This window comes from Sylvia atricapilla, chromosome 28 (genome assembly GCF_009819655.1).
Source record: "Sylvia atricapilla isolate bSylAtr1 chromosome 28, bSylAtr1.pri, whole genome shotgun sequence".
NCBI lineage: Eukaryota > Metazoa > Chordata > Aves > Passeriformes > Sylviidae > Sylvia > Sylvia atricapilla.
In genome coordinates this window covers 4578671-4649503 of record NC_089167.1, presented here as the reverse complement: position 1 = coordinate 4649503, position 70833 = coordinate 4578671, and the positions used below count along the sequence as shown (strand labels likewise).

At 49.2% G+C, this 70833-nt stretch overlaps 2 protein-coding genes across 2 annotated transcripts; one reads left to right on the top strand and one right to left on the bottom strand.

The window, feature by feature from the left end:
• Positions 1 to 15526: 15526 nt before the first annotated feature.
• Positions 15527 to 31760, bottom strand: LOC136372486 (serine/threonine-protein kinase PAK 3-like). Its single transcript, XM_066337083.1, has 13 exons — positions 31516 to 31760; positions 30559 to 30700; positions 29073 to 29227; positions 28753 to 28951; positions 21496 to 21658; positions 21016 to 21079; positions 20423 to 20471; positions 19540 to 19652; positions 19004 to 19121; positions 18221 to 18320; positions 17573 to 17769; positions 16087 to 16224; positions 15527 to 15667 (listed from the first exon to the last, which is right to left on the bottom strand). Exons 1-13 carry the CDS (start codon positions 31758 to 31760, stop codon positions 15527 to 15529), a joined length of 1824 nt encoding a protein of 607 aa, XP_066193180.1.
• A 13513-nt stretch (positions 31761 to 45273) lies between these two features.
• LOC136372485 (olfactory receptor 14C36-like) lies at positions 45274 to 53456 on the top strand. Its single transcript, XM_066337082.1, has 2 exons — positions 45274 to 46227; positions 53406 to 53456. Exons 1-2 carry the CDS (start codon positions 45274 to 45276, stop codon positions 53454 to 53456), a joined length of 1005 nt encoding a protein of 334 aa, XP_066193179.1.
• The last annotated feature ends 17377 nt before the right edge of the window (positions 53457 to 70833 follow it).

Below are 70833 nucleotides of genomic sequence, written 5' to 3'. Positions count from 1 at the left end.
CTAAAAAAATACCATATAATGCTACTGAGTTGGCTAAGTTAAAGAAAGAATATGGCTGGGCACCACAAGAATTGGAGACAGAATATGTCTTCCGAGTGGAGGAGACTCACTGGAGGAGACTAAATTAAACTAACTGAACAGGAGGCCAGTGGATACTGGGGACATGGAGTTTTCTTAACAACAGGAGACAAACATTACACATGGTCCCCGACACAGCGTGCAGCTTTCTGGGCTGGGGGAATTAATCCTTTGGAAAGGGGAGACCCTTTAGCTGTAGTTAGTACCCCCGGCCAACTTATGGGAAGTGTCCACAAAGCCACTTGCTTATGGGAATGGACTGCTTTTCAGGAGGAAGCAATGCAATTACTGTTTTATGAAGCAACTGCTCACCAAGCCCTTGGCCCTATTCATCCTACAGATCCTTTCTAGGTGAAATGGGGATCCTTTCTAGGTGAAATGGGGATTTGCTCCCTCAGGATTGCTAGGACGGCAGTGGGGTCCTAAGGGTCGGACATGGCCTGTTGGTTTTTATTCCTGTAGTTTCAGAGATGCTGGAAAGAGGTATAGTACCTGGGAAAAAGGCTTGTTTGTGGTTAGCCTAGCTCTCATAGAAGTGGAGAAGATTGCACAACAACCAATTGTCTTGAGAGGTCCTTTCAAAGTCGTTAAAAGTCAGTCACTACTGGGACCCCTCCACCTGACGGGGTGCCCCAGAGGGCCTCAGTAAGGAAGTGGTTTGCTCAGATTGAACATTACTGTAACATCTTCTCTGTAACTGAAGGAGCTGTGAAAAATCTAGCAATACAAGAAGCAGGAAATTTGGATGGCATCCAAGACAAACCTGCCTCAGTCATTACCCCTCCCTTTTCCCCTGAACAATCGGCAAATCCTTGGTTTACTGATACTTCTGCTTTTTGCCCGACAGCTCCAAGCAGAATTCCCTCACTATGGGGACCAAGTGATTGCAACAATCCAGCATGTTACCCTGAACAACCTCTCTACTGTAGGGGAAGTTTTGGTGGGCCTCCCTAGTGTAGGGGAAGTACCACTAGTGCTAAGAACCCCTCTGAATAAATACACATGGGTAGTCTTTGATGCTCTAGGGAAAGAGTATAGAATAAATACACGCTGGATAATTTCCATCTTTCTAATTTTCTGCCTCCTGGTGGCAGATTCTGTTGTGCTTACTTTTCACAGGAGAACTTCGAGGGACATGAAGGCCATATAAACCATGATAAATATTTTAAATAGGAATTTTAAACAGTATTGATTAATGAATACATTGGTTGCCACAATTAGAGATTTGACCAAATTACAACTACTGCAGTTATCCCTATTGGCTTTGGGGATGCATCAGTAGTTGCTATCAAACATATTACCAGATTGGGAAAAGATAAATGTGAATAATCACAAATTGGTAATTGATGCACTTGGTGCTACACAAAACAATGTTTCTTTGGCTCTCAGCTGTATCCAGGCACAATTGTGGATGCAGTCAGTTTCTGCCTCAATTATAAGATAAGGAGAAGAAGGCATTTTCCCTACTGAAATTTGGAAAATTATTTGGGACAATGCCAATGGTTTTAAACTTAATGAATTTTACTTACAACCCCAGTACAAACACAGTCACAGCTTTTGTGTTAACTAACCATACATAATGCCTCAGTGCACTCAGTATTTCCCATCATTGCATTAGGATTAAATCATGATAGATGTATTCTCCATCCTTCCAAGCATAGGGAATGGGCCCATCAAATTGGGGGAGAAATGGCAAACTGTTAATTTGGAATCTTGTATTGTCCGAGAACAACAAGGATTCATCTGTCAAGTAACGCAATTATAGCTCAAGATATTTGTCTGGACACAGAACAAAATATCTGTCACTTTGAAATTCACCCTAACCAGTCTTTTGAAACACTGCTTGCGTATATAGGAAATGGGTATGCATGCTTTAGAACTGCTTGTGATGCTGTAGTTGTAGAAAATGTAGTGGTGGATACTAAAAATCACTCAAATTATTGTGTTTGTAACTTTACCAAAATTACAGGATGTGATTTTTCATACATAGCTCCAGTTACCTCTTATCACCTTTTACAATCTGATTATACAGTGATTCACAAATTATTGCCGACCCCTATTGGGATGAATCTTACTTTGGTAAAGCAATTGCTGCTTCATTAGGATTTAACTGATATTTTGGAAAAGATCAAGAAAAACAGACAGAAAACCGGGGTAACTATTCATCACAATGTGAGAAAAATACATCATGTTATGGAAAGCGTTAGGAAAGATGCTGAACACAGGTGGTGGGATACTCCTTTTGGGTGGTCACCCACTGCCACAAGTGTCCTGAACAAATTATGTCATCCAATCGTAGTCCTTTTGATTTTAGTTTTGATTGATTTTGTTTTATCAGCAATCTTATTCATTATGAATTGGAGAATGATGAAAAGGTTAACACAATTGACATCAATAATGAATGCACACAATTTAACCAACGTCGACTCCCCTGTGGACATCCCCAAGATTATTGACACAAGGTGAAGCCATAATTATAATTATAAATAATAAATAGATTATAAAATTTAGATATGTGTTTTTGGAATAATTTCTGTCATAGTTATAATCTAGTAAAAATTAGTTTTGATTTCTGTGATTTGTTTTGATTATCTGAAGAAAATCGTTTTAATTAATTAATATTGATTGTATATTGTTTACTGTTTTTGGGTTTTTTTTGTGATTTGTCTTGATTATTGAGAGAAAATGGTTTTAAGAAAAATTGTTCTAAATTAATATTGATTGTGTTTTGTTAAATATTTTTTGATTTATGTGATTTGTTTGATTATTTTGAAAAATTGTTCTAATCAATATTGATTGATTTTGTTTTGCTTCTATTTCCTTTTTCCTATTTTTCCTTTTTGTCTCTCCCACACTGTATAGTGTCTCTGTTTTCTGGGATATGCTACCAACGTGGACGAGTCCTGAAGGCTTCACAAGACTACAGAACCTTGCTGATGGAGCTCTCTTGACGACAATCCTGAGTCATGGGATGGTGTAAGAGATGGTCCGAAGATCCCTCATCTGCCTCACGACCATCGTCAACGACCGAGACTGAAACCCCTAAAAAGACTCTAAAACCTCAACACAGGAGTGCTGGCCTGGCTGAGGTGGGACGTTTGCCAACTGTTGCCTGCAGGTGTGTTCAATGGAAAACACGCATTTCCATAGGAACATGAGAACCTGAGCAGAAACAATGGGCAAGTCACGGTGAATTGAGTGCCCTTACTGATGGCTGTACCTGTTCTGCTTAACACTGTACTTGCTGGCGGCTGACCTGTTCCGAGTTCTCAAAATGAACACACCGTATCAATTTCCCCACCTTTTGGCCAACTGCCTGTTGCTTTGGAAAGGACTATAAGGACCTCTAAGTTAACCAAAGACTTTGTGATCACCCCACGGAAAAAGATGGATCTATTGGCCGGACCATGAGGATTTTGTCTCTCTGATGGTAGCTATATCCACCCTCTCTTTCTCTTTTCTCACTATTCTTTGTTTCCCTTCAAATCCCTCTATCGCTTTTGATGTTGGCACTAATAAAAGTGCATTTGTTTTGATGAATACTGAAATCCCCTCTGTGTTGTTTCTTGCACTCTGAGATCAGTTAACGAACCATCATGATTCCCGCTTGCATTAGCAGATCGTGACACCAGGGTGGGGCTTTTGCAGCTGAGCCAGGCTGTGTCAGGGGGGTGGTGTTCACTCCCCCTGAACAGGGGTTGCCCCACACACCCAAAACCCTTGGTTGGGGGATGGGGGTGCAAACCTGGCCTCAGCAAATGGGTCTGGAGGCTGTGGCTGACCCCAGCCCAACCCCAACCAGAGATGCTTTTCAGGACAGCTCTGGGCTTGGCTTTCTGATGGATTCGTTCTTCTCCCTCAACCTTGTTTACCTCTCCCCATGGAACCAGGGAACATGGAACAGGTCTGGCTGGCTTGGCCTCCTGGGGGCTGTCTGACAGCTCCAGCTGACCATGAAATATCCAGGGCTGCTTCCCATCTGCCCCTGGAGCTCTGGAGCTCCATGCTTTCCTTCCTATGGGAAAGAACTATCCTTCTCTTCCAGGGACCCATGGCCAAAACTGAGATTTGGCCTCCAAAATTCTGTATATCCAAGGATTGCTTTCAGCCAAAAGCTTCCAGGAAAGAAAAGTCTGTCTGGCTTGGCCTCCTGGGGGCCACGTCTGGCCACCAGATCACCTCTGGTGATCTACCACCAAAGCACTGGGGGTCTGGGCTTCTCTTCCTATAGAAGTTATGTGTCATTCAGGAGCGAGGGGTGGAGCTTCCCTAGTTGATGAGTGAGTGGTCCATTATAAGAGGTCTCTAGGGAGCACTAGAGGTCTAGGGTGACCCAGAGTGCAGCGAGCAGGAGGGGGCAAACAGGGGCGTGGCAGGTCTCTGGGGCATGGCCACAGCAGTTTGCGCAGGCAGGACAAGCAGACAGGGTTGCTAGTTCTCTTGCTTGTAAGGTGTGCTGTGGTGTGTGTTGTTTGAGGTATTTCTACTGGCTGGTTGGTCTTGGGATTTCTGTTAGTAATGGTTTCAACACGGTCAAAACTGTGCTTGGTACCAGTGTATGTGACCAAGTGGAGCCCTCCAAAAAGGATGTGTCTCTACAGACCCATTTCTGCCCAGAGTGTTTGAGCTTATTGGTTGTTCCAGGGGATGATGTGAAGGAGGTGTGCCTGAGGTATGAGTAGTGACTGACCTCCTTTCACTGGTGGCCAAGCTTAGGCAAGAAGTTGAACGATTAAGGCGCATCAGGGAAAGTGAAAGGGAAATAGACTGGTGGAGTTCAGGCCTTCCATCTTTAAGGGAGACCCATCTAGATTCAGAGGACTCGTATGCCTCCCACTCCCAGCTGATAGAACAGCACCTGGTAGATGAAGGGGAGTGGAAAAAGGTCCCTGCTTGGGGAGGTAATAATAAAAACTCCTCCCAACCTTCATCCCCTAGCCAGGTGCCACTTCAGAATGAGTATGAGGCCTGGGATCTAGAGAGCCAGCCAGATGATTTAGATGATTTAGAGGGAAATTATCTGTCCAGTGAGCCTCCCAATTTTAATTTTGATTCATCTGTAAGATGGATCTCCACCTCTAACATCAAAAAGAAAAGAAGGGTAATCGTAGTAGATGACTCCCTTCTGAAGGGAACAGAGGGCCCCATATGTCACCTGGATCCATCCCACAGGGAAGTCTGCTGCCTGCCTAGGGCCTGGGTACGGAATATCACTGAAAGACTTGCTGGGCTGATTCAGCCCACTGATTACTACCCACTGCTGATATTCCAGGCTGGCAGTGATGAGAAAAGAGGAGTGTCAAGACAATTAAAAGGGACTTTAGGGCGCTAGGTCAAGTGGTTGATAAGACAGGGACCCAGGTAGTTTTCTGCTCCGTCCCTTTGATGGTGGAGAAAAATGTTGAAAGAAATAGGAGAACTCACATCATTAACAAGTGACTTAAAGGTTGGTGTCATTGACAAAATTTTGGATTCTTTAATCATGGGGCAACTTTCACGGCATCTGCTCTGTTGAAACCAGATGGCATACATCTCTCTTAAGGGTAGAAGCTTTTTAGCTCATGAGCTGGCAGACCTTGTTGAGAGGGCTTTAAACTAGGTTTGAAGTGGGGAAGAGATGCAGCTGGGCTGCCTGGAAGCAGGCCCAAGGGGGCTAAGCCTGAGTTAGGGGTGAAATCAGTAGCCCAGCTGAAGTGCGTGTATACCAATGCACGCAGCAAGGGTAACAAACAGGAAGAGCTGGACATCATGGTGCAACAGCAAAGCTGACTGATGTAGTGGCCATCACAGAAACATGGTGGGATGACTCACAAAGCTGGAGCACTGCACTGGATGGCTACAAGCTCTTCAGAAGAGACAGGAAAGGGAGCAGAGGTGGAGGGATGGCTGGTTATATTAAGAAGACTTTTGAAGCCATAGATATGGAAACTAACGAAGATGGAGTTGAATGCCTATGGGTAAGGATTAAGGGGAAAGCCAACAAGGATGACATCCTACTGGGAGTCTGTTATCGTCCACCCAACCAGGAGAAAGAAGTGGACAACTTATTCTATAAGCAGCTGGAGAATGTTTCAGGATCATCAGCCCATGTTCTTGTAGGTGACTTCAACCTGCCAGATATCTGTTGGGAACTTAACACAGCAGAAAAGAGGAAATTTTTAGAGTGCATGGATGATAATACTTTTTGTCACAGCTGGTAGGTGAGCCCATGAGGGGAGGGACTACGTTAAATCTGTTGTTCACAAATAGTGATGGGCTGGTGGGAGATATGGTGGTTGGGGACGACTAGGGCAGAGTGATCATGAAATTATAGGGTTCTCAGTAACTGGTGAAATGAGGAGAAACACCAATAAGACTCTCACATCGGACTTCCAGAGGGCAGACTTTGGCCTATTTAGAAGACTTATTCAGAGAGTTCCTTGGCAAGCAGCCCTTAAAAACAAAGGAGTTCAGGAAAGCTGGGTGTTCTTCAAAACAGAGATTTTGAGGGCACAGGAACAGACTGTCCCTGTGTGCCGGAAGAGGAGTCAATGAGGCAAACGCCCAGCCTGGATAGGCAAGGAGGTTTTGGATGAAGTCAGGAATGAAAAGAGGATGTATCATTTTTAGAAGGAGGGTCAGATCCCTCAGGAAGTGTTTAAGGGGGCTGCTAGAGCATGTAGGGAAAAAATTAGGGAGGCCAAAGCTCAATTTGAACTTAGAATGGTGACTTCTGTAAAGGATAATAAAAAATGTTTCTACAAATACATTACTGGTAAGGTTCCAGATGATTGGAAACTGGCCAGTGTGACACCCATTCACAAAAAGGGTGGGAAGGAGGATCCCAGTAACTATAGACCAGTCAGTCTGACCTCAGTACCTGGCAAGATAATGGAAGAGTTTATACTGAGCATCATCACGCAGAACCTACAGGATGGCCAGGGTCTCAGGCCCAGCCAGCATGGGTTTAGGAGGGGTAGGTCATGTTTGACCAACCTGATCTCCTTTTATGACCAAGTGTCTTGCCCGGTGGATGCAGGAAGGGCTGTGGATGTTGTCTATTTGGACTTCAGCAAGGCTTTGGGCACTGTCTCCCAGAGCACACTCCTTGATAAGCTGGCAGCCCGGGGCTTGGAAAGGAGCACTCTTGGCTGGGTTAGGAACTGGCTGCATGGCCGGGCCCAGGGAGTGGTGGTGAATGGTGCTGCATCCAGCTGGCGGCCAGGCACCAGTGGTGTCCCCCAGGGGTCTGTGCTGGGGCCAGCTCTGTTCAGTATTTTCACTGATGACATGGATGAGGGTATTGAATCTTTCATTAGTAAATTTGTGGATGACACTAAACCGGGAGAGTGTGTTGACCTGTTTGAAGATAGGATGGCCCTGCAGACAAATCTAGAATGTCTGGATCAATGGGCAGAGTCTTAAACAAGATGAAGTTTAATGAGTCCAAGTGCCAAGTCCAGCACTTTGGCCACAATAATCCCCTGCGGCGTTATAGGCTGGGGACGGTGTGGCTGGACCGTGCCCAGGAGGAAAGGGACCTGGGGGTTCTGGTCAGCAGCCGGCTGAACATGAGGCAGCAGTGTGCCCAGGTGGCCAAGAGGGCCAATGGCATCCTGGCCTGGGTCAGGAATTGTGTGGCCAGCAGGAGCAGGGAGGTCATTCTTCCCCTGGACTCAGCACTGGTCAGGCCACACCTCGAGTGTTGTGTCCAGTTCAGGCCCCCTCAGTTTAGGGAGGACATTGAGATGCTTGAACCCGTCCAGAGGAGGGAAACAAAGATGGTGGAGGGCTTGAAACAGAAGCCATATGAGGAACGGCTGAGGGTGCTAGGGATTGTTTAGCCTGGAGAAAAGGAGACTCAGAGATGACCTTATCACTCTCTACAACTTCCTGAAGGGTGGTTGTAGACAGCTGGGGGTTGGTTTCTTTCTCCAGGCAGCAACTGACAGAACGAGAGGACACAGTCTTAAGCTGCATCAAGGGAAATATAGGTTGGATATTAGGAAGAAGTTTTTCACGGAAAGAGTGATTAAATTAAACTGGAATAGTTTGCCGGGGGAGGTGGTGGAGTCACCATCCCTGGATGTGTTTAAAAAGAGACTAGATGTGGCACTCGATGCCATGATCTAGTGTAGGTGGGAGGGCTGGGTTGGACTTGATGATCTTGAAGGTCTCTTCCAACCTACACATTCTGTGATTCTGTGAAAAGGACTGTCCTCATCCATCTGCTCCTGGTCAAAATTGGGATTTTACTACCCAAATTCCATGCAAGGTTTACTCCCAAGGAAGAGCTGCAAGAACAGACAAGTCTTGCTGGTCTTGGCCTCCTGGGGGCCACCTCTCATCTGCCTTTAAAACCTTGGGGCTCCACCCTTTCCTTACTATGGAAAAGAATTGTCATTACAAGTGCTCATGATCAAAATTTGGAAGATGCCACTTCCAAATTTCCATTTATCCAAGGATTATTTTCTGATCCAACCTTCTGGAAAAGACAGATGTGCCTGGCTTGGCCTCTGTAGGGCCACCTCTCATCTGCCTTCAGAACACAGAGGCTTTGTGCTTTTATTCCTATGGAATTAAATATCTTTCCTGTCCGGGTGCCCATGGCCAATACTGAGAATCCATCTCCCAAATTCCGTCTAGCCAAGGATTGATCCAAGACAGAAGCTGCCATGAGACACAGGTTTGGCTGCCCTTGCTTACTGTGACCACCTCTTATCTCCTTCCAAAACACTTGGACTTGGTGCTTGTTGGAGTCCAGGGCACGAGGAAAACCCCTCCAATTGCCCTGGGCGGGGGAGGTCTGAGACCCTGGCTGGGACCCCAGGAAAACACTGCCTTTGGCCTTAGTCCATGGGAAAAGCTTCCAACACTTATAGATTAATTGAAAACAACAAAGATTAAAAAAATATGGTAGTTTAGTTTGTCATAGGGTAAAAATCTGTAGGTTTGGGTTTTTAGAATGGAAGTAGATGAGAGCAAGATGGAGAGTTTTGGGCGGTGTCTGAAGTTCTTCTCCTTTGACTCCATCTTCTGCTGTGACGGTGGCACAGAGACATTGGTAGAATGTATTTGATGCAGAAATTGTGTGTCTAGGATTGATAGTAATTATTAGCACAAAACTGTAAACATAGTACATTTTAAGAGTTAATTGAAATAGAAACTTTTAAAAGAGCTTGAGCACTAAGCCTAGTGCTCTTGGCAGTGGTGTTTTCCAGCACATTAAGCTGAGTGTTAAGCGGCACGCAGACCTTGAGATAACAAAATGAATAAACATCTTTTAAAATTAAAGCTGCAAGTTCCATTCATCTTTTAAGCCCTGGTACAAGTTTTTGTAAAGAGAAAAACCCCTAATTAAGAGGCTCTTAGAAAACAAATACAAGAGGTCCTTTTCTTTTATATGGAAAAACCCATCCTTCTCAACAAGGTGCCCATGGCCAAAATTGGGATTCCTCCTCTCAAGTTCTGTCTATCCAAGGATTACTCCCAGACAAAAGCCACTAGTACTGCCAAGTCTGCCTGGCTTGGCCTCCTGAGGGCCAGGTCTCACCTCCTTCCAAACATGGCGGCTCTGTGCTTTTCTATTTATGGAAAAGACTCATCCTGCTTGTCCAGGCACAAATGGCTGAAATTGGGATTCCACAGTCCCAATTCCCTATATCCAAGGGTTGCTCCCAGACAAAGCTGCCAGGACAGACAGATGTGGCTGGCCTTGGCCTCTGGTGTCTGTGTGCAGAAGGAGTCTGGAGCAGCCCAAGGCTCTGTGTGGCCAGGCAGAGGCAGGCAGGACACAGAGCTGTCAGCAGAGGAAGGGCCCAGCCAGGTAGGGCAGCCGGGGGGTGACAACAGCCTGCAGGGACAGAGGCACAGGGCATGGACACCGTAGGACAGCCTGGGCTGCACAGGGCACAGGGATGGGCAGCAGCTGCAAGGCCCTAACACAGCCAACTCCTGCAGCCCTTTGGCCATGGCTGCTGGCCCTGGGCCTGAGGCCAGCAGGGGACAAGTGACTCTTGCAGCCCTGGGGCCTCGTTGCCTCCTTGTCCCTGCTCAGCAGCCTGGCAGGGGCTGCCCCATGGTGCTGCCCTTGGCATTGCACATCCCCAGATCCCAGTGGCCCGGGAAGAGCCCTGAGCAAGGAGGGAGGTATGGGATCTGCCTTGTCAGGGGTTGGTGCTGAGGCCTTGGCCCTTTTGATCCATGAAACACATCCAGGTTTGCTCAGCCCCAGAGACACTTTTCCCTTGTTTGTCCCCACCTGTCATCACTGCCTGCAGTGTTCTGCTCCAACTGGAACCTGGGGGCATTTTCTCAGTCCTGTCCCTCAATGGGACTCATTTTCACTACAAGACCCTTCAGTGTTTCAATTCAGCTTTGAGTTGTTGAGAACTTTTTGAGCACACTCTGAGGGACTGAGTCTGATGCAAACAGCACCAAAGCCCTGAGAGGGTCATTCAAGTCCTTGTGCTGTGTCTGTGCTGCTGAGCTGGGCTGGGCTCCTGGCACAGAGGCAGCTCCTGGAAATCAAGAAGAGCTTCAAAAAGATGTTTCTTCTGAGAAGCATCTCCTGTGCACAGCCCAGCAGGGCTGGGGCACTGCCAGAGCACCTCAGGGATATGAGCAGGGCCCAGAGAGAGCTCACAGGGGCTCAGCACTGGCAGGGGCTGTGTGCTGTCCCAGAGGGGGCTGTTTCACAGAAGCACCTCTGTAGCTGTGTCACAGAGCCACAGAGCAGCTGTGATGCCAGAAAGCTATGTGAAAGCTATGTGAATGCTATGTGACAGCACAGAATGGGTTGTGTGAGGTCACTGAGCAGCTACAGCATCACAGAGAGGAGTGTTTGACATCGCAGAGCAGGCCATGACATCATGCTCTGGCTTTATGATATCATAGAGTGGGCTGTGAGGTCATAGACTGTGCTGTGACATTACAGGGTGGCTGTATGACATCACTGAGTGGGCTGTGTAACATCATTGAATGGGTTGTGACATCACAGAGCTAGCTGTGGCTTCATAGAAAGTGGCTCTGTGACATCAGAAAGTGGGTTGTGACATCACAAAGTAGTAACACTAGAAAAAGAATAAGGAAAGGTCCCAATGAAAAAATGGACAAATAGGAAAAAGTCCGAGACTGTAAAGAGTTACATTCTGAAGGTTCTGGAGCAGGAAACTAGGAGTTCATTGCTTCTGAAAAGATCCAGGCAGCATTTTCTTTAGAGCACCTTGAGCTCCTGGTTCCTGAGGCTGTAGATGAGAGGGTTCAGGGCTGCAAGAACCATCGGGTACAGAATTGACAGGGTCAGATCCTGGGATGGGGAGGAGATGGAGGGGGCTTCAGGTAGGCAAACACTACAGTGCTGAGGAACAGAGAGATCATGGCCAGGCGAGGGAGGCAGGTGGAAAAGGCTTTGTGCTGTCCCAGTTCAGAGGGGATCCTCAGCACGGCCCTGAAGATCTGCACATAGAAGAAAACAACGAACACAAAACAGCCAAACACTAAAGACATGGAAAACACAATGAGCCCAAATTTGCTGAGGTAAGACTTGGAGCAGGAGAGCTTGAGGATCTCTGGGATTTCACAGAAGAACTGGCCCAGGCCTTTGCCAGGGCACAGGGGCAGGGAAAATGTATTGGCCATGTGCATGAGAGCATTGAGAAAGGCACTGGCCCAGGCAGCTGCTGCCATGTGGGCACAAGCTCTGCTGCCCAGGAGGGTCCCGTAGTGCAGGGGTTTGCAGATGGACATGTAGTGGTCGTAGCACATGATGGTCAGGAGATAAAATTCTGCTATGATGAAAACAGAAAGAAAAAGGCCTGTGCAGCCCATGCTGTGTAGGAGATGTCCCTGGTGTCCCACAGGGAATTGTGCACGGCTTTGGGGACAGTGGTGCAGATGGAGCCCAGGTCGCTCAGGGCCAGGTTGAGTAGGAAGAAGAACATGGGGCTGTTGCAGGTGGTGGCCGCAGTCTAGGGAACTGATGATGAGGCCGTTGCCCAGGAGGGCAGCCAGGGAGATGGCCAGGAAGAGCTGCAGAAGTGCAGGAGCTGCAGCTGCCACGTGTCTGCCAGTGCCAGCAGGAGGAAGTGGCTGATGGAGCTGCTGTTGGACATTTGCTATAGCTGCACACGGGGATCTGTTCATGGATAAAGGACAGTGACAAGTCAGCAGAGGCTGCTTTGGGCCAAACCTGGGCCATTCCCTCTAGACTGTCCTGCTGGTGTTGGTGTCTTTGATGCTGACCCTGACTGCCAACAAAACAGCAACACATTGACTTCAGAGTTGAACTAGGTCAATGCACAAGATGGCAGCTGGGGCCAAGGCTAGGCCTCCCAGCGCGATCTGTGGCTCTGCCAGCCCCAGCCCGTTCCCCAGAGCCATGTGGGGCAGGCAGAGCCCCCCCCTTCAGTCATCTGTTGAAATGGACATTAACAGACACCCGGGAAATGGACACGGTGTGGCACCTTTGCTCTGTGCACACAAACACAGACCAGCCAGTTTGGAACACCAGCTGGCAGTATGTCAATGCCAAGGCAATTCAAAGAGGTGAAAATAGGAAGAAACTCCAGGCACTGAACATTTTAATTTTTATTTTTTTTCCCCAAAAGAGAGCCAATGCCATTTCCTGTGCAGGCGGACTTCAATTAGCATCAGGAAGCATCACAAGTGGTTTCATCCAGGCAGGAGTCACGGTGACCATGAGGTGATGAAAATGGAGATGGGATCTGCTTGAGGCAGATGCTGCAGGGGCTGCTCACCCGCAATGTGTATCCCTCAGGGTACCTATTTCTTTAGAACACAATGAAGACTCTAGAGAATTGAAATACAAACCAAAACTGCAGCAGGAAGTCCACTGCAGTTTAGGTTGTTCTTCATGAGACTCTTCAAGTTGAGCACAGCCCTTCTCTTCAGCAGATGCACAGGCAGGGGCTTCTTGGAGCGCTGCTCTGGCACCCGTTCTTTGGAGTAGGGGATTCTAGGAAAAAAGAAGAGAAGCCCATCAACTACTGAAGAGGAACAGTCACAGACAGGAACCAGTGGGTTAAGAAATGTAAGAGGAAAAAAGGCAGAAAACGTGAGGTGCCAAGGGTGAGAAATGGGAGTGAAAAAAGGAGAGAAGCGTGAGGGAAGAAAAGGGTAGGAAACCTGAGTGGGAAAAGGTTGAGAAAACTGAGGGGAAAATGGTGAGAAATGTGAGTGGAATCGGGAGAGGAAGGTGAGAAGAGGAAAAGGCAGGAAATCCAACAGGAAAGTTCTAAGAAACATGAGCGGGAAAGGCTGAAAAACATGGAAAAAATGGAGGGAAATGTGAGAGGAGGAGAGTGAGAAACTTGACTGGCAAAGAGAGAGAAACAGGCAGCAAATGTGAGGGGAACATTGTGAGAATCCTGAGGGGAAAAGAATGAAAAACCAGAGGGCAGAAAAAGGCAGAAAACATGGAGGGAAAAAAAGGGTGCGAAGTTTGATGGGAAAAGTGTCAAAAAACAAGAGTGAAAAAAGGGTACAAAATGAGAGAGAAAATTTATAAGAAACATGAGGGAGAAAAAATATAAATGTAAGGGGGAAAGGGTGAGAATGTGAGAGGGAAAGGGTGAGAAACCTGAGGGCAAAACCGAGAAACGTGAGGAGACAACTTGGAGAAAAATGACTGAGGAAAGGAGAAAAGCATGAAGAGAGAAAAGGGCAGGATAAGTGAAGGAAAAATTGTGAGAAACTTCATGAGGGAAGAAAAAAGAAACAAGAAACAGTGGGAAGGTGGGGAAATGTGAGAGGTAATGTGTGAGGATAAGGAGCTGAAAAGGGTGGGGAAAATGAGTAAAAATTGGGAGGCAAACATGAGAGGAAGACTGTGAGACTAGAGAGGGGGATGGGGTAGAAATGTGAGAGGGAAAAGAACAGGAAATGTGAAGAGAGAAAAAAAGAGACGGCAGTATTGGCATAACAGCTGAAATAATTCCTGACACATTCCCCCGTGCATTTGCCCATTTATTGCACAAGGCCAGGGCTTCTCTGTCTGTCCATCTCCCCTCTGCCTGGATTCCTGTGTGGAAGCAGTACAAGTGCAGGATGTGCCCAGCAGCAGGAGCTGCTCCAAGCTGAGAAAGCACCAGGTGGTGCTGATTTCCAGAGGCTCCTGTGTCCCAGGATTGGCCAAGGCAGGAGTGGGTGGAAAGGTGCTGGGGCTGCTGCTCCTCTGTGCCAGAGAGCCCTGGCTGGACAGGGCACGGCGCCCACTGCACCGCGGGCTCTTTCTCCTGCCACAGCTGGGCACACCTGGACACAAACCATGATGACTTGTGGGGAAACCAAGGGCTTTGCGGAGGCTGCACTGCTCTGCACACACCCGGGCCAACTGCAGCACAGAGCTTTGGCCCCCAAAAAGGGAAACCTGAGGGAAACAGCTGGAAAAGGTTTCATTTTCACCTGTCAGTACAAGTGACTAAAACAAAAGCTACCAAGCAGGGCCTGGTGCCTGGATCCCTGGTGCCAGCTCAGTGTGAGAAGAGGGGCATGACTTTATTTCAGTGCTGGGTAGGTGGGGAATCACTTTTCTAACACCTGCTCCCTCAGAAATCTCACCTACTAATTTGTAACCATGGAAATAAGACCTACTGAAACTCACAGGCTAAACATTCCCTCAAAGAAGTTAACAAAATTAAAACACTTCTCAGAAGTTACTGACAGGAGAGTAGGGCTCTCTAGAGGGTCTCTGGTGGTCTTTTGGGGAACATCCCATTCCTCCAATTCTCTGATGCTCAAGAGCCTCCTGCAACCACTTTCTTCCCCTTGAATGCATTCCAGCTACCTTCTTAGGAGGACTACTCTGTTCTCAGGGCTAAGGTAGCCACTTGCACACATCAGGAACTGTGCTGGGGGAATAGAGGGCCCAACACTGTCTGTTAATGCCAATGCAATTCATGATTTGTTACAGCTCAACATTTTCTCAACACCTTCCTTCTCTGGGAATTGCTCACAAGCATTTCCACACTGCACCTTGAAAATGTTTTTGCTGACTGAAGCTACATTGTGTCTTCCCGTCAGCAATTCAGAATGAAAACACAAATGGTCTACTGAAACCCTTCTGCTCTCTTCCAAATCTGGTTCTGCCTGCAAATGCCACTGCCCTTTCTGCCTCAAACACAAGTGTCACAGCTGGGTAAAACCCAGCCAGTGGGCCATATGCCAAAGACACTGTAGTCTGTAGAGGATGACTGTAGAAGGGCATTCTCCCCTTTGAAACCATACCAAAGAAGCCAACAATGTCACTTTCCACCTCTGTAGAAAAAAATGACAGTTCACAAGGAAATGTTGAGCTTTCTCACAGGCTCAGAAGGAGGGGAATCTTTGAAAGGAGTTGAGGTTTCAGAAAATTTCTTTATTTAAAATCTTACCCTATAATCCTTGCCTGTACTCCTAGCTACAATCCTATGCTACAATCCTATGCTGCAATCCTAGCTATAACCCTACTCTACAATCCTCCTCTACGCTGGTGATGACGAAAACGGTTTAAGGATGACTCTTCCATTCTTGTCACCTCCTTCCACTTCTTCACTTTCACAATGAGTGGCACAAGACTGGATGCAGGCTTGGCCAATTTTACAAATGGATGCTGTACAAAGAGAAAAAAAAAAAACCAAGGAATCATTACTTTCTAAGCTAAGAGCCTCAAAGGCAGGGGAATATTTTTTAAATGAAAAGGGACATGAGTCAGAGTAGGTGTAAGGAGCAACAGTGGAGTAACAGTGGCACAGCTTGCTGCAAGAGCTGCTAAGTGCCCCAGGCCCAGAAATACTTCAGGTCTGAGCATCTTGATCTCTTTCAAGATGTCTCTGCTCATTGCACTTGGGCCAGATGACCTTTACAGGTCCCTGACAGCCCAGCCCAGCCCAGGATTCCTGACTGTTTTCATTTGAACAGGACCAAGAGTAGAGGTGAGCAGGAGGAGGGCTCATCTGATGCCTTGCACTGCAGTGCAGGAGGAGCCCATCCCTGGGACACTGTTTCCCCTGTAGCCCCTGGGCATTTTACCCGCAGCCGCTTCTTGGCAGACCAGCGCCGCGCCTCGTCTGTCTGCAGGCAGCAGCTCAGGAAGTCACGCAGCAAAGGGGAGAGGAGCTTGGGCTGCTGCAGCTCTGGGGTCCCATTTGTGGCTATCAGGATCTGAGCCTGGAGAGAAAGGAAACACCAGTCTCTCAGCTGCTTCTGTCACGTCTGGAACTGCTCTCCCACATCCCACTGTTTCAGCTGCACTCTGCAGTGGCCCTTTCTGCTGTAGCACAGAGGCAGAGATGACTTTCCTGGACCAACAAAACCCCAAAGCCCGATGCAGCCACAGCTTTTCCAACATGCAGCAGATCTTGCCTTGGCAGCTGATTTCGTTGACTGACCTTGTTAGTGGAAACTACATCAGCAAAAGCACATTTCCTTCTCTGAGAATTCACCTGACCAGCTTGACAGGCTCTTTGGAAGGAGGACTTTGCTCTACTAAGTCACTCTACTATTTCCTAGCATTATTACATGAAAAGCATCTCTGCAGTGCTTGTTGGTCCCTTAAGCACAACTGCCATCAAACCAAAGTCACCAAGCTTTTTGCTTGGTTCTTGAAAATAATGGTAGTTGAAAGTAAAAAAATGAAATCTCTCAGTTATTCCTCAGGTAAGGAAACAAATGTTTGGAATCTCATCTTCAACACAGACACCTGAAGATGCACGCAGAAATGTCTTGGGAGGAAAATGCCTGTTTGGCCACACAGGAAACACCCGCACCTCTGTCTCTCAGCAGACTGCAAATTTCAGCTTCCCTTACACAGCAAGAGGGAAATGCTGGTGCTCAAATCAGAAGAGGAAGAAATGCCATCCCTATGGTAGCCCTCTGCTCATTTGGATCCTCAAGTCAATGCATTAATGGTATGCCCATCCTAGGCAGGGCAAGGAAGCAAAGGGGTGGCTTGGGCAGGCTCTCCGCATCACCAGGCTTCAGCTGGGTGACATGGAGAAGTTGGTTTGGGTTAGGAAAGAAAGATGGTCACTAAGTGTTTCAGCGCCACTGCACAAGAAGCACGAGAGTCTCTGTGGTCTTCACAACCTCTTGTCCAGGTTTCAGGCAAGTTTCCCTGTGAGAAGAATGGGGGTGCACTTCTTCTCTCCAAACTACTGTTTTAAAAACTTTGTTGGGTTTGGGTTTCTTTCCTTCATTTCAGGAAAGATAATACCAGTTCTAAGATGCTTGTTTCCTGTTGGTAGGGCCATCTACACAGCCAAAAGAGCTGGAAGGACTTCTAAGCTAAAGCCAAATGTTGCCTGAGAAAGGGAGATTGTGTGAGTGGGGTAAGGCTTGAGTTCCCCCACGGATGCAAGCAGAAGTCCAGCAGATGCTGATGTGCTGCAGGGACATTTTCAGAAAGGGACCGTGGGGGAAGTAGTTCCAGCAGATGGCAATGGGATTTTGTGCAATGGCACACAGAACGTGGGACAGGGAAGAAAGACGGAGGGATCAGAGAGTATTTGCACCTTACCGAGGCAGGATTTTCATTGTAATAAGGAGGTTCTCCTTCCACCATTTCGATGGCCACAATTCCAAAGGACCATATGTCCACTTTGGGGCCATATGGTTGACCGTTCACCACTTCAGGGGCTCTCCACCAGTAACTCCCGATCACCGAGCTCTGTCTACTCTGCTCAGGGGTCAGTTGAGCAGAGAGGCCAAAATCGGCTGGGGAGAAAGCAAAAGACTGTTTTGATTGGAATGCTGTGCAATTAGGAAAGCAAGCCAAAGAATTGCCCAGTAGAAGTTTGAGAATGTGCTGTTGAATCTCTTGCAACTGTCCCTGCTCTGTTCCCTCAGGACTTTAGCCAAGTAAATATGGCATTGGCTACTTCCAAAATCCCCACATGTTTTACATTGCCTCCAACAGTGCCTTGTGTTCCCCTGAAGCTTTAGACTTGTAGCTCCCTCCCTCTGGAAGGGACACACACAGAGCAGTGCCACTCTGGACTCCTTGTTCCTTGCAATAGGTCTGTGCACGTTGCAACCGTGTGGTCAGCTCACAGCAGGGCTCCCTGCACTGCCACCAACCCCATTTTGGGGGACTGCCAGTCACTCAAAAGCAGCCCCACACCCCCCATATCCCTGGAATGCTGCACCTGACAAAGAATATACTGACCTAGCTTGACAGAGCCATCAGTTCTGAGAAGGATGTTGAGGCTCTTCACATCTCGGTGCATCACATGGTTGGAGTGGAGAAAATCCAGTCCTTTCAGACACTGAAAGGGAAACCAGAAACAGGGGGGCAAAAATCAGGGATGTGACTTCATCACACAAGAAAAGAAACAGGTCTCAAAGATTCCCCCTCTCCAGGGGAATGGGGAGTAATGGCAGAGCACAGTGCTATTGAGGGGAAGAGCTTGCTGCTCCAACACTAGCAGAGCAGCAGCTTTGTAAAGAAAGGCACGTCAGCTTTTCAAGGAGCACCAGGAACTGCTGGTGTAGACTTTCCCCTGCAAACCAGCTGGAATGACTGCTGCTGCAGTGGATGTGCTCAGAGGTAAAGAGCATTTTGGCTCTACTGCCAACCTTTTCAGCTGAGGACTGAGAGAAATGAGTCTCTCTTTTCTTTGCTGTTCCTTTCAAATGCTGCCACCACCACCTTTGCTTTTACAGGCAAGGAATGCAGTGCAGACAGGCCAAAGTTTAGAGAGGCAAGATGGAGAACAGCAAATGCAAGAGACAGAATGAGAATGCAACAGTAGGAGATAAGAGGACAAGATCAGAGTCCAGTGAGTGCAGGGGCCGTGGCAGACAGTACACTTGAGATGCTCCTGCTTGCCCATAGTATACCAGCGACACAGAAACAAAGCCTGGCACATGGAATTGCACTTGTTCTGAGCCTCTTTCCCAGACAATCCTGCCCAAGCCCTCAGAAGCACAGCTGGGATCCCTGACTGACCTCCCGACTGACAACGGCAATCTCATCTTCGGACATGTCAGTCTCATTGATGACGTTGTACAGAGTGCCTCCATCCATGTACTCCATCACCAGCCAGAGTTCCTCACGCACAATGTAGCTGAAAGAAGGAAACAAGGCCATGCAGGTGAACATGCATACATTGGTTTCTTTGCTTGATCCTTGTTTCTATCCTTTGTGGTCCCTTTGTGACAAGGATAGAATTCAAGGAATAGCCATTCCCTCCAGGCTGTGCATTGTTTGCAGTCTGTGCAGTCTCAAGGAGAATGGCACGTCTGTGATAAAGGAGATGCCTCTGATGGCCAGCCGGCAAAAATGCAGACAATTTTCCAACTAGGTCTTTGAAAGCCAGGGAAGACCCATGGAGACAAAATACACTCTCTTCCCATCCATCAGAGATGAGTAGAGAAATAATAATTACCACCTCTCTTTTCTGCCAGTGGCCAAAGTGGGTTTTTAACCTTGCATGCTTTTAGTATGTAAGCAAACCTTCATGAGATGAGACTGTGACCACTCACCTGTCTAAATAATTCACAATGTGGGGGCTCCTATTCCTCTTCAGGACTGTGATTTCATTAATGGTTAATTGCTTCCTCCTCAGCCCTTGAAGATTGATTTTCTTGATGGCCACCTAGAACGACATTGAAAATCAGTAACTTTAGAAGTTGGTGGCATGACACCACAACACACATGGGACAAGTGATTTTGCAATGACACAGGTGAGCCGTGCCAAAGTGCCTTGTGATTAGACAAGGAAGTCATTAGGAACTGACATTCCAACAGGCCATTTCTCTGCTCCTTTGGGGGCCAATTACAGGACACCAGGCCACTGACGTTTTGCCTTGTCCACTTGTTAGCAACGGTGTCTCAGCTATCACCCACAAAGCTGTGTGCACACTCTCTGTTTCTCTCTCTGTACTTCAGAAGAAGTAATGCGTGCCTTGGTACTCTGTGGATACATCCTGGGCTATAAGCAGGGCTTGCGGCTTTTAGGGACACCTTGCAGATCTCTCCCTACATGCAGTTCCCAAGTGCAGCACAGCACGTGGCTAAAGAACTGCCAGGAACATTCAGATGTATTTGCTGGCAGCCAGAAATGAGAATTTTGGACTCTGAAGTTGTAGCCCGCAAGAGCAGTGAGACGCTCTAAGGCACCACCTTTGTTGGAGCAATTGAGAGCCAGGGAGAGCGTTCTTCTCGGAAAGGAACCGCTGCCCTCCTTGCCTTCCTTCTGGCAGCTGAGCAGGACAAAGAGTGTCCCACATGCAGTTGGCAGGCTGGCACCAGGCTGTGCTTCTTGTGCCTTTGCAGCAAAGCTCTGCCCACAGCTCCAGCCCCACCTGACACAAGAGAGGAAAGCCCTGGAGAGCAGCAGAATCTGCGGGGGCTGTTGGCATTTACCTCTCGTCCTGTGGCAGTGTTGACTGCTCTGCAAACGGCTCCAAAACCCCTAGAAACAAAACAACAGCAAAGAAAGGAGAAGTCATTTTGATCTTGGAGTGAAAACCAGCCCAGACAGGAGATGCCTGCTGGAAATGCCTCCAACCTGCAGCATGCAGGAGGGGTCTGCCTGAAAGGAGATGATGTGTTTTCCTGTCCAGTGCATGGGCACTGGGCCTGTTCCTGAAGCACTGGGGTTTAGTGCCTCAGCTCAAAAGGCCAGGTGATTCTTTCATCTTGGAATTCAGTTTCTAAACTAGGAGGTTTTATCCTGACCATAGACTATTTACTTCAGCCAACTCTTAGGAAGAATTGTTCCTGAGAAGTGTTATCTCACTGCTATGCTAGGGGGTGGGTGGCTGTGTCTGGTAATGAAATGGAAGTGTCTTTGACAGTGCCTTCTGACTACGCTTACAAATGCTGGCCAGTTCTGAGAGATGGGGCAGACTAACACCAGCATCTGAATATGTTTGCAGCTTGCCTGACTTGATAGATGTTCCAGCAGCAAATCACCTGCCCCATGATTATGTAGAAGTAACTGTGGTTGGACTCACCCTCTGCCAAGATTTTCCAGTTCAGTGTATTTCCTCAGGGGATTTTCCATGCTCGCCATTTTCCCTGAGGGAAACAAAATGCAAGATGCTCCCTTGAAAGCAGAGGCCCCACCCTCCAAGAGATACAACCCCAGTCTGGGGCTCTGAGTCCTTTGTGGTCAGCTGGGTAACAACAACAACAATGACCGCAACAAGGCAGGCAGCTCTGCAGTACAAATGGCCATCACAGACACTGATTTTCTACAGTCCTGTGAAGAAATCTCTTGACAGAAAACAAAGCACAGGGAGATGCATTCCCGGGAGAGGAGGGCATCTTCTCTGCCTTGCAGCAGTTTGCCAAAAGAATGCCTTTCCCTTTGTAAAGCAAAGCAGCTCATGCTATAACCAATCCCAAGGGGGCCTTCAGCATCATTTGGTCCAGCTCTGCTGACACGTGCACACAATACACTGTCCCTCAGAGAAGAAAGACACAAGACGTACTCAGGAGCTCCAGGGAGTTGTCCTCCATCTTCTGTTGCTGGGCAGCAGCTGTGTCAGGGCTGGAGCTGAACAAACTGCCCGGGCTCCACTTCTTAGCTGGACCAGCAAAGGCTCCTTTAGGTGACACTGCTGCTGCAGGTTCAACAGAAGAGCCTGTGGAATTCTGACACAACAAAGGAGTTGGTGTCAGAAAAGTGGCTGGCAGAGATTAGCCCCAGATCCTCTTTCAAATGCAAGGCCTTAGGAAGGTGCTGTCAGCCACATGCAGGGCTCTGCCATGGGTTTGTTCTGATGGTCACTTCTCCAACTGGATGGGTCAAGCCCAAAGGCTGGTTTTACTCAAGTTCATGGCCAGATTAATTTTCCGTTTTCTCCAAAATTCATTTGCATGGCTTTTCTGAAGGGTGACTGCCAAAATGACCATTCCTCTTTCTCCCAAGGACTCTTTTTTCCCCCTCCAGGTGTTGCCCGAGCGAAGTGAAAAACACAAACCAACAAGGAGTCAGTTTATGTCTTATGTGCTTTATTCGGGGCCCGGGGTCCTGGGGACTAGCGTCCCAAATCAGGATTCCCAAAGACCCTCATCAAGACTCAGGTTTTTATACCTTTTTACAAAGATTACTTCATCATACTACGTGACAAACAGAAAAATTCTTTGATCAAAGCAATGATGTTCATCTACTAGGTAACAGACTTCTAAAGTAATAAATTCTACATGCTTGTCTTATTTAAAACTATAGGTTAATTACCAAAATTTACTTTTCCCCGTCACTAGACCCCCTCCTAGTAATATTTCAAACTTTATCTTTAAGACGGTTTTCCCTTTCAGCATGTTCTTCATGCTTTGCTAATCCCTTTGATTATTGTTTCCACAGACCCAGCACATTCCCAGGCTACCTTCCCAAGGCCTAGTGCCCTAATGCTAGCCAAGAAGCCTTAGCATAACTACTGCTATACGATTTTCTGATATTTTGTTAACAATTCCCCCCTTTTGAGCATTCTTCAAAAATCTTCTTTGCAAGGATGCTCAATTCTTCAAGTTGTGGTTTCAACATACGGCGGGGGAGCAGTTCTTCTAGAAGTTGGAGCCATTACTTCACTTCGGGTTACTGCTTTCATGATCTTCCGGGTATGAATTCCTTCCCAGATAATCATTCCCAGAAGGCACCTGTATGAGATTACTACTACAATAATGATTATTACAATCATGATCATATATTGTATCACTGAAGAGATCCAACCAGAGATCTGGATTCTAAATGAGCTAAATAAAGCTCCAACCCAATTATGTTCTGCCTCCTTCTCTACCTCCTGGACTTTTGATTAAATTTGGTCTAATTGGCTAATATCCCTCTCTACTTCGGTAGTCACATTTGGGATGTGTATACAGCAATGGTCATCTTTACCCTTCAAATACCCACACACCCCATGTTCCTTGAGTAATATCATATCCAATGCCATACGATTCTGTACTGTCATCCTCGTGGTTGCCTGTAACTGCAAATTAACATCTTTGAATCCTTTTTTTGTGACTGCAGCTAGTCTTTTGGTTTGTCCCATTAACTTATATAACATTTCCCTATTACGATAAGTTGAAATTTGGGCAAACAAAGATTCCAATACCCACCCGAATTTTACTCCTCCTGATGGTTCATGCCACTCATCCTCAGGACCTAACTCATCTCCGGTTTTTCGTCGGGTCCGTCTTTTCATTTCCTCACTTCTTAATTTTGACTGTTTCCAAAATGGTCATAAAGTAGGTACCCCTAAGGTTATCTGAATGACAGGACCATCTATGGGCATGTGAGTAGTCCATTGTCCGTGTCCCATAATCCAAACTAAATTCCCTGGGCTCCTAACCATTGTATTTTTGCAATCCAATTGATTTGTCCCTTTTAAGGTTCCTTTAATAGTATGGCTATATCCTTGACATTCACATCCCCATTTCAATAATATTAACACCGGTACTAACCCGATTTGGTTTTCTGGACTATCACATGTAAACACTTGTGTGCAGTTCCAATTCCCTAATTGCTCCTTCCCTTTCTGATGAGCCGAGTCTCCCCTTATGACCCTCCCATGAGTTTGATTTTTCAAACCTTTCCATTCTATACACCATCCTATGTCCCCTAAGTAACTATATGTCTCCAGTAAGCTTGGTCCCCAAATGGCCTGCCAATTTTCCCACTGAACTTTATTTTCTTGACATACCATCTCATAATAATGCTCTACAATAGATTGATCAGTTTTCCGGATCTCATCATATTCACACCATCCCACGTCCTTAAATCTACCTATCTTTGTAAAAATCGAATTTGGAAGTGCTTTACAATCTGCACGTTGTCCTGGAGTTGACCACTGTTTCCGAACCACCATCAGCCGTTCTACTGTTTTAGTTCGATTGTGTAATTCATTCCTACATTCCCGGATCCCGTTCTTTGCCATGGTTGGCATATTCGTCACAGGGATTACTCCCCATGGTATAGGATCTCCAGCAGCGTGTGGTAAAGGTAGACAAGTCGTAATGGTTGTTACATTCTGAATTTGACCAAAATTCTTTATGAGTCTTACCACCAAATTTTCTTGATCAGCACTTCTGACTAAATGGTCAATTTCTGGTGTTTGTCTAGTCACTTTTGTCTCCGTCTCCCAGATAGACACGGTTATTGTCTCCATCCCCCACCATTCATCATGGGCTATCCAACAAATGTAATTTCCTTCATCTACCCCCCCCGCACATCTTTGATAGTCAGAGTCAACAACTCCGGTCTTTCCTGTAGTTTGTATTTTTTCCCCAGAAACCAAATTTCTCTTGAACCACCATCCGTAATCCGAAAACTTTCTTCTCGATTCCAAGTTACAGCTGAGAATGACATCTCTCCCTCTGACAGCTTTGTAGACACTATGTTGAGGGCGTATCCCTACATTTGTATGTGGTCTGGCTTTCACTTTCCTTAACCCATAATTTCCATTAGTCCCACAGGACACTACACACAAATATTGTTCTTCTGTCTCCCCTATTCGAGGATTAGTGATATTCAACCATCCCTTTCCTGTCATTCCTTCCAACCACCAGCTTGTCTCTTTTGTTTGACTTTCCCATCCTTGTTCTTGATTCCGTTTCCACCATTTGACCTGTATCTTCCACCTACAAATCTTTTCTAACCTGAACATACAGCTTATCCGCAACGGAGGGCCATCCCATATATCTACTCGGGTACTTACGGGTATTACTGATATTGGGTAATCTCCGACCGCTGCCTCATCCTCAGCCAAAACCTTTACTTCAAAATCCCCATATGCAAAACTGTTTCTTATCCAAACGATACAAGCAAATTGACCACCTTGATGTCTCTGAATGCCAGGTATTTGAAGGGTAGTATTTCCTCTTTGCTGATTCTCGTCCCAAAATTTTGTGACTCCGTCCTTTATTACTTTTCCTGATCGTCTCCATCCGGCAATTATGTCAGTGAATCCAGCTCCCTGATTGTCAGAAAACAGACACGTTAATTTCAGAGTAGCATTTTCAGGTATTACTACTAAAGGCTCAGGAACATCCACTACCACAAAAGCATTTGACAGATATGCAATATATAAAAACACAGTTATCAGTGCTTTGCTCTGAACACCATTCGGGTAGCAGATAGCGGTTGCACCTCCCATTTCGACGGGGCCTTCTTTACGCGGGTATAGTGTATCCAACTGTCGATCCCTTCGACCTTCACTGTGGTGTAAGTTGTCATTATCACCTGGTGAGGACCGTCCCATGTTTCTTTTAATGGCTCAGCGTTCCAATTCTTCACATACACCTGATCTCCGGGAACAATGTCGTGAACAGGATTTTCCAACGGCAATGGGCGGTTCCACTGCAGAGTTCCTCGGATGGCTGTAAGAGTTTTGTTTAGTGACAGCACATAGTTCATCAACACTTGATTTCTTACCAAATGAGGGTTTCCCTGATAGGTGGATGCATGGTAAGGTTTGCCATACAGAATTTCGTATGGGCTTACACCAACTTTCTCCCTTGGTTTGATTCTTATTCTTAGTAGGGCCAGTGGTAAAGCTTGTGGCCACTGGATTTTGGCTTCCTGGCATATTTTCTTGATCTGCCCTTTTAGTGTCTGATTCATCCTCTCTACCTGTCCACTCGATTGAGGTCTCCACGGAGTATGTAAGTTCCACATGATTCCCAACATCCTAGCTATCTCCTGCACAATTCCTGCCACAAAATGAGGACCCCTGTCCGATGATAGCCCTAATGGCACCCCAAATCTAGGGATTATTTCTCTCAATAACGTTTTAACTACTTCTTTAGCCTGATTTGTTCTGCAAGGGAAAGCTTCTGGCCATCCCGAAAAGGTACACACATAAACCAATAAATATTTATACCCCTGTGCTTTAGGTAACTCAGAAAAGTCTACTTGCCAATGGTCTCCAGGCTGTGGTCCAATTTGTATTTTACCCATTTGCACCTGTTTTCTTACCACCAGATTGTTCTTAATACACAAAGGGCACATAGCATTGATCCTTTTAGCCATTGTTAGCATCTGGTTAGAGATTATCTCATTTTTCAAGAATTTTGTCAGCGCCTCTGCTCTTCAATGGCATTTATTATGTTCTATTTCCAAAACTGTTTCCATGATCCTCTGAGGCAGTACCACCTGTTCAGTAGAAGTTACATACCAGCCTCTTAATTTTTCCAAGCTTGAACAAATGCTGCCAATTTTTCATCATCTGGCGAGTAGAGGGGTCGTTGATCCATAAACGGTGTGGCTGGATTGATTCGTGTGGGCAGTAATACCAACTGAGTCCATACCTTTCGGGCTGCCTGCTTGGCCATCCGGTCTGCCAACTGGTTCTCTTGGAATGCTTTCCCTTCCTCGTTTCAGTGTCCTCTCACATGCATCACCGCAACAGCCTGTGGCTTATGGATAGCTTCTAAAAGAGCTTTTACTTCTTCCCGGTGTTTAATTAATGATTCTTGGGAATTCAGCAGGCCCCTCTCTTTCCAAAGGGCACCATGTACATGTACCACCCCAAAGGCGTATTTAGAATCTGTCCATATGTTTACCCTCTTCCCTTGACTTAATATGAGAGCACGTGTTAGGGCCCAGACTTCAGCCTTCTGGGCCGAGGTCCCAGGAGGCAAAACTTTGGCCTCTATCACTTGTTGTAAGGTGACCACCGCATACCCAGCATACCTGGTTCCATTCTCCACAAAGCTTGATCTGTCCGTGAACAGTTCCCAATCGGGATTCTCCAAGGGCTCATCTTTTAAGTCCTTTCGGCTGGCATATACTTGCTCAATGACTTCCACACAGTCATGTGCCAGTTTTCCAGTTTCCTCTTCTGCTCTTAAGAATTCTGCTGGGTTAAGATGATTAGTCGATTTTAATTCAATATCATCCTGCTCTCTCAGCAATGCCTGGTATTGTAACATCCGACTTGAGGATAACCAATGCCCCCCTTTTTGTTCTAAAACAGTCAACACCATATGGGGAACGTATACCTCCATTTTTTTTCCAAGAGTTAATTTCCTGGCTTCTTGTATCAATAGTACCATTGTGGCCACTGCTCTCAAGCATCCTGGCCATCCAGCACTAACTGAGTCCAATTGTTTGGAAAAGTATCCTACCGGGCGTTTCCATGATCCCAATGTTTGGGTGAGCACTCCCAATGCCAATTTCTGCCTCTCGGTCACATAGAGTTGAAAATCTTTATTGAGGTCAGGCAATCCCAGTGCCAGAGCTTCTCTCAGTGCCTGTTTGAGGGCCTGGAATGCTTTTTCCTCAATCTTGCCCCATTTCAGTTTGGGATTTTTCACAGCCTCATAGAGAGGTTTGGCCTTTAATCCAAAATCAGGGATCCATAACCTGCACCACCCCACCATTCCCAAGAATTACCTCAATTCTTGATGATTTCGTGGGGTCGGGATAGCACAGATAGTCTGAATTCGATTGACCCCCAACTTACACACTCCTTGAGAAATTTCACATCCTAAGTAGATAACTTGTGGTCTTACCACTTGCGCTTTTTCTTTGGACATCCGGTATCCAGCCTGACCTAGCATGTTCAGCAGATCGATGGTCAACTTCAAACAAATCTCTTTATCTGCAGTAGCAAGAAAAATATCATCTACATATTGCAAAATTACAAATGAGAAAGGTGACTCCTTTACCTGTGTTGTCTTCCATTCTTCTAATTCTCGAGCCATTTGATTCCCAAATATTGTAGGTGAGTATTTGAATCCTTGAGGCAGACGACACCAAGTGAGTTGTTTCTTCCTCCCTGTCTCTGTGTCTTCCCACTCGAAAGTAAAATATTTCCTGCTTTGAAATGCCAAAGGGATGCAGAAGAACGCGTCCCTTAAATCAATTACTGAGAACCACTGAAATTTTTCTGACACAGATATTAACAAGGTATAAGGATTAGCCACCACTGGATGAATGTCCTTAGTGATATTATTAATGACCCTTAGATCCTGGACTAACCTATACTTACCATGTGGTTTTCTTACTGGGAAAATGGGAGTATTAAACTCAGATTTACATTCCTGCAAAATACCTATGGTCAGGAATTGGGATATCATCGGGGACACTCCTTTCTTTGCTTCCATTTTTAAAGGATATTGCTTTATTCTTACCGGGCTGGCTCCTTCTTTTAATTCCACTACTACTGATTGTGCAGCCTTAGATTTTCCCGGAATACCTGTTTCCCATACCCAGGGGACCACAGCCAACTCTATTTCTTTGGGGACTTCTACTGACTCCACTTCCCTAACCAAAAACAGTTTAGATATGTTTTCTTCTGGTATTTCTAATTTCGCCCTTCCTTTTTCAAATGTTATTTTTGCTTGCAACACAGACAGCAAGTCCCTTCCTAATAAAGATTCAGGGCTATTGGGCATATACAAAAACTGGTGGTCAAATTCTTTCCCCCCAAATTTAATGTCCACAGGTCGCAAAAATGATCGTTCTTCTATTTGACCTGTTACCCCAACCACTTGGATTTTAGAATCACTTAATGGCCCGACCTGTGTGTTTGTAGCTGAGTATGTGGCTCCCGTATCTACCCGAAATTCCAGTGGTTCCCCCTCTATTTCCAGAATCACCTTTAAATCCCGGTCTAGTCAGCTTTGATTCTGATAGCTTCCCATCATAAAGGCTTGAGCGACACCTTGCGGTCCTCTTTGGAAAGGACTCCCGTCACTCAGTTGGCCCGGACTCCCCATGGACACCACCCCGTTATCTCCCATACCTCCATTAAGGGGGCATTCATTCTTCCAATGTCCTCGATTTTTGCATAGGGCACACTGGTCAAATTCCAGTCTCGATCGTCCCCCAGTCTGCCCTGCCATTCCAAATCCCCCTCTCCCACCATTTGCCGCCATACCCATTCCTCTTCTGCCCCTACCGCGGCCTCTTCCTCTCCCTCGGAAAGTTCCTTCAGCAGCTTGCTGCAACACAACCAACATGCTAGCTTGCTGTCTTTTAGCAGTTTCCTTTTCACGATTATTATACACCTTCCACGCCACTTCCAGCAATTTCTCCAAATTCTGAGTTTCTTCCCCTTCCAACTTTTGTAATTTCTTCCTTATATCCTCCTGTGACTGTCCCATGAATATCAATGCCAGCTGTAACTTCCCTGATTCCTCCTCTACTTCTAAATTAGTAAACCGCTTAGCAACCTCTTTCAACTGTTCCAGGAAAGCCGATGGGGACTCGTTCTTTTCCTGCCACACCGAATACAACTTTGACCAATTTAATGTTTTCGGGATTCCCGCCCGTACCCCTTCAATCAATAATTCCTGGTAAGCCTTCAACCTCTGGTATCCTCCAGTCGAATTGGGATCCCACTCCGGATCCTCCCTGGGCACTAAATCATTTAAAGTGCCATCCGCTACTCGCAATCGTAGCATTTCCCGAGCCTTTTCAGACATTACTCTAAATACCATTTCTTTCTCAGTGGAGTCCATAACTGTATCTAACAATACCTGCAAATCATTCCAGTCAGGGTTTTGAGTCTTTATAACCATTTTTACCACTCGTGCGACCCGATCCGGGTCCTCGCGATACAAACCAGCTGATTGTTTCCAAATCATTAAATCATTCGGGGAAAACGGCACTTTTACCATTATCCTGTCCCCCTGTGGTCCTACCACTTCTTGCAAAGGATCCATCAAAGAGGGTTGTACCATCCTGCCCCCTTTCCCTCCTACCTGACCTCTCCTGGTCCTTTCCGATAAAGGAGTTCTAGGCTTTTCCTTTTCCCTCATTTTCTCTCTACCGTCCTCTTCCTCTGAATCTCCCTTGTCTGAAGATTCTAGAGGAGGAGCACTGGGTGCTACCAGCATTGAAACATCCTCCTCAGGTTCTTTGAATGTGACAGAACAGCACTTACAATTTTCCCTGCTTTTACAACCTAAACATTTGTCATCTACAGTAACGTTCAACACCAACAAACCACACTCTTTCTGCCACTTCGGCTTTCCTTGCAAATAATAAAACAAATCCAAATACGGTATCTCATCCCATTTCTCATTATTCCGCAAAAAGTGCATCAAAGGAGTAATAATATCAGAATTCAAAGTACCATTCCGGGGCCATTGCATTCCCCCAGTCTCATATTGTGGCCAAACATAATTACAATAGTCCATTAATTTCTTTTTGCACAGTTCTTGCCCAAAATTACCCACTTTCCAATTTTTCAGCAAGCATCCAAGCGGAGAATCATCGGGGATCTCCATACCTACGGATGCCAATGCTTTGAAGTTTTTAAACGGCATCATGACACACTTAATCAACAAACACTCATTCACAATTTTATTATCTCACTCACACAACTTGATTATTCCACGTATTCCACCAATTCTTGCCTTTTCTCATCACTACAAGCGGCAAGTGCTGGTCCTGCACAGCTTCCTTGCCGTGTCTTACGGCCAGCGCCTAGGCTTTTACCACAACCACAGACGTCTTTTTTTTTTTACCCAGCCCTGCAGGAATTACTCTCCCGTCTTATAGGGCGACACCTTTATCAGAGGAATAAAGCACTTGTCGGGCTTACCTCACAGTCGTCCGTCAGGTGTGGGGTCGGGCACGGGTTGATGTCTCCCCAGAAATCACCTGGTGCCGGCGTGGAGTTGATCAGCTCGCGAACCGCCCCAGCAGCCTTCGGAGTCCTGCCGCGGTCGCCAGAAAACTGTTGCCTGAACGAAGTGAAAAACACAAACCAACAAGGAGTCAGTTTATGTCGTGCTTTATTCGGGGCCCGGGGTCCTGGGGACTAGCGTCCCAAATCAGGATTCCCAAAGACCCTCATCAAGACTCAGGTTTTTATACCTTTTTACAAAGATTACTTCATCATACTACGTGACAAACAGAAAAATTCTTTGATCAAAGCAATGACGTTCATCTACTAGGTAACAGACTTCTAAAGTAATAAATTCTACATGCTTGTCTTATTTAAAACTATAGGTTAATTACCAAAATTTACTTTTCCCCGTCACTAGACCCCCTCCTAGTAATATTTCAAACTTTATCTTTAAGACCGTTTTCCCTTTCAGCATGTTCTTCATGCTTTGCTAATCCCTTTGATTATTGTTTCCACAGACCCAGCACATTCCCAGGCTACCTTCCCAAGGCCTAGTGCCCTAATGCTAGCCAAGAAGCCTTAGCATAACTACTGCTATACGATTTTCTGATATTTTGTTAACACAGGGGCTGCAGACACACTTGCAGCTCCTTGTTCAAATATTCTACCTCTTCCCACAGAGTCCTCTTTCCCTCTGCCATCTTCAGAACATGCCCAGCCGGCAGCATTTCTGCTTGGGACAGTTTCTGTGCCTCAGGGGAATCCTGGGGCTCCTCACTCCCAGTCACTTGCTGGAAATCTGTGCAGGCTGCCAGGTGAGATGTCAACAGGTCCACCTCAAGTCAAAGAGAACAAAGCAGTCAGAGAGTCCAGCCTGTCCCTGTCAGCCAAGAGTCATCGACTGTGAGGAAAGGGAGAGACCAGATGTACAACGGATACAGACAGCTTGTTTCCAGATCCATCTGGGCCACCGTGTTCACCTGCAAGAACACCTCAAGAAACAAGGAGAGCGGGAACAGGAATGCCTTCAGATGCCTGCTGGCCAAAAGGCCAAAGAACTGCTGAAGGACAGGGACACACAGGGGGCTGAGGGGGCTGAGGAGGCTCTGACGCTGCAGGGACGGTGACCTTGAGCTGCTGGGGGCACTGAGGGCTGTGGGGGAGCAGAGGGCCATGGTGGCACTGAGGTGACAGGGAAGTGGCACAGGCTGAGGTGGGTGGCGGCTCTAAGGGGCTGGGATGGGTCAGAAGGGATGGAGTGGGGTGAGAGGACTGTGAGGGGCTGAAGAAACCAAAGGGGGCCGGGGCTTTGCCCAGGGGACGGTGGGGCTGAGGGGATGGAGGGGCCAGCAGGGAGCACAGAGGGCTCCGGGCCTGCAGCTCTGCCAGCCCTTGGAACCAATTCCAGAGGCTCCACTTTGACCACAGCTGCCCTGAAGACCTTGAGGACAGGCGCAGACTGCCGGGAGGCAGCAGGGAGAAGCCGAAGGCCACCAGCTCCAGCAGGGACCAGGGAGCTGCTGCTGCCAGCCCAGAGCCCGGCTGAGGCCGCAGGGCCGGTGGGGCAGGTGGGGCTGAGGGTGGCCTGGGCTTTGGCTGTGGGCTTGGGACAAACTTCTTCCTCACCCTGCTGGGGAGGCGCTGGGATTTTCCCTGCCCTGACTCAAGTGCAAGTGCTGCCAAAGGAAACTTGAGTCCTGATCCTGACTCAGTGTTCCCTTTGCTTCCCACATGTCCCACCTGCTGTCCCTGCCCAGGAGAGCTGCTCTGCATGGGAGGAAGAGACCCAGGGAGAGCCTGGGCACTTGGGCAGCTGCAATCCCTGCTGATGGAGCTGGGGCTAGAGGTGGTTACAGCTGGAGTGAGAGAGTTAGGAGTTGATGGTTATTTACCTCTGTGGGCTGGTATTTGTACAGGTATAGATGTATGTATATTGTTCTCTTGATGCATGTATATTGATGTGCTTACATCTGTATTTCTATTGTCATACTTGTTCAGATGTACGGCTGTAGAGTTGATGGGGTTGTAAGGATTCTTATACTGGTATATTGATGTTTGTATACGTCTCGCTTTATGTCATATGAAATATGAATTATACATTTACATCTGTATATTGTATGGTTATGTATTTACAAACATTTAAATATATCTTGAGTTGTCTGGTTATAGAATTCTTTTTCTTTAGTACTTGGTCTGGGATTCTTTAGAGGGATACTGATAGTTTTGTATTTTTATATGGGTTCTACAGTTTAAGTAATATGTAATGAATTAAATTGTTAATTTCCATTTATATTTGTGTGTAGTGAGTGGTTGTAGAGGCTGCAAGAAAATATTTTTTAACTGAAGTTTATATTTGTATCTATTTACATAGCCCAGTTGTAACAAGAAACTAGTTTTATTAGCTTTAATTGATGTTGTATGTTTCTCTACTGGCAGTGCAGATGTAGTAATTTAAAATAAATTTCATTTTTAAACCATATTCAGTTTAAATTCCATTTTTAAACGTAATTTTAAAGTTGATTTTTGTGTATTTTTACACTGATACTGCTGATGTAAGGATCTTTCATCAATTCAATGTTTCTACTTAAAGAAGTGAAGACTTGTGCTACCCAGAGCAATGGGCAGATGTCAATGTGATGATGGGGAGGATTTTATCCCTGGAATTCCCCATCCATGCCCAGCACATCATCCACTTGCACTCAGGCTGGGCGAGGGGAGGGGAGGAATAACTGTGATAACCCAGTCTGCCTCGCTGTGTACTGATACACTTTGTACCAGTGAACATTAGAGGTAATGCCAGATTCTTATTTAGCATCATGACACGCAGCTGCTTCATTGCAAAACTCAGTGTGGAGAAAATCAGCTTAATTTATTGTCACTTTAGGTAGGTGTGGTGAGAAACAGTGACGCAGATTAAAATGGGTTTTCTAACCTCTTCATCCAGAGGGAATTTTGTGTTGCTTTTTCTTCATTGTATGCACATTTTTGAGTTGTTCTGTATCCTTCAGAGAGGTATCCACTAGTGACCAAAAAATAAAAAGGAATTATGACATTCATTCTCTTTTAACCCATATTTGAACTAAGCTGTAGCTTAGTAAGAAAAAGGATAGATTTTCTTTAGTCCTGCAGTGTGGAATAAATGGTGAAGGAACAGCCACAATCCAAGCTGTAAGAACAGCGTGTTCTTGGTCTTAACAGGACATTGTGGACAAGAAAGCACCACAATCTTCATGATTCACCTCTTGGGTAAAACCAGAATGGTTCCTGGTGTCAAACTAGCAGGGGATGGAAATAACAAATGTCCCTGGGCTGGGGCAGAAGCCTGGGAGTCAAAGGCTTGGAAGAAGAGAGCTGGCAAAGCCAGCCCAAGGGGCAGGCAGGCTTTTGGCTCAAGGCAAGAGGGAGCCTGTGCTGCCAGCACGGGAAGGGACTCCAGGCACAGGAGCTGGCCGGCGGCAGGAGCAGCTCCTGCTGTCACTGCCAGGGAAGGACTGGCAGCACGCAGGAGCAGCGGGCACACTGCTGATGGACAGCTGGCAAGTTGGAGCGGGCCAGCCGAGGAACAAGAGAGGTGCTGCTGGTTGGAAAAGTCGTTTGTGACATGGCTGGATCAGTGTCACCAAGGTCAGAGTGTTACAGTCTGGGCCATCATGCCAAATGCCTTCCAGCACAGAGTCCCCATGGCCCAAGCAGCAGCAGCAGCCCTGATAGAATGCATTCTATTCCTAAATCATCCAACCAGCCACAAACACGATGCTATTCCTGTCTTTTTGCACCTATCCTGGTCTAACACAGTTGTGGGATAATGGGGTCATTTCTTACACAAGGCCTATGCCTACAGCCTGTCTATTCTGTCCAGCAAGGTCAGCAATGCTCTGGTATGTTTGTTATGTCTAGGACATAGTTAACTTGGTACAAGGTAATGCTACTGAACTTTAAACTGGACTTTAAGGCTTTTCTATCAACTAATACAGTCTCTTATTTGCTTAAGGCACTTAAGCCATATTTTTACTCACCTAAAACTAAAACTTACATTCCCACATAATGTCTGTGTGACTTTATGTATCTCAGTTTCTCCGAGGGTTTCAAACCAACCTCTGCATTCTTTTCTGCCTCTCAGCCTGTGTGCATGGGGTCCTGGGAGATTTCTATCTGCTTTCCAACAGTGCTGGGACACGACTCCATGGGTCCCTTCTCTCCTCGTTCCCAGGTCTGTAGGGGGGAAGTGGTTCAGCTGTGTAGGTGGTTCCAGCTGTGACCTCCTGTCCAATGGAGAATCCATGGATCCCACAGGTACAGGCTACGACAGGTGGGATATCCCTTCCAGCGGGGTCGAGCTTTGCAGTGTCCCACAGTGCCACTGGATCACCCAGAGGTGCTGGGAAGCCAAAGGGATCATGGTGGAGCAGATGAAGCATTCCCTGGACACACTTGTGTGGAAGAGCACCCAAAAGACATCAGATATGGTCGGGAGGCTCTGGAGCACAAAGGTGGGTGTGGGAGGGGAAGGGGAATTCCTACGGGAATGTGGCATTCAGAAATGGGGAGACTTGGGAATGCAGGAATTCCCGGAGAATTTCCATGGCTGGAGCTCACTCTCATCTCAGTCAGGTGAGAATTCCATTGATGGATCTCCCCCCTAACCCACTGTCATGGGAATTCCATGGGGCAATGATTTGAATCGATGACCAATCCAATAATGACAGCAGTGAGATGAGAAGCAATCCCTGCTGGGATTCCATGGGCCATAAATGCCAATCCTTTCCCCAGGCCAGCTCTGTTGTGCCCGTGGCAGCACCAGGGGAGTGCCCTGTCCCTGCCCTGAGCCCAGCATGAGCCTTTCCTTGGCTGTTCTCTGCCCTGACTGGGGCAGGAGGGCACTGCCCGAGTGGCTTTGGTGGCCCCGGGCACCCGGCCAGGCTCCAGCCCCTGCAGGTGTCTCCTTGGGAATGTTCCAGAGCAAAGCTTAAAGCCAACAACAGTTTCTGGAGGGGATTGTTCCCCCTTGGCCTGTGCTGGGAGCCCAAGGGCAACAGCCCGGGCACAACAGCCCAGAGTGCTGGAGCTCAGAGTGCCTGGGCCAGGCCGTGTGTCCCTCAGCTGTCCCCTGTCCCTTGGCTTTGTGGGGCTGGGGGTGGCAGCAGGACCTGGGGCACCCTGGAGAAGAAGAACCCCGAGCCTCAGTTTCGTCAGGGGGGTCCAGGTCACTCCCAGTATGGGCCCTGTGGCTCCCAGTCACCGCCAGTGTGATCCCAGTCACTTTCATTTATGTTCAGTGTGATCCCAGTGTCATCCCAGTCACTCCCAGTATGATCCCAGTATGATGCCAGCATGGTCCTAGGTGTTCCCATTCACCCTTACTATAGTTCCAGGCACTCCCAGTATGGTTCCAGTTACACCCAGTATGATCTCAGTCACTCCATGATACTCCCAGTATTATTACTGTAAGTTCCTTTATGGTTGCTCTGTGATCCCAGTCACTCCTGATCTTTTCCAGTAAATCCCAGTTACACCCAGTGTGTTTCCACTCACTCCCAGTGTCTCCCAGTAGCTTCCAATATGATTCCAGATGCTCATAGCCACTCCCAGTCACCTCCAGCATAATTCCAGTCAATCCCTGTATATCCCAGTTTCCTCAACATGGTCCCAGTTGCCCTCAGCCTGCTCCTAGTCACTTCCAGGATGATCCCAGTATGACCCCAGTCACTCTCAATGTCCTGCCAGTTCCTCCCTGTACGATCCCATTTGTCCCCAGCATGGCCCTATTTCCTTCCAGTGTAATCCCAGTTGCAACGATTCAGTTGAAATGAATAAAATGTAAGAAATTCCCATTTTTGACACAGTCTGTCATTGTTTAGGATAGTTATGCTGTTTAAAATGTTATGCCAGTTGTACCCTATTTTTTAAGGAAGGTTTGCTGCTTGTACCAAAATTTGTACCCTCAAAACCTTATTCCAAGTTGTATACCCCCCCCCAAAACCCCGGGTTCCCTCCCCTTCCGTCGGGCTAGACTGTCGTCGTTCCCCGCCGGCTCCTCGAACTGCTGGCCCCGCCTAATAGGAAAATCCAAGGACTTCCATGGTGCACCGCTCCAAACCGAAGTGCAGTTGCCAGCAAATGGACCCAAAAGCCGCGACCCAGCACAAAATCCAGATAAAAGGGAGACACTACAACAAGAAGAAGACCCTCAGCTACCTAAGGACTGAATTCTGCTTCTGCCGCCTCGCCATGACCAGAAAGAGACTAAAAAAAGGTGACACTCCTAGACCACCCGAGCCCAGCGAGTTCCTGGGGATTCCTGCGAGGCTGGAACTCCCGACTCTGCGGAGAGAGCAGCAGATTCGACTGGCACCTCCTCCTCAGTGGCGGCCCGAGGGGGAGCAGCGATGGGAGCGGCGACGGCACAGGCTACCCCTCAAGTTCCCCCTTGAAAGACCTGACTAATAAAGGCCTTTCAAAGGAGCAGGTCTCCTGGCCCATTTTTAACACCCTGCACCCCCTTATCCAGCACTAACAGCCCCTGCGCCCGTTTCCCGGCCATCCTGCCTCTCCCTGCACCCAGAGACCCCTTTTCCTTGACCCAGAGACCCCCTGCACCCCTATTCCTGCCCTTCCCAGCACCTCCTTTCTTCAACACCGATGACACCCGGACCCCAATTCTCAACCATCTCAGATTTTCCCATGTTTTGATGGAAGTAGAAACACGGGAGACCCTTGGAGCTCCCTTTCCTAAGTACAGGAACCCTTTTAACCCCACCCATCCCACATCTACCCACCCCCAGTCTCCTCTTTTCTCAATCCCGGAACCCCCAAAGCCCCTTCCCTGCTCTCCCAGCTCTCCCTGTGTCCCCTTTCCTTCCCCCGTGACCCCCCAGCCCCCAAATCTCCGTGTCCCCCCAGTTCTCCTCTCCCTGCGGTCCCTGCCCGTGGCGCTGGCGGAGCCCGGCCCGGGCTTCCCCCAGTTCCTGTCCATGGGCTCCCTGGATGGGATCCCCTTCCAGCGCCGCCAGCGCCAGCGGGGCCGGGCGGAGCCGCAGCCGCCGGGGATGGCGGCCGGAGCCCAGCCGGGATTTTGGGATGGCCAGAGCCGGCACAAGGAGCGGCACCGGCACGGGGCCACCAGGGAGCTGCAGATGCCGCAGGAGCGGCACAGCCAGAGCGGGGCTCGGCGCGGGGAGCCGGGCCTGGGGGATCTGTGGGGCTGCCACGGCACCTGTGGGGCTGCACTGGGGATCCGTGGGGCTGCGCCGGCATCTGGGGCGCTGGGATGTGCATCCCTGCGGATCCAAGGGGCTGGCGTGAGCCTCTGTGGGTCTCCATCAGACTCCGGGGCTCCGTGGGGCTGCAATGGGGCTCCGTGGGGCTGGGACACGATCCCGTGGGTCTCCGTGGGTCCAATCCCTGCCCAGGTCTCCACACGCTGCAGGAGGTTTCCGGCTGTCACCTCCTGTCCCACGGGAGCGTCCGCGGATCCCATCGGCTCGGCTCCCACGGGCGGGAATTCCTCTCCTTCCAGCCGGGATCCGGGGATTCGTGGTGGCCCACGGCGCTGCCCAGGTCACCAAGAGGCGCTGGGAACACGAGGAGATCGAGGCTGAGGAATTCACAAATCCCCTGGGGCACAGCCTGCCTGGAATGGCTCCGGAAATGTGTCAGATATGGGCGGGAGGCACTGGAGCATAAAGGGGGGAGGGCAGAATTCCCATGGGAATGTGGGATTTGGAAATGTGGGATTTGGGAGGGTAAAATTTGGCAACATGGGAATTCCTGTGAGACCTCCAAGGATGGATCCCACCGCTGTCCCATTCCCATGGGAATTCTGTAGATGGATCTCACTGCCATCCCATTCCCATGGAATTCCATGGGCAGATCTCATCCCCATCCCTCTGCCATGGAAGCTCCAATCCGGTTCCCCCCAAACCCATCCCAGGGGTCGCCCTGTTCTTTGCCCTCCCCACCCCCACAAGACTCCTGGGGGTCCCCCCATGACCCACCCAGCCCCCCCAATGCCTCCTGGGTCTCCCCTCATCCCCCACGGGGATTCCTGGGAGTCGCCCCGTGTCCCCTCCCCAGGACTTTGGGGTCCCCCGACCTGTCCGTGCCCCTCCCCCGTTTCTGCCCCCCTGTGATGGTGGGGGGTGGGGGCCGAGTGCTGGTGCCCCCCTGCCTGCAGCAGATCCAGCGCTGAGGGGAGTTCAGGGGGTCCCTGAGGACTTGGGGTCCCCTGGGATTTGGGGTGACCCCCCAGGCCCCCAGGATCTCCCTGAACAGCTGACGCTGCCCGTGGGCAGTGAGAAGGTTCAGACCCGGCACGGGGTCCCAGCTCTGTCACCGGCATCGCCCAGGGACCCCCAAACCTCCGGGTAACCCCAAACCCCAAGGACACCCCAACTCCCCGGGATCCCAAAAACATCCTCAAAACTTAAAGGGGTCATGATCAACCCTTTATAAGGTGCTTGTGGGCCTGCTGCCCACAAACAGCCTAAAATGGGAGGAAAACCACCCCTGTAGTGGTGGGATCCCACCTGGATCCCCCCTGGATGGCTGGAGCCATCGCGCTGCTCCTGCGCACTCCCAGTAGGATCCCAGTAGGATCCCAGTACAGCCCAGTCACTCCCACTCCTGGCATCCCCCCTCACCCCTCTCTGCGTTCCGACCTATCCCAGCTCCATCCCCGCTCGTCCCACGGGCTGCGAGGGGTTCGGGAATGGGGGAGGAGGAGGAGGGAGGGAGGAAGAGGAGGAGCGGCAGCAGGAGGCGGGAGGAAGAAGAGCAGAGGAGGGACCGGGCGGCTCCAGCGCTCCCTGAACCCGCAGCCCCCCGGGACCATCGGCCCCGATCCCGCAGGTGCCCGGGGAGGGGGAGCTCGCCCCAAATATCCCGGGGAGTCCCTGGGTTTGGGGTTTTGAGGGGATGTTTGGAGCTTGCAGGGCTCCAAAGCCGAGCCAAGGTGTCCCTCAGGGGGGACATGGGGGGTCCCCTGGGATTGCCGGGACCCCGTTGGGGGTTGCTGGGGCTGGAGGGGCGGGATGGCCGGGAAAGGGGTTCGGGGTCCCGGTGCCGGCAGTGGCTGCTCCCAGGATGAGCCCAGTTGTCCCCCCGTGTGGTTCCAGTTTCCTCGGCAGTCCCAGTATGAGCCCAGTCACTCCCAGTCATTGCCCATTATGATGCCATTTGCCCCCAGCAGGGTCCCAGTTGCTTCCACTTTCATCCAGTGCATTCCCAGTTCTCCCAGTTGCCCTTAGTATTCTCCCAGTCTCTCTCAGCAGGACCCCAGTCACTCACACTTACCTCCAGTGGCTCCCAGTGTGGTCCCAGTCACCACCTGCATGGCCTCAGACACTCCCAGTATATCCCAGTTGCCCTTGTAGTCATTGCCAGGCACTCCCAGTTCCCTCAGCAAGGTTCAGTTGCCCCCAGTTTTATCCCAGTCACTGCCAGTACATCCCAGTTGTCACCAGTATGCATCCTGTCATTCCCAGTTGCTCCCAGTGTATCCCCAGTAGGCTCTCAGCATGGCTCTTGTAGCTCCCAGGAACCCACAGGCAGTGTCCATTCACACCCACTGTAATCCCAGTGTGATGCCAGTTGCCCCCAGTGTGATCCCAGTGTCTCCCTGACATGCCAAGATGACCCCAGTAGCCTCCAGTAGGATCCCTGTGACTTCCAGTCTCTCCCAGTATATCCCCGTGACCCCTACAACGTTCCCAGTCATTACCAGTCAATCCCAGTTTGTGACAGTGTGATTCCAGTCATTCACTGCCACTCCCAGTCAATCCCAGCATGAGTGCAGTCACCCTCAGTGTGATCCCAGTCCCACCCAGCATGGATCCAGCTGCTCCCACTGTGATCCCAGTATGATTCCAGTTGCAGCCAGAATAGTTGCAGTTGTTCTCAGTTCCTCCCAGTATGATCCCAGTTGTCCCTAGAATAGTCCCAGTCCCTCCCAGCAGGGTCCCAGTCACACCCAGTTGTCAAAAGCATGGTCCCAGCTGTTCCCAGTGTGATTCCAGTCCCCCCAGTATGGTTACAGACACTCCAAGTATATCCCAGTTAGCTCAGTAAGGTTCTGGATACCTCAGAATGATCCCAGTCTTTCCCAGTTACTCCCAGTTGCCTCCAGCATGTTCCCAATTTCTATCAGTTGCCCAAAGTACAGTCCCAGTTTCTCCCAGTATGAATCCAGTTTCCCCAGTTGTGGTCTCAGTCCCCTCAGCATGGTTCCAGGACCTCCCAGTTGCTCCCAAGGTGTCCACATTTTCCTCCCAACATGGGCCCAGTAGCTCCCAGTAAGCCCCAGTCAGGATCCATTCACACCTGCTGTAATCCCAGTGGCTCCAAGGATGATCCCAGTAGGACCCAGTCACCCCCAGTATGGTTCCAGTCACAGCCAGCACCCTTCCTGTCACTCCCAGTCTGGTTCCAGTAAGATCCCAGTCACTCTCAGATATTCCCAGTACTATTCCACTCACTCCCAGTATGATCCCAGTCTGGCTTCAGTAGGATCCCAGTATGACCCCAGCATGGGCGCAGCTGCTCCCATTATCATCCAGCTCATTCCAGTTACTCCCATTTACCCCCACTATGGTTTCAGTCTTTCCCATTATATCCCAGTTGCTCCCAGCGTGTTCCCAGTCACTCTCAGTTGTTCTCAGTTTCCTCCAATTTTCTTACAGCATGATCCCAGTTTCTCTGTTGCTCCCAGTAAGTGTGATCCCACTTGCTGTCTTGCAACACCAGCATGAGCCCAGTAAGCTCCAGTATGATCCCAGTCACATGGCAGCACTCCTCCTGCACCAGCGCATTCACACAGAGGAGAGGTCCTTCCACTGCCCCGACTGCAGGAAGGGCTTCAAGCACAACAACCTCGTCAGACACCGGCACATCCACACTGGGGAGAGGCCCTACGAGTGTCCCCAGTGTGGGAAGAGCTTTACTCACAGCTCCCACTTGACCAGACACCAAAGGAGGCACCTGTAAGGGAAGCCCTGCGAGTGCCCCAACTGTGGGAAGAGCTTTATGTGCATCTTCAACCTCATCCCCCATCAGAGGACCCACGCTGGGAGGAGCCCTGGTGACCCACATTCACTGTGATCCACGCTGGGAAGTCACCTGTCCCTGTCCTTGCCCTTGGCAATGATGTAAGGTAGGATTGAAGAACATGAGAGTCTGGCCGTGGCCCCGTCATTGTATTTGATCCCATCTCAGGTCATTTCAGGTCATTTCATGCAGAAACTGCCCCTTTCTGTCTGCCTGAGCTGCCTTTGGCCCTGGCAGTGGCGTTTGCTGCTGGTTCCGCGGCGCCTGAGCAGCCAGCGCGGCACAGGGCAGGTGGCCATGGCACAGCCCCCAGCAAGGGATTCCCTCTCCCTCTGGCCACTGACGCCAGCCCAGAGCAAGGGGCCCAGGCAGTGGGCTCAGGCCACTGGCCATGGCCACAGCCCCTTGCCATGGCCCAGGGCAGCTTGGGGTGATGATCCACCCTCACTCCTGGCCCAGCCCAAGCCTGCAGTGCCCTTCCCCACAGCCTGTCTGCACAGAAGCACTTCCAGGGCTCTCTGCATTTCCCTTCCCCTCACTCTGGGCTCACCCACACACCTCCCAACAACCCACCTGCAGCTGGGAGCTGCAAGGAGTTCAAAGCCTGTCTGTCACTCAGGAGTTGTTCCAATTCTGCCTTCAGCCAACTCTGGATTTGTGTTTATTGCAGAACTTCCTGTGTTTCTAAATCATTCCTTGCATGGTTCTGCCTTGCAGAAGGGGAACCTCCTTGGTGGCGGCTTGGGCTTGACACACAGTTGAGAAGATTGTCTAAATTTTAGGTGTTTAAAATTGCTAAAAAGTGAAGAAAATCCCTCCTTGATTTTCTTCGGCCAGGTTATCAAGGAAAGCAGGCCCCAGGTGAGTGAGGGGAGACAGGATGGTGTTGGGGAATGGGGAGCAGGGTTTGTCCACACTGTGTCAGAACTCAAGGCACAACTTCTCTGGTCAGGACAGACCTGCTTAGGAGAGACCCCAGGTCAATATCAATCACTAAATGCTTCAATCACGTCTGCTCTCAAGAGAAAAATACTCCTTGTAAATACAAATATGGGTTTATTAGAAGCTCTTTGAAATATTTCTCCATAACTCTAGAAAAAAAGACTTCCTAATGAACTGCAGCAGACCAGAGGGAAATCAAGGCACAGCCATGGTTTGTCAGAACTTGCCTTATCCTAATGAGCCCCGTGGTGCATTTGGTACTAAACCCTGTGACCTCAGGGCTTGAGAGGAGATTGCACAAACCTTTGAAGAAGGCAAAGTCAGAATAAAACCCCAAAGTTTCTGGAAGTATTAATGGGTGCCACTGGGGTCCATGTCCAAAACAGGCTCTTCATGAAGTCTTTGGATGAGAAAATTGGAGGCCAGGATTGCTCAGAAACCTCTCGGAGACTCAGTGTGGAAAGGAAATTCCAAAATACTTTAAACACCTTGAGTATCTCAGAGTATAATTGAGCCTCACTGAGTGTAAATGCAAAGACCCTCAAGGGACTTAATTTAGCAGATAATTGGAGGCCATGATTGCACAAACTTCTCAAAGACTCAGTGGTGCAAAGAATGAGTCAAATTAACCCGACTACCTACCCTGAAGCATTAATGTGCGCTACTGAGTGTTGGTACTGGCTAAGAATTCCAGGGGAATAATTGAAGGAGATAATTGGCCAGCAATTATGACACACAGCACTCAGATCCAGTGTCAAAAAGTAGTTCCTTAAAAAAGTTTGAGTACCCTGAAATACAAATGACCCCCACCGAATGTTTTTACTGATTAAGAATCCCAAGGGACTTGTTAACACCGACAATTGGAGATCATGAATGCACAAAACTTTCATAGAGTCAGTTTTAAAAAGGAAACACCAAATACCTTAAAAAAACTGAACTGCCCTGAAGCACTAATGAGCCCCATTGAGTGTTGTTACTGCCAAAGCGTCACAAGAGACTAATTAATACAGAAAACTGGAGGCCAGGATTGCAGAGACCACTCAGAGACTCCAAGGCAAAAGTAAAACCCAAAGTCCTTTGAAAAACCTGCAGTCCCTGCGAGCATTAAGGAGCCCCCCAGGGCCATTCCTGACCAAGGCTCCCCAGGGACTCCTTCCAGCACATCCTTGAGGCCACTGCCATGAGAGGGGGATGCTGAGGGCAGGACAAGGGGCTGACAGTGCCCAGCCTTGCTGGGGCTGTGCCAGGAGGCCCCAGGGCCTCAGGACAAGGTGTCTCCTCACAGCCCTTGGTGGCACAGAGGCTGCTGTGCCTCAGGACAGCAGGACTTGGCTTCTCTTTGTCCCCACCTGTCATCACTGCCTGCAGTTCTCTGCTCTGCCTGGGGCCTGGGGACACTTTCTCTGTCGTGTCCCTCAGTGGGACCCATTAAAACTTCAGGAAACTTTGGAGTTGGATTCTGACTTGGAGCTCTTGAGAGGTTTCTTCATCTCCCTCTGAGGCACTGATGATCAGGGCCTCAGCACAAGTCCCGAGAGGCTCATTAAAGTCCTTGTGCTGTGTCTGTGCTGCTGAGCTGGGCTGGGCTCCTGGCACAGAGGCAGCTCCTGGCAACCAAGAAGAGCTTAAAAACACATTTCTCTTGCTGAGCAGCTCTTCTCCCAGCCCAGCAGGGCTGGGGCACTGCCTGCAGCCAGCCCGGGCACAGCACACAGGCACAGAGAGCTTCAATCACTCAGGGCTGGGAAGGGGCTGAGAAGTGACTGCGGGAGAATCACTGCCAGCCCTTGGCACAGGAACCTCTGGCTGCAGGACAATGCAGCTGCAGCTCCTGCAGTCATCTCCTACAGCTGGAACATGCCAATGCCTACAGACTCTGTGAGTACATTCTCTGATTGTGTCTTGTGTGGAGCAGCCAGGGGTGCCCAGGGCTGTCCTGCAGAGCAGGGTCCTGCAGCCCAGGGCGCTGTGCTGGGGCAGGGACTCTGCTGCCTGCCAGGGACAGCTCTCAGCCAGCCCTGGGGGCTGCTCCCAGCACTGGGGGACAGGATCTGGGTGGAAGGAGACAGCTGGTAAGGCTTGGAAGTGTTCTCCTTGTGTGGTGAGGATGCTGCATTGTTCAGGACTGCTCCCAGCATGACATTTACCTCCTGAACCTTTCCAAGCAGATAATCCAGGGATACAGCGAGGCAGGGGTTACATAAAAACGGAAAATTCTGGGGTTTTATCCTACTGCTCTGTGTTGCCTGGATGGGAATTTGCATATAGATATTCATGTCTCAGTTCAAGGTTAGAAAAATATAACTATTTTCTTTCAGATCTTAGACACCAGGCAGTGACAGAAATCATCACATGGTCCCTTGCAGGCAGCATCTGTGTTGGTTTTCCGGCCTCCTCAGGGTTGCTGTGATGTTGCCATCAGAGCCTGCAGAGCCAGAGCTGCCCCTGGGCAGTGCCTGAGCTGGGAGGGGTCTTCAGGGCAGAGCTGAGCCCCCAGGGCTGGGCTGGGCTCTGGCAGCACTGGCAGGGCCTAGCCCTGGGCACAGGGAAGCAGCTGCAAGCAGGGACAGCTCCAGGTAGCAGAGCCCTGGGCAGGCAGTGGGGGGAAAGTGCCACCAAGCTGTGCTGGGATCTTGAAAGTCCTCTCCAAAATGAACTATTCCATGATTTCCATGTTTTACAGATCCCCATGTCAAGACACTGCAAATGTCCAACAGCAGCTCCATCAGCCAATTCCTCCTGCTGGCACTGGCAGACAGGCGGCAGCTGCAGCTCCTGCACTTCTGCCTCTTCCTGGGCATCTCCCTGGCTGCCCTCCTGGGCAACGGCCTCGTCATCGCTGCCGTCGCCTGCGGCCACCACCTGCACAGCCCCATGTTCTTCTTCCTGCTCAACCTGGCCTTCACCGATCTGGGCTCCATCTGCACCACTGTCCCCAAAGCCATGCACAATTCCCTCTGGGACACCAGGGACATCTCCTATGCAGGATGTGCTGCACAGCTCTTTTCCTTTCTGTTCTTCATCACAGCAGAGTTTTCCCTCCTGACCATCATGTGCTACGACCGCTACGTGTCCATCTGCAAACCCCTGCACTACGGGACCCTCCTGGGCAGCAGAGCTTGTGCCCACATGGCAGCAGCTGCCTGGGCCAGTGCCTTTCTCAATGCTGTCATGCACACAACCAATACGTTTTCCCTGCCCCTGTGCCATGGCAATGCCCTGGACCAGTTGTTCTGTGAAGTCCCCCAGATACTCAAACTCTCCTGCTCCGAATCCTACCTCAGGGAACTGGGGCTCATTGCTGCTAGTGTTTCTTTTGGACTAGGTTGTTTTGTGTTCATTGTTTTCTCCTATGTGCAGATCTTCAGGGCCGTGCTGAGGATCCCCTCTGAGCAGGGACGGCACAAAGCCTTTTCCACATGCCTCCCTCACCTAGCTGTGGTCTCCCTGTTCCTCAGCACTGTCCTGTTTGCTCACCTTAAGCCCCCCTCTATCTCCTCCCAATCCCTGGATCTGACAGTGTCAGTTTTGAACTCGGTGGTGCCTCCAGTCCTGAATCCCTTCATCTACAGCCTGAGGAACCAGGAGCTCAAGGCCGCAGTGTGGACAATGATGACTGGATGGTTCAGCATTCAAACGCTGCCAATTTTTGCAATCACAGTAATAAAAGTCATCTTTGATACTTCTGTTGTTTCTTTTGGGTTTTTTCATGTTTTACTTTTTTCTCATGTCCACAAGAAATGTCATTTTTTGCCATTTCTCATTTTGTTTCTCTCTAACTCCCCTGGTGGCCACAGACGTGTCAATGAGGGCTGCTCTCTGGTGCTTTACGGAACTGAAGGATCTCCCAGCCAAGTTTTCTGCAGAGATTCTCTTTTGTTCCCTTCTCTGCAGCTGCAGCAGCAATGTCTGTGTGCAGAGCTGGGGGCAGATCAGGGCTGGCACAGCAGCTGTGGCCAGGAGCAGCAGCCCTTGGTGTTGGCAGTGCTGCTCCCGTGGCCCTGCCCCGCTGCCCTCCTGGCCCTGGTGTTGCTGTAGGGCCTGAGTGCTCTCAGGGCCGGGCACAGGGCTGGGGGTGGCAGTGCCGGGGCTGCAGCAGGGACAGGCCATGGGCACTGCTGGGGCAGCGCTGACGCCTCAGGGCAGGGCCTGGGGGCTCCAGCCTCCTTGCCCAGGCTCTCTCCAGAACACGCCTAGGCCAATGTTCAGCACAGAAAAGCCCCGTGAGCAGCCCCAGGCTGGCCGTGGGCAGGCTGGGTGCAAACAGCATGGCTGGGGCTCTGCAAGGTCCCTGGAGGAGATGGGAAGGAGCAGCAGAGCAGGGCCTGATCCATCCCCACTGCACTGGACACCCCAGGGTAGCGTCCCAGAGCGTCCTCCTGCACCTGCCAACAACATCCCCCTCTGCAGCCCTGGCCTCTCCCCCAGCTCACACAGGGGCCCCATCCTTGCAGGCACAGACACGGCAGCACTGGCTCAGGAGCCCCTGTTTGCACTGCCCAGAGCAGGCCTGAGCACCCCCATGGTGTTGGTGTGGGGAGATGAACCTGAGGGAGCACAAATGCCATCAGCCCCTGGGTCCAGGAAGGGCTGGGGACAGGAGGGAAACCACTCAGCTTTGTTGTGGCCTCTGAAGTCAGCCAGAAAGTTGGTTCCCATCACATGTGAGTTTCCTGTGCCACTGCAGACATTGTTGCTCAGAGCCAGAGCTGCCTGGCAGCCACCCCTAAACTGCCCTCACCCTTTCTTTTGCTCGACCATGGGTTTCTTTACTATTCCTGAAACAAATTTCTTCCTCTTTCTCACCCCTGTTCCCTCTCGTACAAACAGCCCATCCCTGGTTGTCTTTTCCTTTCTGGCCCCACTCCACATTTCAGTTCCTAAGTTGGCACCATGGGAACATCCCTTGGGGAGCAGGATCATCCTCCAAGTGCTTCAGGAATTGTCTGCAGGCTCCTGCAGTACCTGGTGCTGCTCCCTTGCCAGAGGCACCACAGCCCAGGGGGGCACATCTGGGCTGCTGTGTCTGGCTGTGGGGCTCCCTGCTCTGGGCCATGAGGAGGAGCTGCAGAGGCTCTGCAGGACTGACAGGATGGGCTTTGGGGCTGTGAGGAGAAGCTGAGGGACCTGGGCTGCTGCACCTTCTGAAGAGGAGGCCCAGGGCTCATCCTGCAGCTTCTGTAAGGGTGGTTTCAGAGAATCACAGAATCAGCAAGGCTGGATAAGACACTGGACATCAGCAAGTCCAACTTGTGCCCTGACACCACTTTATCTCCCCTTAGCCTCCTTTTCTCCAGGATAAACAACCTTAGCTCACTCAGTTGCTCCTGACAGGACTTGTGTTCCAGACCCTTCACCAGCACCTTCTCTGGACGTGCTCCAGCCCCTCCAGGTGCTTTCCAAACTGGGCGGCCCAGAAGTGGACACAGCACTCGAGGTGTTGCCCAACCAGTGCTGAGCACAGGGGAAGAATCACTGCCCTGCTCCTGCTGGCCACACCATTCCTGATCCATAGGAGTGCCAGGGGTTGGATGAGGGAAACAATGGGGAGGGTGTGAGGACAAAGTCTGATTGATTGTCAGCCATGAAGGGTCTTTATTTTCATATCTATTCAGACTGCATTAGTAGGTGGTGGAGGTCAATATTAAGTGGACATTGCTGGTATCAATCTAGAAACAGGGAAAGAACCACGATATAACAGTTCTCTCTGCATTGTTTTCAATACAGTATATTCACTGATTCACGCGTCTGAAATCAATCTAATTGACCAAATAAGAATTAAAAACTTAAATCTTTACCAGTTTGGGTTTTTTTGTTTGTTTGTTTTATTTGTTTGGCTGTTTTGAACAAATGTTTATGAACTTTTCTCACTAAATTCTTGAGATGAAGAGCTCAAGAAAATAGAATCCTCTGGAGTTGTGAAATTAAACAGGAACCTCCAAGAGGCTAAGAATCCATCCTCACCAGAGCAGCAATGAACAGAAATGGGCACAGCTTTGTGGCTGCCCCAGCTCTGGGATGGGCCCTGGGCCTGGAGCAGGAACAGCTGCTGAGGGCCACAAGGCCGGGGCTGTTGTGCTGGCCTGGGCAGGTGGGATGGCAGCAGGGGCTGCAGAGCTCTCAGCACCTCAGGGACAGGGGAGCAGGGCACACAGGGAGCCTCCTTTTCCTTTGGCCAGGCCCCTTCCCCATGGCTGGGGCTGAGCCCTCTCTGAGCTGCAGCTGCTGCTGTGCCCTTGCCAGGGGCTGAGGCCGTGGGGCCCCTGCCCAGAGCAGCCTGCCCTGAGCAGAGCTGTGGGGCCAGAGCCGGCTGGGCTGGGCTGGGGAGAGGCCCTTGGTGCTGCACAGAGCTCAGGGCAGCTGGCAGAGCTGGCAGGGAGCTGGGCTGGGCTCAGAGAGCCTGGCACAGAAACCATCAGTGTCCATCTCGGCCTGTGGCAGCGTGCAGGGGCAGGACTCAGCCCCGGCCGTGTGGGGCAGGGCCAGCGCCTGTGGAAGGCATTGCAAACAGGCAAGTGGCCCCGAGAGGAGGCTGCTCTGTGCCCTTGGTGGCATGGGCACAGCAGGGAGGGGGCCCAGGACATTTGTCCCCAATGGCAGCCTCTGTCCCCAGGCGTTGGCAGTCCCGGCTGCCCAGCCCAGCTCTGCGGGGCCCTTTGGCTGTGGCCCAGCTCCATCCTCCTGCGGGGCTCAGGGCCTGTTCCCGGCCATGGCCAGCCCTGCCCGGCCTCTCTGCTGGCCCAGAGCCCGGCAGAGCCCGGGGCAGGGCTGTCTGTGCAGGCCCACAGGGCCCACGGGCTGTGCAGGAGCTGGCAGAGGCTGCCCAGCAGGGAGGCCATGGGGCACAGAGCCCCAAGGCTGCTGTGGCCCCACGGCACAGGGGCCGTTCCCACCCGCAATGCTCCTGTCCTGCCCTGGGCCGGCACAGGGGCTGTGGCACCATGGCTGGGCCAGCGCGGCACAAAGGGGCCACGCAGCCGCTGCCGGGGCTGACAGCAAGGCCAGGCACAGAGCAGGAACTGCTGGGCATTGCCTGCGCTGGGCAGGGCTGACTGTGGGAAGGGCAGAGCTCAGCTGCCCTTGGGGGCTGCAGGAAAAGTCCAGAGCCCAGAGAGCCTCCATGGCTGGGCTGGAGAACAAGGCTGGAGCAGGGAAAGGCAGGGCTGCTGCAGGATGGGGGTGGGCTGGGGATGGAGCTGGGCTGGGGGCTGCAGACGTGGCTGTGGAGCATTGCCTTTGGTGTGCCAGGCATTGGCAGACAATGCTGGGCTGGGATAGAGCCTCTGGAGGGATTGGGGTTCTAGGGCAGGGCAGTGCTGGACCTGCTCCTTCTTCCCTCACACATGAGATGTTTCCATACAAGAACCTCCTCCAGTCCATCAAAAGAGGCAATGTTGGAGGTGGAATCCCAGTTGTGAACATAGGCACCTGGACAAGAAGGACAGTTCTTTTCCATAGGAAGGAAAGCACAGAGTCTTCCCCAAGGTTTGGAATGCAGGTGAGAGCCTCACTAGGCCAAGGCCAGCCAGACTTGTCAGTAATTACAGATTTTGTCTGGGAGCAGTGTTTGGATTGAAGGAATTTTGGAAGCGGAATCCCAATCTTGGCCCTGGGCAGCTGCAAGAGAAGGACAGTTCTTTCCCATTGGAAGGAAAGCAGGGAGCCGCAGGGTTTCAGTAGCAGATGAGAAGAGACCCTCAACATGCCCAAGTCAGCTGGACCAGTCAGGTGGCCCTGGGAGCCTAAACCAGCCAGAACTGTTCTGTGTTCCATTTGATTTATGGGGCCCCGGGGTGTCACAATGGCACCTTGGTTCCTGGGGCCCTGCAGTGTCATAATGGTGCCTTGATTCCATGGGCTCCAGCAGTTCCACAATGGCCCCTTGATTACAAGAAGACCTGCAGTGTCTCAATAAACCCTTGGTTTGATGGGGTCTCACAATGTCACAATGGCCCCTCACTTCCATAAGGACCCTCAGTGTCACAAGGGTCCCCACAATTCCATGAGGCTTTGCAGTGTCACAATGGTCCCTTGGTCTCACAAGGCCCCACAGGGTCACAATGGTCCCTTGGTTCCATGGGGCCCTGTGCTGGTGCATTCCCCCCTCCCCTTCTCAGGCCACCCTGTGAGCTGAGAAATGCTCCTTTGGCCTTGGCCAACAGCCCCTGGGCTCAGCTCCTCTGGAGCTCAGCAGAAACCCTGTCTGCTCCCAGGCACTGCTGCTGCCCAACGAGCTCCTGGATTCTTTAGGAGCAGCCCTGGGAACTGTTTTTGTTCCCTCAGTGGCACAACATCCCTGTTCTCACACTTCCAAGGAAAGCTGCTGATCCCAGGTGTGGCCAGGATGAAACATTGCTGTGACTAAAGCCCCTCTCTTGGGGCCCTACAAACAGAGCTCCAAAAGGAGCCCCTGGAGCTCTCCTGGGCCAGTGCCCTCCCTCTGAGTGGGGCCTCTGCCAGCCGGGAACTCTCCCGTTTGCTGCCCTCGGGGGATCCCTGAACAACGACGGAGCCGGGGCCGAGCCCCCACTCCTCGAGGCTCAGCCCTTGGCCCGCTGGGGAGATGCCAAAGCATCCCCAGGGAGCATTTCCCTGCCCTGCAGGGGAATTTCTCACAGGTCCCTGGCACTGACTCTGTCTGTCTGTGTGCACACAGAGTGCCTGTGCCCTGGCAAATATGGCACTAGTGCTGCTCTCTGAGGGGTTTGAGTGCCTTGGACATCTGAGTCAGCCAGGCCTGTAAGTAAGGCTAAGTCATGAGGTGTAAGCTAAGTTAAATACTGCTAAGTGTTGTTATTTTGCTAAGCTGTTGAGTTTAATGTAAGTTATAAGCTAAGTTGAATATCATGAATTGTTATTTAATGATAAATCATTGAGTCATAGGTTATAAATTAGGTGAAACACTGTTAAAGGCTGGTTTTTTGCTCAATTGTGAAGTTGAAGGTATAAGTTAAGGTTTAGGTATAAGTTGAGTGCTGTTAAGTTAGAGCTCTGTTCAGCTCTTAGGCTGTATTTCTTTTAACCTTGCCCTCCCTGTCCTTTTGTCACACACACAGAGGGACTTCTCTCAGGTCATTTCTGTTTTGATTGCCTGGATTTTGTTTGGTTTTGTTGCTGCTTTGTTTCCTTGGTGTGCCTGAAGTGTCCAGTCAGGAGCAGAGTGACTCTTGCCAAGGAACTTTGTCGTGCTCTCGCTTAAATATTAAATCTGCATTTTGCTGATCCCTTGCTGGGGATTTTTTAAGTGCTCTCAGCCCCTTGTTTGTAACAAGGAGCCCTGGCCCAGGCTCTGGGGACATGAGGACACTGCAGGGAGTCCCTGTCCCACCCCTCCCCAGCCCTGGCCCCCTGTCCCCGTGTCAGGCTCTGGGGTCGATCTCATGGAACATCCTCTGGGGGGGCTGTGGCACCGGTGCCGGGGGGGACCCGGGGGGACAGGGGACCCCGCTGTGCACGAGCAGTGTTGGACTTCTCTGGGGAAACTGTGAGGGTGGGCTGAGGCAGAGTGACCTCCCAGTGACCTCACACAGCAGCCTGTGATGCCATACAGCCCCTGTGATGTTACACAACCATCCATGACATCACAGCCCAATCTGAGATGTCACACAAGCTCTCTCTGGGCTGTTACATAGCCCACGTCTGTGATGTCACAAACCATTTCATTGAAGTCACAGCTAATCTCTGTGACTGTCCCATTCCCCAATTCAGTGAATGTGACACGCACCCACTCAGTGATGTCATACAGCCACCCTGTAATATCACAGCACACTCTCTGACCTCACAGCCCACTCTATGATGTCATAAAGCCACAGCATGATGTCACAGCATGCTCTGCAATGTCACATACTCCTCTCTATGATGCTGTAGCTGCTCAATGACCTCACACAACAAACTCTGTGAGTGTCCATAGCCCAATCAATTGACCTCACACAACCCACTTCTGTGCTGGTCACACAGCCTCTTTGTGGACATCTCAGTCTGCTCTGTGCCCACAGCAAGCCCACAGAGGTGCTGCTGTGACACAGCCTCCTCTGGGACAGCACACAGCCTCTGCAAGTGCTGAGCCCCTGTGAGCGCTGTCTGTGCCCTGCTCATGTCCCTGAGGTGCCCTGGCAGTGCCCCAGCCCTGCTGGGCTATGCACAGGAGCTGCTCCTGTCTCTCTGCAGTGCTGCCCTGGCCAGGAGCTGCCTCTGTGCCAGGAGACTGCCCAGCTCAGCAGCACAGACACAGCACAAGGAATTAAATGACCCTCTTGGGGCATTGGTGCTGTTTGCTGCTGACTCAGTCCCTCAGAATGTGCTCAATAAACCTCTCAGTAACTCAAAGTGAAATTGAAACACTGAAGGGTCTTATGAAAATAAATCTCACTGAGGGACAGGACTGAGAAAATGCCCCCAGGTCCCTGTTGGGGCAGAATACTACAAGGAATAATGACAGGTGAGGACAAGCAAGGTAAAGGTGTCTCTGATGCTGAGCAAACCTGGATGTGTTTCAGTGATGCCAAGGGCCAAGGCCTGAGCCCCAGCCCATGCCAAGGCACATCCTGTCCCTCCCTCCTTGCTCAGGGCTCTTCCCTGGCCACTGGGATGTGCAATGCCAAGGGCAGCACCATGGGGCAGCCCCTGCCAGGCTGCTGAGCAGGGACAAGGAGGCAATGAGGCCCCAGGCCTGCAAGGGTCACTTGTCCCCTGCTGGCCTCAGGCCCAGGGCCAGCAGCCATGGCCAAAGGGCTGCAGGAGTTGGCTGTGTCAGGGCCTTGCAGCTGCTGCCCATCCCTGTGCCCTGTGCAGCCCAAGCTGTCCGACGGTGTCCATGCCCTGTGCCTCTGTCCCTGCAGGCTGTCGTCACCCCCCCGCTGCCCCACCTGGCTGGGCCCTTCCTCTGCTGACAGCTCTGCGTCCTGCCTGCCTCTGCCTGGGCACACAGAGCCTTGGGCTGCTCCAGACTTCTTCTGGGGGACCTGTTGCACTGCAGCCCTGCCCTGGGAGCAAAATTCCTTTCTTCATGTCCCTGTTCAATCCAAGTTCCAGCTGAGATCTGGTGGGAAGGAAAGGATGGCACAATGACTTTCCATGTCCAATGCAGCAGGGAAGGGACAGCTCTGGTGGCACAATCCCTCCTGGCCCAGGGCACAGTGCTGGGAAGGTCTTTCTGTGCCAAAGCATTGCTTCAGCCAAGCTCCTGGCTCAGCATCACCTTTCCTGCTCAGCCAGGCTTCCGAGTTCCCCAGCAGAAGAACAGAATTCCAGCATTGCCACTGACTGGTTGTCCCCGTTTGGAATAAATTAGGGAAGAACCTCCAAAAGGAGTCCCCTAAACCAAACCTCCACCACCCCTTCCCCCCCCCAGCCCTGGGTTCAGGAAGGAAAATACATTGGAGGAAAAGTGGAAAAACCGGTTTATTGACAGAAAAACACTCTCCAACACCGAATAGTGGGAAAGACAGGTTACTGTGATGAGGAGGGTGCTGACACGTCTCTGGCAGGCCCAGGACTTCTCCAACTTCTCAGGTCAGGTCAGGTCCGGAGCCGGTTCAAACCTTGGGCGGGGGGGGGGGGGGGGGTGGGAAAGAAGGAAGGAGGGAAAAAACATCCAAAGAGAAGCAGCGGGGGGGGGGGGGGGGGAAACGGTGGCAGGGGCAGCCGGAGAGCAAAGCAAAGCAAAGTGAAGCAAAGAAGGCAAAGGCAGCCGAGCTAGACAAAGCAAGAGCCGAAACAGGAAAGAAAGAAGGAAAGAACTGCAGGCACCCGCCCAACAGGGAGGGATTCAGCTGCAAAACATAACAATGTATCCAAGATATGGGATGGATATATGGGATAGGAGGCAGGTCAACCCAGAACATTCCACCCCTTATCCCATATATCCATCCAATTAAAACTTTCATCTCACTTACTCAGACCTTTAACACTTATACATTTCCATCCATCTTACTTGCTCAGACCTTCGACACTTACACATTTCCTTCTGTTTCATGTCTAACTGATCTAACACGCAGACAATGGTAGCAACATTCAGCACATATCAATCTTACCCCATATTCAGATCTCCCTGAGGTACACATCGCATTGTTCCATCTTTCTGCATTATCCACCATGTACAACCCGGTCCTTGAGCAGAGACAACTCCACGAATGGGTTTGCCCGTACCCGAGTCAGGGTTGATCCATACTGTCTTTCCCAACAAACCTCTGACATGGGCCACTGGGACTTTATCTCCATCTGCTATATTAAGGTGCTGGGACTGAGCAGGACCCGCTTGGTTGGTGGAATATCCAGTGTTAACTAACCAGGTGGCTTTTGCTAAATGCTGCTCCCAATTTTTTAAGGACCCTCCACCCAGTGCTTTCAGGGTGGTTTTTAAAAGCCCATTTTACCTCTCCACTTTACCCGTGGCTGGTGCATGGTAGGGGATATGATATACCCATTCAATGCCATGTTCCCTAGCCCAGGTTTTAATAAGATTATTTTTGAAATGAGTCCCATTGTCTGACTCAATTCTCTCGGGAGTGCCGTGCCTCCAAAGGACCTGCTTTTCAAGGCCCAGGATGGTGTTGCAGGCTGTAGCATGAGACATAGGATAGGTTTCCAACCATCCTGTGGTGGCTTCTACCATGGTCAGCACATGACGCTTGCCTTGGCGGGTTTGAGGCAGTGTGATGTAATCAATCTGCCAGGCCTCTCCATACTTGTACTTAGACCACCGTACTCCATACCAGAGAAGCTTTATCCGCTTGGCTTGCTTAATGGCAGCGCACGTCTCACAGTCACTGATAACTTGAGAGATGCTGTCCATGGTTAAATCCACCCCTCGGTCTCGTGCCCACTTGTAGGTGGCATCTCTAGCTTGGTGACCTGAGGCATTATGGGCCCATCGTGCTAGAAATAACTCTCCCTTGTGCTCCCAGTCAAGATCTATCTTCAACTCCCCTATCTTTGCAGCTTGATCTACCCGCTGATTATTTTGCTGCTCCTTGTTAGCCCTACTCTTGGGGACATGGGCATCTACATGGCGAATTTTCACAGGTAGGTTTTCTAACTGGGCAGCGATATCTTTCCACTCTTCAGCAGCCCAAATTGGTTTTCCTCTACGCTGCCAGTTTGCCTCTTTCCATTTCTTCAGCCATCCCCACAGAGCATTGGCTACCATCCAAGAATCAGTGTATAGATAGAGCCTTGGCCACTTCTCTCTCTTTGCAATATCTAGGGCCAGTTGAATGGCTTTAAGTTCAGCAAATTGACTGGATCCACCCTCTCCTTCAACGACCCCTACGACCTGTCGTGTGGGGCTCCATACAGCTGCCTTCCACCTCCGACCCATCCCTATGACACGGCAGGAACCGTCGGTGAATAAAGCGTAACATATTTCCTCTGCTGGCAACTGGTCGTATGGCGGAGCTTCCTCAACCCGGGTCACTGGTTCTTGTTCTTCATCTGCAACACTGAAACTTTCACCTTCGGACCAGTTTGTAATTACTTCCAAAATTCCAGGGCGATTCAATTTCCCAACTTGAGCGCGTTGTACAATGAGGGCAATCCACTTGCTCCAGGTAGCACTGGTGGCGTGGTGGGTGGAGGGAACCTTTTCTCTAAGCATCCACCCTAGCACTGGTAGTCGGGGTACCAGGAGGAGTTGTGCTTCCATACCTATAACCTCTGAGGCAGCCCGAACCCCTTCATAGGCTGCTAGAATTTCCTTTTCTGTTGGAGTATAGCTGGCTTCCGACCCTCAGTAACTTCGACTCCAGATTCCCAGTGGTCGGCCTCGAGTCTCCCCAGGCACCTTCTGCCAAAGGCTCCAGGACAGACCGTGGCTCCCGGCTGCGGAATAGAGCACGTTCTTCACGTCCGGTCCTGTCCTAACTGGGCCAAGGGCTACCGGTGAGCAATCTCCTCTTTGATCTGAGTAAAAGCGTGTTGCTGCTCAGGGCCCCACTGGAAAGCATTTTTCTTGCGGGTTACCAGGTGGAGAGGGCTCACAATCTGGCTATACTCTGGAGTATGCATCCTCCGAAAACCTATGACACCTAGGAAAGCTTGTGTCTCCTTCTTGTTAGTTGGTGGAGACATTGCTGTGATCTTATTGATGACATCAGTGGGAATCTGATGCCGTCCATCTTCCCACTTAATTCCCAGGAACTGAATTTCTCTAGCAGGTCCCTTGACTTTGCTCTTCTTGATGGCCAAACCAGCTTTCAGGAGAATCTGGATAATCTCTCCTTTCTCAAACACTTCAGCTGCAGTGTTCCGCCACACAGTGATGTCATCGATGTACTGCAGATGTTCTGGAGCCTCACCCTCTTCCAATACAGTTTGAATCAATCCATGACAAATGGTAGGACTGTGCTTCCACCCCTGGGGCAGTCGATTCCCAGTGTACTGCACACACCTCCAGGTGAAAGCAAACTGAGGCCTGCATTCTGCAACCAGAGGAATGGAGAAAAAGGCATTGGCGATGTCAATAGTGGCATACCACCTTGCTGCCTTGGACTCCAGCTCATACTGGAGTTCCAGCATGTCTGGCACGGCAGCACTCAGCGGTGGAGTCACTTCATTCAATGCCCTGTAGTCCACAGTTAACCTCCATTCTCTGTCCGACTTGCAAACAGGCCAGATGGGGCTGTTAAAGGGTGAGTGGGTTTTACAGACCACCCCTTGGCTCTCCAACTCCCGAATCATTTTGTGGATGGGAATCACTGCGTCTCGAACTGTTCTATACTGCCGCCAATGCACTATAGAAGTGGCGACTGGCACCTGCAGATCTTCCACCTTCAACAATCCCACAGCAGATGGGTCATCTGATAGTCCAGACAGGGTGTTCAGTTGCTTAACACCCTCTCTTTCTACAGATGCTATTCCAAATGCCCATCTGAATCCCTTTGGGTCTTTGAAATACCCATTCCGAAGAAAATCTGTGCCCAGAATACACGGGGCCTCTGGGCCGGTCACAATCAGGTGTCTCTACCAGTCCTTTCCAGTCAGGCTCACCTCAGCCTCCAACAAAGTCAACTCTTGTACTCCCCCTGTCACCCCGGCAATGGAAATTGGTTCTGCCCCCACATGTTCCGATGGCACCAAAGTACATTGCGATCCAGTGTCCACCAAAGCCTCATGTCTCTGTGGCGCCGATGTGCCAGGCCATCGAATCCACACAGTCCAAAACACACGATTCTCCCCAACCTCTACCTGGCTAGAGGCAGGGCCCCTCTAAGCCTGATTATCTTTCTTTCCTTGGACATATGTCCTAGAGGTTCCCTCCAGGGGATCAGACATATCATCATCATCCCGGCTGCAGACAACTGGTGCTGCTCTCTGTTTAGTAGGACTTCCTCTTTGAATCCTACCTTCTTTCAATTTACGCACCCGTTGTGCCAGAGCAGCAGTGGGTTTTCCGTCCCACCTCCTCATGTCCTCCCCAGCTTCACGCAAGAAGACCCACAACTCGGTTCGCTGAGTGCGCCTTCTCTCCCCAACAGAGGTACGCCCACATGGAACACCAGGGTGTCTAATTTGAACAGCTGAAATTTGGAGGAAGTCCTCCCTAATCTCTTCCCTGAGTTTTTTGTGATTCTCCTCTAATTTATCTTCCAATTTCTGCAGTCGTGTTTCCACAGCTGCAATCCTGGCATGAGTTGGGCCATGTACTGCATCAGCATATGCTCGAAGCTTCCTTGCCATATTGAGCACAGTCTCACATGTCTCCTCCTGCTTCATTATTGCTAGAGCAGAAGCGTATTCTGCTTCTGGCAGATGGCCCAAGTCGTACAAGTTTTCGCCACATCACGGGTGTACATGGTACCAAGTCTGGGTTCTTAGTGTTTAGGTCATCTGAGAAGATAATCTCTGCCACTGCCATTTCTCTCAAGCGTTGAATCCCTTGTTCTATGGTCTTCCACTGGGTCTGCTGCATGTAGAGATTGTCTGCACACAGGTATCTTTGTGCCACACTTCCCAGGACTTGTTCCCAGAGACTGCAAGGGGTAGCCACCCTCATCATTCCTTGGTCAATAACTGGATCATGTGACAGGGAGCCCAAATGCCTTGCTTCAGTGCCATCCAGAATTGTAGCCTCACCTGCAGCATCCCTGAGACGGACTAACCAACTAATTATAGACTCATCTGGTCGTCGAGTGTAATCCTTTCTCAAACCTCGAAGGTCCTTCAGGGAAAAAGCATCAATAGTGGCTCCTGATCTTGTGCCAGCTGGTTGGACATTTGATCTTAGGCCAGTTGGTCTGGCTCCCAATCGGGTGTCAGTTGGTTCAGCTTCTGACTTTATGTCAGTTTGTCCAGCTTCTGATTGGGTGTCCTCGGGAGGCCTTGAGGGCCCTTCACCTTCATCATCATCATACTCTACTGGTCGATCAGTCTTTTGTGCTCTCTTTGCCCTGGCGACTGCCAGTGTCTTAGACTCCCTGTCTGGTTTAGCTGTTGGCCCGGAGCCCAGGATATTAGCTGCAGCCTGAGTGACTGGGGTGGTAACTAGCTTATCTCCCTGTTCTCTTTCCTTTATCTGCTGTCCTTCAGTATCTAGCAGAGTACGATAAACATGTGCCAGGGCCCAGCTCACTGAAATAATCCTTTTCTCCTTAGTATTACCACGGCACTTCTCCTTCAAATACTTTGCCACCTCAGCTGGGTTCTGAATTTGTTCAGATGGGAAGTCCCAGACTATAGGATCAGAAAATTCCTTTAAAATTTGGCTGATATCTTCCCATTTCCCATTCCACTCAAAATTTCTCTTACTTGGCTTTGCCCTTAAATCAGAAGTCTCATTAGCCCCTTTGGAAATCTCAGCTTTCATTTTATATAAACTGCAGACAGTATAGAGGAAACTTACTAAATTAAATGCCAGAAAGATGGTCTCTTTAACACTCAGGGGAAACTGAGCATTTTTCTAATAGAGATAGATTCAAAGGAGAAGAGGGAAGACAGAGGCTGAAAAAACTCTCCCCCTGCTTCTCCCCTAACAAACTGAGTGCACAACCATAACAATGAACCATAGACTCCTGGAATAGATTCAAGCATCTAAACAACCCTCCTATATAACATCACAAGCAAGCCCAGACCAATGAATATTCTGGTTAGTGCCCCACAGCCACAAGAATTACGTATTAGGAGCAATACCAGAGCTTTTTCTGGGTAAGGAAATAACCCTATGTACCACAAAGGTATTAAGACCTCAAAAAATCCTGGGGACTAGAAATATTGGTAGGCTTTCACCCCGAATGACATTATGAGTCCAGAAAAAAACATCCCAATACACCCACAAAACAATTAGAACCACCAATATTATTATTAAGGTTTTTTTCACTTTCTCTGGCCCTTTCCTGGCCAACACACCAAGAAATGTCCTGGTTTGGAATAAATTAGGGGAGAATCTCTAAAAGGAGTCCCCTAAAAACAAACATCCACCACCCCTTCCCCCCCCCAGCCCTGGGTTCAGGAAGGAAAATTCCTTGGAGGAAAAGTGGAAAAAACCGGTTTATTGACAAATGCAAAAAAAGACACTCCCCAACACCAAGAAAAAGGAAAAAAACAATGCTCAAGTTACTGTGAAGGGGCGGGGGGGGGGGGGGGGGGGCGGCACAGAGCTTCTTCCGCGGGCCCCGGAGATTCTCTGACTTCTCAGATCAGGTCAGGTCCGGAGCCGGTCCAAAATCTTTGGGGGGGAGGGTGGGAAGGGAAAAGAAAAGGAAGGAAAGAAAAAAACAAACAGAAACGGCGAAAGCCAGCAGGCAGGAGCGGCAGCAGGCAGGCAGAGAGAGAGAGAGAAACAGTGGCCAAGCAGCAGCAGCCAGCAGCGAGCGAGCAGCAGAGAGAGAGAGCAGCAAAGTGGCAGCCCTCGCCAAAGGGGGGGTGGGCAGCTGTTAGACATAACAATGTTGTCCACGATATGGGATAGGGGACGCCGTCAATCCAGAACACATGCATCAAAGCCCACTGACACCTCCACACGAGACAGTGACGCCACAAGTAAAAGCCAAGAAGCAAGCACCCAGACCTGAACTGTGCAAAATCATCAGAAGATGGCCTGCCAGAAACAGCTGAAGAAAAGACTGGACTTTTATTATTTGCACAAATGCATGTTGTTTTTACCCTTTTGTTTTAGTTTTTTCTAGTGAAACTTCACCTGTTGATCAACCAAAGACGAATGTCTGAGTTGCTTTAGCCAGGTCTGCAGGCTCTGACACTATCTGTTTATCCAACACAAGCCCTGACAAACCCTTTTCAACCTGTTTAGTTAAAGTACCTTTCCCAAAAGGTACTTTTGTTAATGTTACTTTTGAAAAATATTGGCTATATAAACTTATCTAATCATTCTATTTCTATTCATAAACAATTACAAAACTTAAAAAATATGGCTAACCAAATTACAACAGATGACCCATCCTAGCTAGACAATTTGTTTGACAGTTTAAGCTTTGCACCTTGGCTAAAAAAACTCTGTAAAACAGGTTTAATTATTTTAATAGTATTAATTGTAGTTTTAGTAGCCATACCCTGTATACTTAAGTGTGTGCAAAAAGTAACTAATAGGACAATTTCTAGTATCTTAATTGTCAATCAGAAAGGGGGAGATGTTGGGGGAGATGAATCAGGGAAACCTTATAAATATGATTGCTTAGCAAAGATTCTGAAAATATGAAACCTATAATCGAAATAGAAATTAAAGCTGACTTTGAGTTGTAGGATACTGTGTCTTAGTTACTATATAACCTGAAAACAATAGCCTGGCTAGCTGAAGGAGAATCCCTTTTGATTGAACAATACCTTTCTGCTGGCTAAGGGATCCAAAGGTCAATGTAGCAAAACAGAAGTCTAAAGAGTAGTTTTTAGAGTTTAAAATATAACACAGTATGGTGATATAGTAGTTCTTGTAGGCTGTATGTAGATTCTATAGGGTTTTGTGTCTTGTATTGGTTGGTCACTGTAAATTAGAATATTCGTCACAAAAGGAAATATAATGTATTATAACAAAGACCTCACTCTCTTAACTCTCAACTATCTTAACTCTCTTACCTCTTCCTCCTCTCCTTCCTGCTACTCTTAGCTCTCTTAGCTCTTACCTCTTAACTCTTACCTCTACTCTTAACTCTTAACTCTTAACTCTTAACTCTTACCCTTTCTCTTCCCCGTACTCTTGCTCTCTCTTTCTCTCTTCCCCCTGCCACTTTGCTCCCTCGCTCCCTTCTCTCTCAGCTCTCACCCTGTTGTTCTTTCTCCCTCTCTCTTTGGGACTCCCCTCCAGCCCAGGCTGGTGGCTGAAGGCAAGGCCTTTTTACCCACGATCCTTGCAATAAACCCACATGTTGTAGAATATCTCAGGTCAGCAGAATTCCTTGTCCCAGCGGACCGCGGATTGGCCTACAGTGTGGTTTGGGTAGTGGTATTTCTGGTGCAACTCTAAGCATCTGTTGTTGTTTGTGCGTACCAGGTGATCTGCTCGTATTACACAGAGACCCCTCAGGGCCTGGCCAACAGATCTGCTGAGATCATGCATTGATGTTTGGTCTTCCTTATGGTACTGACTAAGAGACAGCAGCCTGGAGACAGCAGGAAATTCCCAGAGAGAAGAGGCAGCTTCCTTTGGCACCCAATGCAGATTCACATCCCTAGATGTCTGCGAGATAAGTGGAGGGCTACGAACCACAGAGGAGAAGAAAGCAGGATGCTGGGTCAGGAAGTCACCGATAGGGCTTTTTGAGTCAGGTGTAGAGGTGGGGATATCCAAGATGTGACCCCTTAGGCTGTGCAAGGGAAGGTCTCACAGTGCTGAGGTGCGCAGGGCAGAGCAGTCCCAGTGTGTGTCATGTCACTTGTCTGTCATGCACCCTGTGACTTTGGGGCGTGTCACGTGGTGTGTCTTTTGCCTTAGCCTTTCTAGGGGCCTATTGTAAATGTCGGGCATCATTCTTAACATCTCCCTGTTCCTTGGCCGGGCGCCGATACCAGCCGGGCGTCGATCCTTTGACTCGGGTGCTCAGACATGCACCAGAATCCATCTCTCTTCACAAGCGTCCAGGCCGATGCCTTTTCAGGTCTTGTTCTGAGCTGTATTGACAGCTGTGCACTGCCCCAATCCATTCTGGAGGATTAGGTCTTGTTGGAACGCAAAGATAGAGAATTCTGACTGTAGGATTCTCGGGCATCCATCTTTGTGGTTCTTGGCATAAGCTATCCCATTGGCATCTTCTTCCATCAGGGTTCTCTGAGCCTGGTCAGCTCGCCATCGGTCTTGCCTCAGTCATCTTATTCCAAGTTCTCTCGGGCCTCAGGGTCCTTCTTCTTGCCAAGAGCTTTGTGTCGTCCCCTCATTTGTCCTGTCCTGTGTCACGGGTGTCGGTGTGTGGTTTGGCCTGGAGCTGCTCTGCCTTGCTGCTTAGTCTGGGGGTAGGGGTGATAGGACAAGTCCCAGGGACTTGAAATTTGTCCTGTCAGGTGCAGTTGGCCTGTAGAGGGTATTCCTAGGTGGACACAAGATGTCTGGAGCTGTCAAGTTATCCTGCAGCACTTTGATTTTTGTCCTAATTTTCTTCCAGAGGCAGCTGGATAAAATCTGTGGCAGAGCGCCCCACCCCGGGTGAGGGGGCTCCCCCGAGAAGGTCAGTCACTGTTTGTGTTTGCAGAGAAAGTATCAATGGTGGCCGTGTTACAGCACTGTTCTTGGTCTTTATTTTTAGGAAGTACAGCCAGATATCAGCAGTCAAGGTGAAGTGGGCAAGGTGAGCAGTGATGGGTGGACAGAAGCAGTTGCTGTTGCTCAAGTCTCCCTTCCTGATGCAATTCCAAGCATTCACTGTTCTTTATTTTAGGTGGTCCCCTTGCCAGATAGCCTGGCACAGGATGCCAGAGGCCAGATGGGTGCAACTGGAGGAAGGTGTACTTGTGGCACACTTCAGTCACACTGCGGAGGTTGCTGTTTCATAGTAACTCAGCGTGCTTTTTTGGGTTGTTTCTTTGCAGGTGCTGACGCTGCTCTAGGTGTGCCAAGGGGCTGAGGTTAGCAGGTGAGTTGGCATTTAGGTGGGGTGACCCACAGGGGAGTGGAGTGTAGCAGCATACTAAGCGTGTACCTTTTCATTTGGCAGGTACCCTCCGGGCAGGCTCTGGAGTCAAATGAAGATCTGAGGGGAGCCAGACAGCGGTATGGAGGGGCCCTGGGGGTTCCTCTTCTGAAGGGGGATAGTCACATTTTCTCTTTTGTGGTCCTAGGTACCGCAAGAAGGTGTGGAGACACAGTCCAGATACAGCACCACCAAAGTGGATGCAGCAAATGTCTCAATGTCCATGGCGCCAACACATTCAGTCATGTCTAAAAGGCAGCAGTCCAGCGACCACAGGAAATTGCACATATAACACAGATCTTTATCAAATGCCAAAATGAATTGAAAACATATTTGGTAATTGTGTCTACATGTTATCTGAAGATGGCAAATGACAAGGCTCTACTGTTGCTAAAATATAATTTTAATGTATCCGGTTTCTAGTGGGTATATTGTACACTTCTTCTATATATAAAGAAGCTTTTCTAAGAGCTGCAGTGCCTACCATTAAGGCAGAATGGAGAAATTCATTCAAGTTCTTGGAGAAAACTTTAAAACTCACTGTAGGTAAGCTAAATAGTGTTGGGTTACAAAAAAAACTTCAAAAAACTCAGAACCCCCCCCAAACCCCTAAATACCCAAAACACAAAACAAAACCCCCTTCCACCCCCCCCCCCCCAAAAAAAAAACCCCAAAAAGCCAAACCCCAAAACCCAATCCACTTTTTTATATTATTCTTCCTTTATACCACAACTGCTTGCTTGTTTTCAAAAACACTAGCTGCAACACTCGTTTGGTACAAGAAACACTGATAATGTGTCAAATGCACAGACAACCAAACACTACCAAAATATCAACATTAACACCAAAAAAACTGCTGAAATAATTGCTCAAATACATACATAGCTTAAAGGAGTGTGGCCATCAGCCTGGTTTGCTTTGCCTCCCTCTCAAGTTGTAAAACAACTGATCTTCAACACCTCATGCAAAAGCATTTATCTAATGCTGCACAAAAAGCCTTTTCCTCTATCATATTTTAGCCCTGAACTTGCAAAAAATCCCACCAACCAAACAAGTCACCACATATAGTCCTTGACTCACTCCCGTCTTTGAGCACGAGTCAAGCTACAGCTGTGGAGGCAAGAAAAAGAAAAGTGACTTAATGCTGTTCCTTTGGACATTACAGAATCACAGGGAGGTTTCTCATCAGCTCAGGAAAATGTGCACCCATTTCAGTAGATCCTGAATAGCAGGGAAGTCAGGAGGTATATGCTTCGCTTTCAGAGACAAAAGTTGAAATAAATGCCTACATTAAACCAGAAGTCTACAGATGGACTGCTCAGAAGCCTTTATCGAGAACAAACCCCCTGGGGGTATCCTCTGAAGGGACACAAGAGGAGCTCCTCGGCTGGGGCCCACCCTCGGCCAACACCTCTGCCCCGCGGCACGGGCCACCCAGGGCTTTCGGCTCTTTCACGGCCCTCGCAACGTTCCCGCAGATCCCAGGGGGTTCCGGGGACAAGGTTCACCTTCACCCTTCTCCTGCAGCTCCACAGGTGTTTCCTCTAAGACCTGCCCGTGCAGAGAAGCCACCCGTGACTCAAGAGTGGTTAGTCTTGTCTCCAGAGCTTGGAGCATCCTGTCTACCTGCAAAATAACCAGGGGAACTACTGTACTTGGTCACACACAGAATTTGACAGCACAAAGAGCATGCGTGGACGTCAGAAAGGGCTCTAATATGATCTCACGTCACCAATTCTTTTACATTTGCTTCTAACATTCACTGTCCACACAGGAACCCTTTCCATCCTTCCTAGGTGTCAGAGACACACACCCAGCTTTTCCTGGACAACTTGCAGTTTCCACTGTCAACTTCCTTACACTGTTTCCTCCCAACTCCTCCTACCTGCCAAGGTAGTCACAAGACTTTAGTAGAGCAAAACATCAGCTTGATTTATTGGGATTAGTTTGTGACTGATATTTCAATAAAAAGTTACAGCAAAAGCATTAGGTCCATTTGCCCAAAAGGCAGAAGAAACGTGAGACTGAAAGTTAAGTCAAGATCTGGAGAAGTGAATCGGAACTAAGAATAACATATCAAATTACTGAGACATAAATATAGGAACCTAATGCTGTGCAGGATAAACACAAAATGTTAATTGCCATGAAAACTGAAGGCAAAGTTGCTGAAGATCTTGCATAACACGAGACACCAATTACATTAAACTGTCCAGTCCATGTTTCAAAGCACTGAATTGCTGTGGGTGAAATCAGCTGTCCTGCAAAAACTGTGGAAGCCTGTTAAGGTTTCACAGAGATGATTTCAACCAAGAATGATATAAGGTTAAATCTCACCCTTTGCAGCACCTCTTGCATGTCAGCTCGATTTTCAAGACTAAGCAGTTCCTCACAAATAAGCACTTGCTTTTCCAGGCTTCCTAGAATAGAGCCGAGATGCCACAGTTCAGATCCTGCGCTTCCCACTCTGAGGCAAAAAATCCAAACACAGCACTCCTTCATAACCCTGAGGGATAGCCATGGATTCTGGGGCTCGGGAGGTGCCTCCAGTGTCAGTCACAGCTCTGGGGACATGAGCACTGCTGGCTCTGCCTTCTCAAACCCACAGTGACAGCAGATCCACCACCTTCCACCTCATTTTTGGACTCAGGGTGGCCCAAACCTTCAGCTTTTCCTCTGAACCTCCCACTCCCTACCGTGGCTGCAGCTTCTTAGGCGGGATTTGGAGGAAATAATTTGCTCAACCTGTCAAAACTCATCACAGCAAAAATAAAAACACAACCCAAAAAATCCCATCCTGCCTTCCCTGACAGGACACGAGGCAGAAAGCCAGCAGTGCCAGGATATGCCCTCACCCCAGCATCACTTCCTGAAGGGTTTATTTTGGGTGCAGAGAGGACCATGAATTTTTTAAACCAATATTGAAGCTTTTCTCCTCCTCCTCTGAGCCGTGGGGAGCTCTGTAGACAGGCAGGAGATGTAGATATGGCTCCATCAGGCCTCCAAACTAGCTCAGTTTGGCCCCAAAATATGACTCATTTGGGGACCTGAACTGGCTCAGTTTGGCCCCAAAAATGACTCAATCAGGGCCCCAAAATGGCTTGGTTTGGCTCTAAAATCAGCTCACTTGGGAACCTGAACTGGCTCCAAAAATGGCTCAGTCTAGGTCCCAAACTGGCTCCATTTGGCCCTAAAAGCAGCAGGTTTGGGGTTTTTTCCCCCTCCCCCCTCTTTTCCACTTGGGCATAATTTGGAGTATCTTTCATAAAAGTCTGCTCTACCAGGCACATTTTAAATTAGTGATGAGGAGGCAGTGATTAAGGAAACTCCAAACCCGGGTCAGGGCAGCTTTTAAGGCAAGGAAATGGGTCATGAATAAGGAATTGGTGGGAAATGTGATTATTCCAGGGAAACCAAACCCGTGGTGCTGGTGAGAATCTGAGCTATGCTCATTCCTATCCCCACTCAGGTTAAATTTAAAGAGTTTTGGGTCAGGTTTTATCAGTGAAAGGGGGAAGTCTGGCTGCTGCTTGGTGGTGTCTGGATGGACACTGAGATTTAGTGATAAATGGACCATTAAATCCCCCTCCCTTCCCGTTCCCTGTGGGCTTTGTCCTGCCCAGACCCACAGGAATGAAATTCAGGAATAAAACTATGTTTGACACCAGACAAATCGTGGCTCAGAAGCTCCAGCACCATCCTGAAAAGTTCAGCTCACCCAAGCTCCTAAATCCAACCTCTGGACACTCCAAAACCTGCAATCCAGTGGTTTTTCTCCATTTCAGCCCAATGTATTTTGGCAAAAAAAAGTGGAAGAGTTACTCAGGTGCTGCCTGAGGTTCCATGTCCTTATTTGCAGTTCTCTGGCTGCCGGTGCTCTGCTGTGGGTCATGAATATTTCAGGATTATTTTCCATTCTGCAGCACACAGAGCTGATTCCAGCATGAAAAATTCACAGCCCAGTGAAATCAGCAAGTAATCCCGAGCTGAGCTGAGGGGGATGAGCCAGGCCCAGTGTCCCACTGAGGCTCCTCTTCTCACCAGCAGCAGCACCAGAGGAAATGGCCCCAGATTGTGCCACTCATGCCAGTCTTCAGAGGAAAATCCATCATGGGGAGGTTTGTCCAGCCCCAGCAGTGGAGTGGCTGCTCCTGTGGATGTGGCACTTGGGGACTGCTGAGGATGGTTGGAAGGGTTTTGAGGGTTTTCCAGCCTCAGTGATTTTATAAGTCTCACTTTTTCCACCTTTTTTGGGGGCTAGGCTCTGTGGAGTCCTTGGAGCTGTTCTTGGAGCAGGTTCTGGGTTTTCCTTTACAGGGATCACTTCAGGGGTGGTCAAAAATCAATCCCAGTAAAGTTACTGGGTGAGAGGTGTGAACAGGCAATGTCCCTTAGCAGGAGTGGGATTTCCTGCTGTTCCCAGGTGTGTTTGGGGTGGGAATTGTGTCCTGAAGGGAGGGAATGGTGTCCTAAAAGAAATGATGTCCTGAAGGGAATATTTTCCTGGAGGGAATTGTCCTTAAGGGAATCGTGCCCTGTCGCAGTACTTCACTGGGAGACCCCATCAGTGTATTACTAAAATAAAAATTAAAAAAAAAAAATTCACAGAGAATTTAAAAAAAAAACACCTTTTTTTTTTTTTTTTTTTTTTTTAAATTCTCTGTAAAATCATCTCATGCTCTGAAGCCCCATCAATTCTGAAGAAGTATATTGTGAAGGAATAGGGTGTGTTCAAAGGGAAGTGGATAGAAAGGTGCAGAGGACAAGATGATGTGAATCTTGGGGGGTTATGTGTGCTTTCAACATACTTTTAAAATTGGAAAATGGGAAAATTTGGAGTAATTTTTCTTCTTCCTCAGATGCTATTTGCTGCTATTTTGCTGCTGGTGTATGCCAATTAACACTATGGAGAGTTTTAAAATTCAGTTGTGAATTCTCCCACTGGAACACTCCACCACAGGATTTTTTAATTCTCTGTTAAATCATGCTCTGAAGCCCCACCATGCCCTGATGATGATGATGATAAATTAAGGTGATAAAAACCTGATTTAGGAGCATATTCAGGAATTCTCAGCAGCACTTTCCCACCGCTGGGATCCTGGGATGTGCCTCTCCGTGCTGGCTGCAAAATGGAACATGGAAAACACATTACTGCAGTACACTCCAGGACAGGCAAAAATAGATCCTGGCCATGGAGCAGGTCACCCCTGTTTCCAGGTAAGAACAGCTGTAAAAGAGATGTTTTGTGTGGCTGCAGCCCCAAGCAAACACACCTTAGCTCTGTCCTCACGTCTTCTGCCTGGGGAATTCCTCCAGGCTTTCCCAACACCTTTTTTTCCCTGTTGGAGGAGCAGTGTTTTGCCTCAAATTCCTGCTGGGACTGTGTGGCGTTTTGTTGGAAAAGATGAAAGTTTACAAAGTTTTACAGATATGAATGCTTAGCAGAAGGCTCTCTGAATGTGGAACCTGAGAGTGGAATAGAGATAGAAACAAGTTTTGATGTAGAATAATAAAATGTCTAAATTAAGGCTTGCTGAGCCAGTTGTTAATGGACAATTAAGAAGGCAAAGGTTAAGTCGAGTTGGAATGAGGTTTTATGACTGGAGCAAAGGATATGTTGATCACAAACAAAGGAGACAGTTTTAGCAAGCAGAAAGAAGTCTCAAGAAAAGAAAAGATACCTTAGGCAAACAAAACCATGTTTTCACCAAGTAGAAAAAAAGTCTAAGAATTTTCTTCTGCAAGAAAACAGAAAAACAACTTTAAGCTTAACCTGTAATATCATACGGTAATGATCGTAGTGATGATAGGCTAGAGGTAACAGTAAAGGTGCTGTGTATGATGCTGATTGGATTTTATGTATTAAGATGCTCAGCAAAGAAAACAATATAATGCATTGTGACCAGAGCTAAAGTGGCTTCAGGCTTGATAAAGCTGTGGCTGGCAGCTTTAGGCCTGGTGATGCTGTTTTACACCACAATGACACAGACTCCAATCTTCAGAAGGCTGAAAATGACTCCTTTGTTTTTGGGATGCGTCTCCCCTTTATACTACTCTACACAGACTAATCGGATTGGTGACACAAAGACAAACCTCTTCAATCACATTGGTCAGACCAGAGGGACATCAAGAAGTTGTCCCTCCTAGGAAAAAGAATGAATACCAAAGTTACAGTTATGAAAACATCTCTCCTGTTTACAGAAAATTCATTGAGAAAATCATTTCAGAAAACCAAAACATCTCAGGCACGGAACCGGGGCTACATCTGTCACCCAGGTGTGGAGAGTTTCTCACAGGAATGGCTGCGTAGCAAAGGCCACTAGCAGCTATGTGACTGGTGGCAAGCATACATTACCCATGAGAACGGATGCAACAGGGGTGTTGAAAATACATAGTATGCAGAAAGATACATAAAGCGAAGAAATTTGCAACAGCAAGGCCAAACACAAAAGCTATATGCATCATGGAAAGCAACCAATGATGAGCTATAGTTTTGCAATATGCATGAGCTAATTATTGTCTGTATAAAAATGATAACTTTGGAAGCAATAAACTGAGACTTGTTGATCATGATAGCATGAGACTCGTCTCCCGCGGCCTCATTTCCAACATATGGTGACCCTGACAGACGACCTCCAAAGAAAACGGGGGAGGACGCGCTGCCACGGTTGGAGGCTGCGTTGGGTTCGGGTTCTTCTCGGCAGCCAGAAGGACGACGAAAGAGCATTAAAAAGGGGAGCTCTGCGTCCTGAGTGACCACAGCGGTGGGCTCGGCTGATACGTGCCGCCGGAGCTTGGAGAGGCTGCAACAGTGCTGACATGAGTATGGACAGGCAAGCGGCATATGATTTATTCACAGCCTTTTTGAGAAAAAGACAGATTAAGGGAATAGATTTAGACAAAGAACTCCCCTCCCTCCTGCAGTATGCCACTTCTTATGGGTTTTTTATTAATCCTCACACTGTTCATGATCCGGGGGAGTGGAGACGTGTGGAGAGTTTCTTACGGGAATGGCTGCTTAGCAAAGGCCATGATAAAGTGCAGCTAGCAGCTACGTGACTGATGGCAAGTATACATTACCCGTGAGAAAGGATGCAACAGGGATGTTGAAAATACATAGTATGCAGAAAGATACATAAAGCATAGAAATTTGTAACAGCAAGGCCAAACACAAAAGCTATATGCATCATGGAAAGCAACCAAT

Coding starts and splice junctions, on each gene's coding strand:
- LOC136372486 (XM_066337083.1), bottom strand. CDS start 31,760: ATGGCCCTCTGCTCCCCCACAGCCCTCAGTGCCCCCAGCAGCTCAAGG. Junction 19,122..19,539: donor ATTGTGAATTATTTAGACAG/GTGAGTGGTCAC, acceptor TCCTTCTTTCAG/CTACATTGTGCGTGAGGAAC. Junction 17,770..18,220: donor TGATGGCTCTGTCAAGCTAG/GTCAGTATATTC, acceptor CTTTCTCCCCAG/CCGATTTTGGCCTCTCTGCT.
- LOC136372485 (XM_066337082.1), top strand. CDS start 45,274: ATGTCCAACAGCAGCTCCATCAGCCAATTCCTCCTGCTGGCACTGGCA. Junction 46,228..53,405: donor TGCCAATTTTTGCAATCACA/GTAATAAAAGTC, acceptor CTGTCCCTGCAG/GCTGTCGTCACCCCCCCGCT.